Source organism: Haliotis asinina, chromosome 2 (genome assembly GCF_037392515.1).
Source record: "Haliotis asinina isolate JCU_RB_2024 chromosome 2, JCU_Hal_asi_v2, whole genome shotgun sequence".
NCBI lineage: Eukaryota > Metazoa > Mollusca > Gastropoda > Lepetellida > Haliotidae > Haliotis > Haliotis asinina.
The window spans coordinates 61,138,506-61,199,453 of record NC_090281.1 but is presented as its reverse complement, the minus strand read 5'-3'; the positions used below and the strand labels follow the sequence as shown (position 1 = coordinate 61,199,453).

The window sequence follows — 60,948 nt, the reverse complement described above, 5'->3', positions numbered from 1 at the left end:
ACTGTCTTCGGCTATCACACACGACGAGACTGGTATGTGACCTACATCTTATTGTGAAAATCGCTATTTATTAGTCTGTGTATCAGGGTTGGTCGGTTGTCGTGGTCAAGGGCTCCCTTGTTGTCTGATATGCTTGGGTCATTATTCTTACGACATACATTTGAACAATATTATCCATCACATTTCCACTCATTGACATATAAATAAGCAGATGTAATATCTGTTAACCACGACCAGAATTTGCTTATGTAAGCATATTTACACCAGGAGTATATTTACACACGTAAGCAAATGTATATTTACACTGCGTTCACACGTGTTTTATGTCAGGCCCTTATAACTGGAGGATATTTGGTGTTTGAATCATTTTGAGAAATGTGGGCCATCAGAGTAGTCTTGGGGAAAAGAAGGAGGGACTTTCCTCTCTTTTTGAGCGTCGGTGTCGCTTTAGGTTTGTGCCCAGAAAAACGCATAGGGAGAAGACACCTTTCTCAATACTGGTGGGAGCAGATTGTGAAGCCAGAGACAGATGATGGAATATGGCGGGACAATTTTCGAATGAGCAGAGACACCTTCAGATCTACTACCTTCGCGGTGAAATAAAGGACTACTTTGAGCCTAAAGAATTATATGTATTAACACAGGAAAATTGGACAAAGTTTCACCAATATTTTATTACGTATGTGTTATTGAAAACTGGAACTTTACAGAGCAACTGACCACGCTCCTCAATGTTAAACCCGTCAAGGGTCACAGTGATAACGAGCAGCGGACTTAATCCGTGTCCAGTATCTCTAAAGCTAACAGAGCCAAGGTGCAATACATGTATCTGTCTACGACTGTTTGTGGTTCACGCTGGTCAAATCACGTGCGTACCATGTATATCCTCGTGGCATACACGAACGGCCACCGAGGTCCATTTAATTTATATGACATAATCTGAAGTTCACAATAACAACATTATCGTGAGTTTTATCAGAACGCGATTATTTATGATAGCTGGAATAGGTATACAATACGGATGACAGTCACAAATCAGGGGTGGCTGTCTTGTATATTCTATCTATTGCATTACGTTATGAATATTTGATGTTTGTAACTGTGTACAACATAGATTGTGTAAACGCCCTCTGACTTGATGTGTAGAGTTTTGAACAATGACATAGCGTTGTACACTTTTGAATGCGTGTCGTGATTACTGTAGTATGTATAACGAATCTACGTATGATATTTATGTTCTTTGAAAGCTGATTGATCTCTATAATAATTGTACCCATACTATTATCGAATGATTATGTAACAGATGATCCTGTGATTGCGGGTATTATACTCACTCAGGTGTTGTGTTGTCTTGTGTTTTGTGTGGGTTGGTTTAGTCATACCTCTTGCCAAGCGAGCCAATTCCCCAAAATTGCGATTTAATATATATGTCAGACCCTATTCCATTGCACAAAAAGTTGGCAATAACAGTATATTGGCTAGCCAGTTCTGCACAGTTTCGTGCCATTGGCAACCTGCAGTACACAAGTGTGTACACGAGATTTGCAACATTATTGCAGATAACCTCCTGGACAGATAATGATCTGAAATTTGTTATTAGTGGTTTTGAAGAAACATGGGGATTCCCTAACTGTGCTGGCGCTCTTGATGGCACGCGCATCCCCATCATGGCACCGCCTATACCTCATGGAGATTACTTAAACAGGAAAGGATATTATTCCATCATCTTGCAGGCCTTATGTGATCACCAGTAGACAATCAGGAACATTAATGTCGGTTGGCCTGCTCGGGTTCACGATGCCCGTGTTTTTGGAAGTTCAGAAATCTATTTCAAAGGAGAGACAACTGGATTATTTCCGAACTTCTCAAAACAACTTCATTTGCCAGGAAAACAAGTATCCATGACCATTGTCATTGTGGCAGATGCAGCTTACCCCCTGAAACCGTGGCTTCTTAGGCCATACACACATTGCAAACCTGCCTGAATCCCAGAAAACCTTTAACTACAGACTGAGTCCTGCAAGAATGACCATAAAGAATACCTTTAGTCGTCTAAAGGGAAGATGGAAGAGGCTATTGATGCGAATGGATGTTGATGTTGGATTTGCAAGCACTGTGGTGACCACGAGTGTTATTTTACACAACCTATGTGAAATGCACCGTGAAACATATGCAGGGGACATGGAGGTTCTTGAGGACAAAGATGCAGGCAATGATTATGATGATGAAGAGGACGATGAAAATCGCCTTACATGTGCTAAACAACTAAGAGATGACTTGTCATTGTTCTTTACCTTATGAACCTGTGGCGTCATACCACGTTGAACATATTTTCATGTAAAAAAATAAATAACACCCCCAATAAATAAATAAATAAATAAATAAATAAATAAATAAATAAAAGAAACAAAACAAGAGGGTCTTTTTGCCATTTTGACTGTCCTGTCATGCCATCTTTGTCAACTTGAAAGTAATCCACTGTAACCAACAATCAGCATCTTGAATTGAAGTTAAAGGACAAATTGTACATTTCAACCCACTATTTAAAGTCAAACAAATCACAAAAAGATACTTTCGGTTATAGCTTTCTAAAGATTGTAGAATGTGTGAGATGACCAATCACACGAAACATCTGAATCTTCTGTTGAGATTCGTCCATCCATGGTAGCGTACTGTATTGTGTTAGTTGTGTGATTCCAACCAGGTGAGCTTGGCACTGAATGCATGTTCTGATGTGAGGCCGAGGAATGGCTTTGCATTGTGCCAAATATCTTTTGCATCATTCTGAATTGATGTTGACTTTCTTCACGCCTCTGTCTCTCTTCAGAGTCTAGTTTCTTCTTCTCCAGGTCTGTTTTCCGTAGTTCGGCATCTATTTTATTTTTTTACAATGACATTAAAGAGTCTTCCAATTGGCTGTTGCTTTCTGAGTAAGTCCTCATGATTGATCCCAGAGCAGTCTCAAGCTTGGTCTTCTGTTTTCTGGTTTCTTCATTTTCTTTTTCTCTTGATTTTTCAGTTCTGCTTGAGTTGGGTCATCTTTCTTGTTTTCCTCTTGTTTTTCTTCTACAAATATTTCAGCTTTCTGCATTTCTGCATCATTTCCTGCAGCAACACCACGAAAGTCATTCTCAATCCCTTCCTCTTCAGCTTCCAGTTGATCGCTATCACCGCTCTCTGACGTGTCCTCGGTCATCTTTTCTCGTCTCATACTTTCAATCAGTCTCACAGGCGAAGATGTAGGTCTATGGCCAAGAATTTCATTCAATAAATTGAAATGTCTGCACAGATTCCTCCCTTTGCTGCTGATCTTCTGATTTTTCTTGCAATCCCAAAATGATCTCTTTTATGTGTGCATTCTGATTTTGCACTGTCCTGCGGTCTTGTGGAAACCTTGAGTTTTCACCTCATCCGATATCATAACATATAGTGCACCTTTGTTCTTCTTGGCATCCTCCAGCTGTTCTTCGACATTTTTTTCATTCCAAATCGATAAAAGACATTCAGTTTCTTCATCTGTCCATGATTGACCATGGGTCATTTTCTGGTTTGTGTTGTTCTTCGGAGGCATTTTCGGAAATGGAGACAGGTGGATGATAACTTGTATCCACATCCACAAAACAGACACGTTTCAGACAACAATATGCTAACTTAAAAACTAAAAATAGCTGTGATGAAAGGGGAATTACAGATATTGTGTCTTGGAAATATCAGTTTGCTTACATAAGCAAATGACAAATGCGTTCACACGACCATGTTTACTCCTGGAGTATATTTACATATATGTAATTTACATTTACATATAAGTAAATATACTTTTGCACCACCTTCTGGGTAGGTGCAAATTTGCTCCAGGAATGAATTTACTTACGTGAGCAAAAACGTTCACACGACCATATTTCTTTACGTCTATTTTTACTTACTTAAGTATATTTACTTACGTGGGTAAACATGGTCGTTTAAACGGAGCTTTTAATTTAGTTGGTCTGACATTAGTAGACAATGGTAGACAGTTAGATTCCAGGATGGCATGTCTATCTTGAGAAAGAGACTTGGATTAATTAGTATTCATGTCAAGTTTGATGTTATTTTGGATCCTTGAGTCAGTAACACAAGCTTCCTGACATGCATGTCTGATTTTCATATGACAAAACATATAACTCGCGACAAGAGACACACAACGGTTCTCCAGACAAGTCACCAAGCATTTTCACCCCGAACTGGATATTGGTTTGATTACCATTAACAACATAGACAGACAATTTCAGTCGGAACATGTTTGTGATGTGATTACCACAAGTGAATGTTGGTATTGTTCCGTAACCTCCACATGACTACCAGTGGCTGTCATGTTTGTTAAGTACCTCTGTCACCAACTACCGTCGATGTTCTCCTGGTTGGATGAGGGGCTGTGATGCAGCTGTCGTCATCTCTTAACTTGGCGACGTGGTCTTCCGTTTAGCCAGCACATGTTGCAAGTTCACTTCAAGATGATGATTTTTTTTTTCAGTAATCGGATTTTAGGAACAATGAACTTTGTTACAAGCACATTTTAAACGAATTGGGAAACAGAAGCTGTTGCGAGGCTTCATATGCTACCTTTAGTACCGTACAGTTTCATTTGACATGAAAACATTGTATTTGAACATAAACGGTTTGCTTTGGTGAATAGATTTGATGTCTTGATTCCTCCAGTTTCTGTTCAGTTGGCAAGGTAAAATCATGATGATTCGATTATTGATTTCACTTTATGTGGTTACTTTTTCGGTTAAAGTGAAATTCATTGGTGCGTTTTCACAGCAAACAGACTATAGCTGTATGTATGGTTGATGATGGAAGTGTTTACCAGTTACCTCCAGAGGACTTCCAGTAGTCTTCATATCTGCCAGCTATCTCTGTCACAATTACCGTCTGTCTACTTTGCAGACCCTGAAACACTGCAACAAAAACAAGTGAGCAATAATGCAAGTGCAACAATAAGTCTTGATTCCTGAAGGTTCTTAGAATGAATACTGGGCTCCTCTGCACACCTGCTTTGCAAGCAAACATTAAGTGTTATTACGTTGGTAGAGGTCAACGTCGTAGAACCGAATGTCCTGAGGGGAATGAAGCAAATCTTGCAAAGTTCATGTGTAAATAGCTGTGGTGAGTCAAACGGCACCACGCCTCGTTTCCTGATAGACAAACGGCAACAGGAGAAATACCAAGGGAATTGTATAACACTACCCATTAACCACTAATGTACGCTTTTGGTGTAAGTCACTGTTGACCTTCTGCATTTTGTCTTGATGACATTTAACCTCATCCTGTACGACATCAGACGATAAATGCGATTCTCATAGCGTTGTTTCAGAGACATAATGATACATGAGAGGACAATAAGGGTCTTGACGGAAAAGAGAGCCTTTGATGAAAACGTTACATCTTCTTACGTATACGAGTGTAGTGTTCCAGCTGGCTAGAGTAAGCTGGTAATGTTCATCTTTAGTCTACTACCTTCAGTCCCATTTCCCAGGACATTACCATGTGAGTACAGCAAAGACAGAGATAGGTCTATCACCTACACAAATTCTAAACCTAAAACCACAGACAATCTCAAAGGATTCAGGATAACAACATTGAAAAGATTTGATTAAACTTTTATTCGTTAGGAATGAAGCATTGACTTCAGAGTGATCAGCTCGTTTTCAAGTAGGTGGGTAGCCGTATTCATTTTTTGGCATGCAAATGTTGACTGATCAATCGTTTCGTTTCTAAAGTTAAGTGTGAGGTAACTTGCACTGATTCAGATTTGAAATTGAAATATGTTTTCAATACGGTTTGTAATAAAACAGGGAAATCTGGCACATATTTCTTCAGGTCCTTGTACGAGTAGGTGTTCACTAACTCTTTCTCATGGAAATACTCCACCGTGTACATTGATCTCACATTATCCAGATATTTTTTACATGGAACGGAAGTAAGGGAATGGAATAACCCCGGTATTGTTTGGCTGAACTGTTAGATTGCGTCAGTTAATAAAGGCTAGATCGTTAGAATGTCCAGTCCATCAGATGATTGTCTGCCTGATTATCTTTTAAATCAAGTTATTTGGGAAACTGGGTTAAACAAACTGAAGAGTGTGCTAAAATGTAAGATTTGTAAGATTTTCATATATTATCTTGTGCCAAGAGACACAGAGACGCTCTCTAAACAAGACACTTATTAGATATCGGTGTGTAGAACTACAGACAATTTTAGCAGAAACATGTTTGTTGTGTGATTATTTCAGGTGAATGTGTGTGTTCAGCAGTTACTTCGATAGGTCTTCCAGTAGTCCTCATATCTGCTATATATCTCTGTTACCAACTGTCCTGGATATACCCTTGACGGGATGAGGGGTGACTGTTATCCGATAACTGGCGGCGTGTTTCCATCATGTTTTAGATCGTTTCAGCACATGGGTACGTGTAAAATGTGTGAAGCTGATTCTGCTGTTCCTATTCCTTGAACATTACTGGGAACGACATAAAGATATATTCACTCACAGTAAATGTTGTTATAGACGTATTTGTGACTGAAAATTCTGAAGGTATGGGGACTGGATATACATTTAATACCGTGCTTTCGACGTTACAGTCATGTTACACCCACCAGTGAAATGATTTTGAAACAAAAAGTCTTCATATCTGAACTGTATCTGAACTTGCACTGTTTACTGTTGGTGAATAGAACGGGTTAGTAATATACAATTGTTGTTGATTGTTAGTTGAAATGACCAATCCAATTATTGATATGTGTGACCTCATTCAGTTGAAATTTCGGTTGAGGCCTGAATCAGTTTGAACTGAATAACCTCAGGAAAATGAATCGACCTTTTCCAAGGGCATATCTGCCGTGACGTCACACCTTTCCCTGTGACGCAAAAATAACGTGTCAGCCTGAGCAGTGAAGGGAAATAACTCTGAAGGGACTGTTATCACATTCAGTCCTGATTTGTTTGCTACATTATTTGGTTTAAGCCACCGTAAATCCCTAGTGACTTTTCGTATCTTGGCTGATCTTATTTAACTTCTTGCCGTCCGAGAGCAAGCAAGTGATTCTAATGACGAAAGTTTAGAGACATAAAAGGAAGAATAATGACACAGGCGAGGACAATAAGTGTCTTGATGGAAAGGCGAGCCTTTGATGAAACTTTCCAATCATTCTGTTTTTGTACAGTGTAGTGTGATGGCTGGCTGAAAGAAACTGACAATCGATTGTTCTCTGTAAACACTCCACAGTAAGTTTGTATTATATCGCTATTTATGACAAATGCAAACAGCGTGTAAGTCTTCCGTCCACTCAAATACTGAGATAACACCTGGCAAATCTATTTGAATTGTGGTGAGCAAGATACGATAACACCTTGAAAAGCCTTGATTAAACTAGTATATATTATGAAGAAAGCATTAATCTCAGAGTGTAAGTGTTGTAATCGGCTGCCTGCATGTATCTTAGATAACTGTGTAACTCATTAGGCAAGGCAAGATTGTTTGATTGGTCGTATCTTAGTTAAAGATGAGTTTGCGGTAGCGAACCGAGGCCCACGTTGATATGTTTAAACCTCTACTCAAGAAGAGTTGTAATGAATCTGAAAAATCTAGAACATGTAACGCAATAAAGAGACATTAGCTTCAAAGGTGTGAAGAAACGCTCTGACATATTCCTGGGGTTCTTCATGGAAGTGGTGGCTGAGAACGTCAAGGAAAGCAGCACGGCACGCCTAGATAATGATCCTTCCTTTAATGGTGGATGTGAAGTGTGCTCGTTTCAAAGTCACACAATGTATCTTTCGTCACCTATTAAACTGAATATGCCTATTGTAGAAAAAGTTCTGTGCACTCAGTTCAGCTCAAATAGGAAATCTTTCATGGCTTAGAATGTTCACTTGTTGTCTACACTTTGGATGAACTTAAACAAAGTGTCAGTTATTACCCCTGCATGTTTGATGGTTGTTCTTCAGGACGTCGAGGTTTCGTGAAGGTGATCAGGAACGCCCTGTATTGCAGTTTCGTGGAAACATTCTGTTTTTCATCGGCTTCATCGTAGTAGCTCTCAGGATTTGACTTTACGAAGTGACTTCCAGGGTTTCGACTTCATCCTACTTAAATCTGCAATGGAATATCATGACGTCTTTGATGTTTACAGGTTTTACTGATGATATGTATGAGATAATATTTTGGTTGGAAACTCTGGGAACTACGAACTGTAGTACTGGTGCGCATGCGTGAGCATCGTTGACCCATTAAATAATTACTATGTCCTCTGCAGTCCTGACTGGTTGACAACAAATACAGGTTCGATTCCAGAGGTTAGTGATGACAACAGTGTGATTTAATTGATTACGATGAGCAAAATATGTCAACAATGCTTCGTGAATCATGATCGTGATAGGTTACATTCTTGCCGTGCCCTCAAATATTCTATTCCCAACAATTGCATAATTTTTGTTGAACAGGTTTGTTGACCCTCCATCCTTACAGAGAGCACGACCGTTTTCCGAAATCCAATTCCAGTGGATGTGAGGGGAATATTAGTAGATACGTGATCTGGGATTCGATATTCATTCATATCTCATCTTTGCACCGTCCAATAGCATACCGCACTACATACCGAATACCCGAATAAAATGTTTACGTGGATCCCGACAGAATATATATGTTTTTATACTAGTTTCATTTGCGATAATAGAAATTGCTTGAGTACACATTCTGGCTAACTAAATACACAGGGTCCCGTAAGTCAATTCCCCTGGGGTATTTGTGGTATGGACATTGGGCGGCGAGATTTCGTCTAACTCTCTTTGGCTGTCAGCTAGCATCACACGCGATGATACTGGTATGTAAAAGAAATCTTATTCTGAAATTCGTTGTTTATTAGCCTGTGTATCAGGGTTGCTCTTCCACACATATGCGGTTGTGGTCAAGGGCAACCTTGTTGTACTATATTTTCATTTGAACTTACATTTCTTAAAACATATACTGTTTACTGTTGGTTAGTGATATTCACCATATATAATATCCTGATTCATTAACATTCTAAAAAATGAAATGAAGAAACTGTTTGGGTTCCTTTCTATTTCCACAACGTCCTTTAGTTGTATGTATGGTCGGCGATTGAAGTGTTAAGCTGTTACTTCCACAGGTTCTCCATTAGCCGTCATAAATGCCAGCTACCTCATCTTTGGTAACACACGGGTCAAAGTTAACTGGAACCGAATGTCCTCAGGGAAATGAAACACATCTTGCAAAACATATGTTTGAATAAGCATATGTTGTAAGCATACGTCATGCAGTTCAATGTGACACAAACGACGAGTCACATCCCACATAGAGAAACGACAACAAGGGAAATAACTCTTCCGACCCCATTTCGATCCAAAGCTAATGTTTCTTTCGGTGTAAATCACAAGTGACTTCCGCATTTTTTTGTCGATCGAATAAAACCTCATCCTGTACGACATCAGACGATAAAAGTGATTCTAATGACGTTGTATCTGAGACATTATGACACAAGAGAGACCAATACGTGTCTTGACGGAAAAAAGAGCCTTTGATGAAGACTTTAAATCTTTTCTTATTTGCGAGCGTTATGTGACAGGTGGCTAATGTAAGCTGGCTATCCAACCTTTTCAGTCTACTCTCTTCCGTCCCATTTCCATGACATTGGCATTTGAGTCCAGCAAAGACAGCGATAAGTCTATCAGTGAAACAAATACCAAAACTAAAACCCTGCAGATGGTGTCAAAGGAGTCAGGAGAGCCCGAACCCTGCCAACCTTGAAAATCTTTGATTAAACTTCTATGCGTTAGGAATGAAGCACTGATCTCACAGTGAAAGATGTAATGTTGTAATCAACTGGCACCGAGTCTATCAGATAACTGGGTAGTCAGATTCATTATATGGACGTGCAGGGCTGTTTGATCGATCTCTTCGTAGCAAAAGTTAAGTTTCAGGTAGTTTACTGTGATTCCGATTTCAACTGAAAATCCCTATTCAATAAAGCTTGTAATAAAGTTGAAATATCTACCACATGTAATTCCACCGGGAAACAGTGAAGCAGCCAATGAAGCTCTCTTTTCTTCTCAAAGTCCTTGTAACTAGTATCTGATCAGCTTTGTACAGCTCAGAAACTCTTCTCCAACAAAATGCGCAAGACCCGAACATTTTGTGCATGTGTATCTGATATCACTGCAAGTATGGGAAGATGGTTGGAAATATTAGAATCGTTATGTAGAAAATACATCATGTCTTTTCGTCCAGAGCGAAATATTGGTGTGTCAATATTGTTCAGTCTGAGTCAAAACATTTCTGATGTGAATTTTTCAAGTGAATGTTGACAATGATACATTCTTGTTTATAGAATCCATACATACTCAGCCTTTTGCCATGCAACGGCAAACAATATGCGATTCTCATGACGAAGTTTCAGACATAAGAAGAAGAACACAAGGACAGTAAGTGTCGTAATGGAGTGTCTTTGATATGGAGTTTCAGTCTTGCGTAATTTACAGTTCAGTATAATAGCTGACTCAGTGAAACTGACCAACTTTCTCAGTCTACGCTCCACAGTCATGTTTTCAGGACATGGTTGGTTGTGATAGACGTATTGCAACCAGCGTTTAAGTCATTAGACGAAATGTTTGAATCACGATAGCTGACAATCGTGATTAAAGTGGTATACTTTATGAAGAAAGTATTCGTCTCAGAGTGAAAGACAAAATGCTGTAAACATCTAGATAACTGGGTATTCGGATTCATTATATGGAAGAGCAAGGTTGTCTGATCGATCGCATCGAGTCCATGGTAGCACACCGTGATCCAGGTTAGTGAGTTAAAATTCCCATTAAAAGTATATAATGAAATAACAAGACCATGCAAAGCTACCGGATCACAATGAAGTTGTGCAGACGTCTTCGTCCTGGAGGTCAATGTGATTACAAAGCCCGACGCCTTCTCCAAAGTAATGTGCCAGGCCTGTAGTTGCTATGCATTGTTGCGTGATTTAACTGCAGGAATATTCAGACGTAAAGGCGGGTTCTTAAACACGCTGGGTGCTGATGCTTGAGAAAGTCACGGCGTGTTCATTCTGTACAGTTTTTACAATGGACGATAAACACAGCGAAAGTTTCCGACACATTTAAGGGAGGCAACTCAGCAAACCGAATTAACCATTAACCATTCCTTTGTTATCGACATAGGCTAAGTGTGCTTGTGTGCAAATAATAAATTGTACCATTTTGGACACAATTGGAGGTGCACGTTACTGTGAAGTTGTGTGTAGTTCAGTTAAATTCAGATCGGCTCATAATGTTGTTAAACTTGTTTTGCCACAAACTGGATTCGTAAACCTATACAAAGCAGTAACGTTTTGATCACTGCAGAATTGTCGACTGTTATCCAGACGCCATTTAGCAGGTTGATCATAAACTACATCTGTCCGGCTTTCAGAAATGACTTCTGTTTTCCATTTGTAATCATCCATATAACACACACAATTCTGTTTATAGTTTCTTACTAATAATGAGTGTGACATAAGATTTTGATTTGAAACAATGGGGATTTTTAAAGCATGTTTGCAGTGGAAGCTGCTATCTTAACCGGTACTCATTGGGAATGAAAATAAAACCGGTTTCGACAATGTGCCGGATTGTAGAGCTGATAATAAAGGAACACACCAAGGACAGTACTGAGATTTTATGCCACTATTTGCTGACTTGACGGATTGGACAGATGCCGGTTTGGGCAACTTCTACTTACTAAGACCTATACAATCCAGATTGGTTGAAAACCGTTATAGGTTCGATTCTGGAGTTAACGAAGACGACACGTGGATCTAATTGATGAAGAGGAATGAGCAAAATATTTAATAAGCTTTTTTATGATTAAAAGTTTGGATGGGTTTCATTCAAAATATATATACACCATACCCATCTATTTCATAGCAGATTAGCTGGGCCCACTGCTTTTGCTCTGGGAGCACAGACAGTTCCGAGATCCCTTTGCAGTGAATGCGACTGGAATATTACCAGACATATGATCTGTCATTCGACAATTATTTATATCTTAGACTCATACCATCCAATACACTGCATATAACTAGAAAACCTCAGTTACATGTTTACGTGGATCCCGACAGAATCCCTTTTATTTATACTAAGTTGATTCCTGATAATAAAAAAACTGATGATATGTATGAGATAATATTTTGGTTGGAAACTCTGGGAACTACGAACTGTAGTACTGGTGCGCATGCGTGAGCATCGTTGACCCATTATATAATTACTATGTCCTCTGCAGTCCTGACTGGACTGACTCCATCCTTACAGAGAGCACGACCGTTTTCCGAAATCCAATTCCAGTGGATGTGAGGGGAATATTAGTAGATACGTGATCTGGGATTCGATATTCATTCATATCTCATCTTTGCACCGTCCAATAGCATACCGCACTACATACCGAATACCCGAATAAAATGTTTACGTGGATCCCGACAGAATATATATGTTTTTATACTAGTTTCATTTGCGATAATAGAAATTGCTTGAGTACACATTCTGGCTAACTAAAAACACTGGGTCCCCTCAGTCAGTTCCGTTGGGTTATTTGTGATATAAACACTGGGCGACGAGTCTGTCTTCGGCTATCAGCTAGAATCGCTCCCGATGAGACTGGTATGTGAGCTAAATCTTATTCGGAAATTCGCGGTTTATTACTTTATGTATTACTCCGTTTATGCGATGGTCGTGGTCAAGAGAGTCCCTGTTGTCTAAGAGGCCACATTTTGCTGTGTGTAATTGCGTCCCGACAGAATCGTACCATCGTGGGTAAAATCCGACATACGTCCTTATCATTTATATAGGTTTGTCAGCATAAATTCCGTGGTCTTTTTCGAATAGAAAACGCCTTTGACCTTCAGGTGTTGGGTAGTTTTTCCCACATTTCTATTAGTGAGCATTGTTTTACACCGACGAACTGCTGTTGCTACTACCACTAGCAACTGCTTCTGCTGCTATTGCTACGTCTCTTTTATTGCTGACGAGATGTAAAATCTTATCTCATGAAGCCCAAGAAACTCTTAAGATTGAGAGAGTAAGATTTTTCGCCGATTATAGCAACATTCCAGCAGTATCACGGCTGGGAAATGGGCTTCACACATTGTAATCATGTAGGAAATCGAACCCGGGCCTTCGGCGTAATACGCGAACGCTTTAATCACTAGACTATCCCACCGCCCACTAGTGAAGCTAAATTTACCAGTCTCGGCAGTAATGCAGACTCATCTGCATGAAGAAACTAATCGGAAAATGGACGTTTGCTGCACGGAAAAACTAACCACAAAACGGACGGGAGGACCATTGTTTGTTCCCACGACAAAACGAACCTTTTCCCTAAATGTGATGTGACCTTTGATGTTACTTATGAAGAAACTTCAGTTAACATTTAGCTTTTCATTTCTGGCAAATTATCAGAACCTTTCAAGACATCACTTTTAGTGACAGTTTCCCTTGGATGAAGGAATAAATAGTCTCGTGTGGGATAGTGATGCCTATCTTGGAAAATTCAAACGGATTGACATAACTGAGCTTGATCCTTTTCTGAGATTTCTCAAATTGTACCAATTCTTTTAGTTTTTCATTGTATAAAGGATTATGGTCAGAAAAGACCACACAACTCAAGGAAGTCAATACTGAGACCTAATACTTCTAATTTGTTCACTTTGTTAAAGATTTTTGATCTACTGCAGCGTCGTCGCACGTATTTGCATTGTTTTTGTCCGCCGTTTTGTTCTTTAACAATAGGTTTTGAGCCTTGAGCATTTTTCATACCCAGGTGTCACAGCCTATGGTACGACATTTGAACCTTGGGGTGAAGCTGATGTGATATATAAGTTTTGGTATCCTACTCTCAGAAGTTATTGAACAGCTCACATTGATAGAAAGAGACCCCTCTCACGGCAGTGAAAATGAATAAAATTGAGTATAGAGCAGTAATTAAGTTTTTAGTTCTTGAAGGAAACTCGGCGAAGAACATTGAAGAAAGGCTTTCAGCAGTTTATGGGAAGTCTTCCCCTTCATCTGCTACCATCAAACGATGGGTCAATGAATTTAAGCATGGTAGAGAGAGTCTTGAGATGACCCCAGTCCCGGTCGCCCAACAACAAGCACTAGTCAGGAAAACATTGACAGAGTGCATAGACTTGTGCTGGAAAATCGTCGAATCACACTCCACGAGTTAGAGAAGAACACAGGCATTTCACACGGATCCATCGAGACAATTCTTCATGAACATCTCGTCATGTCTAAGGTGTGCGCAAGATGGTAGCCAAGAATGCTTACAGATGAAATGAAGCAAACAAGGGTCACCATAAGCAACTCCATGCCAACCAGATACAACAAGAATCCAGAAGATTTTCACTTTAGACTAGTAACCTGTGATGAAACCTGGATCCACCACTATGATCCTGAGAGCAAACAAGAATCCATGGAATGGAAACATGTCACTTCTCCCAGGACCCAAAAGTTCAAAGCCTCAAGATCAGTGCAGAAGGTAATGGCGACAGTCTTCTGGGATAGCAAAGGCGTCATCCACATAGATTACTTACCAAATGGAAGAACAATGAATGGGAAATATTACGCTAACTTGTTGGGTCAAGTGCGACAGTCAATCAAGGAGAAGCGCCGGGGCAAGATCAGACGTGGTATTCTTCTACATCAAGACAATGCTCCAGTACACACCTCTCGCGTTGCAGCCGCTGCTGTCCAGGAATGCGGGTACGAAATCTTGCCGCATCCCCCCTACTCTCCAGATCTGGCACCAAGTGATTACCATCTGTTCCCAGATCTCAAGAAACTCTTGCGTAGTCGTAGATTTCAGGATGATAATGAGCTTATTGCTGCCACTGAGGCTTGGTTTGAGGACCAAAATGGCGCCTTCTACAGGGATGGCATCAGCGCTTGGCAGAAAAGATGGAACAAGTGTCTTGACTCACAAGGGGACTATGTTGAAAAATAAATGTGGTTCATACCAATATTTTGTGTTTTTCTATGCAAGGCTCAAAACTTATTGACATACCCTCGTATATATTAAGTAAATCGAGTGTAGACCATACAATTCAGTGACCAACAGCACGAGCATCGATCTGCTCATTTGGGATACGATGACATGTATCATCCACGTCAGCGAGCCTAACAACTTGATCCCTTGAGTCGAGCCCTAAGACAAGCATGCGTTGCTGAAGACCAATTATAACCGGGATCTTTTCGCGTACATGTATCTTCGGTTGTTGCAGGGATGCAGTGTCTTCCAGTTAGGAAGTAGTGACGAGGAACTGTGTGTTGCCTTGTTCTGTTACCTTTATATACCGTTGATAAACGTCAAGTACAGGACAAGCGACTACATGTAGTTCCTTTGAGTAGATGAGTATCGAACAAAACCTTGCACGGCAACTATTAGTGAGAAATGAAGAAAGGCAACAACTTGTATGATTATGTACGATGCACATCGGGTATAGTTTAATGAATCACAGCCTGGTACAAACATTGGAGGACTCAATTTCAGTTTCAAGAAGGATTGCTGAAACATGCTACACTGTAATCTCTATTATAGCCCATAATAAACTACAATGCCTTGAGGTGGGGCTAACACTTGGATACTACAGATACCAAACAGTTTAAAGACAGTATACAGGAAAGACAAAGATGAATACTGAGCAAGGTAGATCATGCACCAGAGCGTCAGATAAACGCATATCCATTAGTCCTTGTGTTCAAAAAGAACTCATTTCTGAGTTGATGCATGCAATAACAACTCTGAAACACAATTATCACCAACAGTGGCTTCAGTTCACGTGTTCCACTGACTTTTGGCATATAATGCAATGTCACACACTGAATAATAAGACTCATATAACAATGGAATGCATTTTCTGGATAATAACTCATTAATAATGACTGTAGCTGGAGACGAATAACATGTATGCAAAGATGAAATAGTTCACTGATATTTTTTATCAATGTTTGAAGAAAACGTTTCATCGGTGCTCAAGACAGCTTGAAATTGCACAGTGAAATTGAATTCTCCAGCAACAGGGAGATTCATCACACCAACTGAAAGTAAAATATGTACACTAAAGTAATCTGGACACATTCTTGTGATCACATTTCTGTGTTTTCATCCGTGTTATTCACATTGTCTGTTCACAGTCTCATGACATTTTCCCAAATGAAGATTTACCTTATCAGATTCAGCAACAAAGTTTGTTGACTTCCCACAGTGTTAAACTCGACATTACTGATATATAACTCCGTGGTTCAGTGTGTGGTATTGAACACGTAAATCAGTCCCAAAGAAAGACATTTTCTCCGAACTCTTTGCATTGGTAAGAGAGAAACAATATATTACAGATCTTTGAAATATGTTTCCAATCAAAGGAGCTTTTTGAAGTTTTAGATTTTATTCAGTTTACTAATTTGACACAAAACAGGTCCATTTTCCTTTGTGGTGTGCGTGAAGGGACCAGGTAATAAATAGAATAAAAACTTGTGCTTAGACACATTGTCCAGGTACAGCAACATTCCCCAAGATGCTATCGATATTCGCAATTATTAGATTAGAGGACATCTGAGTATGTAATAATTCTTTGAAAGTAAAGTGTCCTAAGTCTAATTTCTGAGGGCTGTTGAAGAGAACATGTTCATGCATTCTAAAAGTTTCTTCTCGTTACATTGGCAATGTCAACAGTTATAATGACAAAGCATTTACGACGAATTTACTTTCACATTATTAAAACAACATGGGCAGTCGTATTCCATAATCGCCATGTACAATGGCCTCGTGCACTGATCTCTTGACGAATCAATGAATACATACATACATTATTGCCATACACTTCCTTTTACTCGTTGATATGGTTGGCATATTCGTCCATTCTCTTAGAATGATTCCAGCTATCACATTCTGAAATAACGAGCCACGAGTATTCATTAACAATTAAATATGAATTTGGATTAAAAAAACAATCTAAAGCCAATGTTTTCATATATAGATCCCGTATGAAATTTGTATATAAAACCTTTTGAACATTAATGGTCTTCATCAGCATGCTCATACCAACAATTTTTGTAAATCCGAAAGTAATAACATTGAAGGACTTGTCACTTGTTTGTTTTCTTTATATGTTACTCATAGTCTCTGCTAAGAATTCAGACACTGGAGTTGTTAAACTAATAAATAAACGAATACCAAAACAGATGACTGCGGTCACGCGGTAGGTCTGCGCAGGACGAGCTTATGTACTACTGTTGTTGGCTTTGTAATACTGTTCTGTAGTGACCGCATTCGCGATCTCCCCCGGGATAGTCAGTCCAACTCTGTGAGGTCATCCGATCCCTGAATATGATCATAATCGGTCTGACGTATAGAACTGGCTCTAGTTGAGGTTGAAGACATAGGTTGAAACATATCACTTCGTCTGGATCCTGTTTGCATAATCATCATACGCCTCCGATCCTTCAGAGGTTGTGGTGACTTCATGCATCTGAAAGCCCTCACGAACGCTTCTCTGAATTTCTTGTTCATGAAACAGTACGTTATAGGGTTACAACACGAAGACACATAGGACAGCAGGTGAATCAGAGTCTTTGTCAAGGGCGTTAGATGTTCTTTGGCACTGCTGAAATCAAACATCATCCATGTATTCACGACGTACACAGGAGTCCAACAGATGAAGAACTCCAACACGACCATAAACAACATCTTAATCACTCGGATTTTATTTTCACGTATTTTCTGGGGATTGGAGTGCCGGATTCTATGTATCCTCTTGTTCCGTTTGTGTAGTGGAGGCGTGATGCTGCCTCCGTCCTCTGTGGAGGACTGGGAGGACACACTTCTCACAGACTCCCTGTTCATCAAGCGCAGTTCAAGAGTTCTGTAGTTGGGGAGGACGAACCTTGGATTCGAATCTGCAACAAAAGCAGTTATGAATAATGAATAATGGTCTCATAATTGATCCTTTGAGTTTCATTCGGCTCTTCAATGAGCTGGGCAAATATTACAGGTTATATTTATATGCTCAGTATTTGAGTCACACATGTTGAAACCATTTGCAATTATATAGGGGCAACGTGAAGGTTAAAAACTATAACTACAATTTGACCTGTATTTTCATTGCAACAGGTCGTGCAACGTTAAGGGAAACATTTAATGCAGGACTTACACGTTTAACCCTTTACTCAAGGCAAAGCCACATGCACATACACGGCACTGACACATCATGAAACGCAATCAAGGCGAACCTGAGATTCGAACCCCAAACATCATACTAGAAAGCTAACAGTACAATTGGTAATTACAAGCATGTGAATTGTTCAGGAGAAGCAAGAACCGGCAGAAGAATAACTCTTAGATTGAAAATTAATGATACTGATGTCCGATTGGAGATAACAACTAAATGCTGTGATATGTTATAGCCATTCCTCACTCAACCACAGGGATTGACACGAAACCATTGCCGTCTCTGCCTCATAAAAGGTAACAGAACGATTTGTTAGAACTGTAAATATGTTAGATAAAACTCTTGCGTAGCATGTAACAGAATCAACTATACTGTTTTATTTGAGATAAAGGCACACTCTTTATACTCTTACTTAGCACATAACAGAACAACTCTCATGTTATCATCTGCGATAAAGGCACATACATTATACACTTACTTAGCATGCAACAGAAGCAACTTTCCTGTTATATCTTGGATAAAGACACACACATTATACTCATACTTAGCGTATAACAAAATGAAATCTCCTGTCATATCTGAAATAAAGGCAATACATTATACTCTTACTTTAAAAGGGAGGAAAACTTTTTAAAAAAGAAACGTGGTTGTTTGAGGGTATACATCTATACTGTATTTGGGATTGTATTTTACCAGTGGTTTACCTTGGACCATGCATGTCAAATATGCTTCACCTAAAGCACCAAAGACTTGTTTGTATTATTAAGGCAATATGTAGGTTTGGAGATATTTATTCTAAACCTTTTTTTAAGATATTTATGCTAAATCTCAATCTTGAGGCATGGTGCAAAAATATAGTTGTGGATTAGTAGACTTTCATTAAATAGAAAGAATAAACTTGTATGCATGCAAGAAACATCTTAGTGTTGAATTTAATACAGTAAACGCCGTGGTTTATGGTGAATGTGGCAGATATCCAGTGCACTTGTTTACAAACATAACAGTTGTTAAATATTGGTTAAAAATGTTAAATATCATTTACCGAAAACAAAATGCTATAATATGATGTTATTGTATGATGTTATTGTATTAATACAATGTTGTATAGCAGAAAAGTATCACCACTGTAATGTAAGTATAGTTATTTATGTAAATCCGATCACACACAGAGACACAGACACACACACAGACACACACACAGAGAGAGACACACTAAGAAATAGAGATATAGAGATAACGGACAAAGACAAAAGTCTGAAGATTCTTAGCTCAGATATTATATCTGACCGGTTTCACAATGTTAATCTAGGCCTATGGTATTGATTGACCGATTGAAGTTTGAATGAAACACGTTAAACTGGTACAAAAAATATAACTTGAAACGAAACTGAGTGTACTGTATTTGTAGCGCCAGCTAAACCTTATTGTCCTAGATCGCGCGTTGACTGGAAATAAGCGACAGCATGTCTATTAATAATTCCATATTATAAGGATGCTCTGGTAATGACGTTATCACAACTTTCAGCATCAGGGATTTCACAAGTGCTATTAATCATTTTCTGTGTTATCTGTTATTTTCCAATTGATGATCAGACATCCCCGGTTTGGTAAATGGATTTGGCATGAACGTGATTCTCATACAGAAATAAAATGCCCAGATTCTTCTTGTTTAAAAGCTAGAAAACCAATGTGAGTAAATTTTTCTTAGGCATGTTAGGTTTGCGCTTCTATGTTATTAAAACCTATGTAAAAGTATTTTAGTATAAAGAAATCAAAACAGGAAACAATTTAGCTTGAGAAAGAAGAAATACACGTAGTCTTTCACGTGTATTTGCATAATATGTTGAACTACACGAATACCTGTATCGTTAAATAAACATCACGTATTTACAGTCAAAAGGAAAGATAATTATGGTATTAGGAAATTTGTTCCTGTTTAAGATTCGAAAAAACACCTTTGAAAAATATACTACTACCTCCTCGCAGGGAAGAATGTTAAAGGTCACCAAATATCAAACATAATTAAACCACAGTTATCTCTTATACATGATATATCAAATGCATTGCTGGTTAAGCAAAACACTTAAATAGACAAAATTATAAGCGGATAATCGCAAATTAGAAGTGCAATATTTTCTGCTTGGGTTTACCTCCCTCGAAATGAAGAAGCCGCGATACCGAACCATGTCAGAGCCGGTGGGTGTGCACTCAAGTGTAACGAAGCCTTTTCATTGGCCACTGGTTCATTTGTCGATGCGCTTAGCCAGCTCTTTGTTTATGGTTTATACGCCCGATGGATGTTAATTTCAAACTGCATGTTGTCAGTGATTGAAGTTGTGCATTGCATATAGGTATGAATAAACCAGACATTGAGTTTTCTCTGTCACAGTGGTTTTTGTTAGGTAACGAGTAGGTTACTTACTTGTTTGTGTACACAACCAAGATTAGACTAGTGCTCACGCCCTCACTGAGCATGCGTTATGAGTGCAGCATAGCTGCTGAAACCATTTTCCCCCAGCGTTGGGAGAAATTTAGTGAATCGTTTGAATTCCAATTTCGCGGGCCTTTTTTCATCGCGTTTCCTTTCTGCTTTATAGCTTGAATTGGCATTTTTGATGATTTGCTTCGATAAGTGCATAGCTAAGGTATCGGAATCTGCAAAGGTGTGGTTTACGTTGCACGTGACCTTTAGAATGACAAAAACTGCCACCACTTTTCGTGTTTCGGGGATTAAACTAAACATTTAACACAAAATATATGGAAATTCATAGCATCTGTTCTTGTAGAGACAAACAACATGAACAAGGAACATGACGAACATACCACTTTTGTCTTGCAGCTGAAAATTGCAGCAGTCTGATGTGCGTACATCAGTGGCCAGAGTCGTAATTACCCTGCCGTACGCCACGCTCATGACAATGACGGGAATAATGAGCAAAGCTAGATCCAGGACCACCGTGTACGCCTTTTCGAAGTCCACGTGCGGCCACACCTCCCGACACGCGTGTTTTCCCCTTGCCAGACTGACATGGCGCTGAAAGATGGCCACAGGGGTCATTGCTAGGCCCGCCAGGATCCAACACACTGCCAAAGACCTGTAGGAGTGTGAGAGAGTCTGCCAGGACCGGGAGTGGAGAGGCTGGCATATGGCGTAGTACCTTTCCAATGAGATAGCGACAAGGGTGAAACAGCTGGCACCGACGGACACTGCTGCAGAGAGAAAAGGTGTATTGTTAAATCTTCTGGTAGTTATTTATCCATACATACTTTCCATCAAACATTTAGACTGACAAGTGTAAATATAGCTACTTTCTTCAGGCAAACTGTTCTAAACTAATTTTTGCTAAATATACCATACTGTTTAGAGGTAGTGTTTACACATGAACTGATGTATTGTAAAACAAATTCGTAACGTTGAAAAGATTATTCTGAAAATAAATGATACAAATCAGTGAAACTTGACGAATTCTAAAGAAAGCGCAACGCAGCCAAGACGCAGCAGTTCATGTGCACGATATCTGCACATGCTTTACAGCAATTTCATGCTTAACATATCGTGAGTGTTTTAAGTGAGTCTTTTGACGGGATGTATATGCAAGCGATTTAAACAACAATACGTAAGAACCATAAAACAATAAAACAAACTCCAAAGACTACAAACCTAGTGACCTCTATACACAAGTCTGTAACACTCATTTTCATTTGAATCAGCAATGATCTCGTGTTGACAAACGAACCTCGGATATGGTGATCTGAATCTGAGTCTACTTAACATTTAACACGCAATCTGAACGGGTCCGGATTACAGCTACTGTGGTAATTCTCTCATGGGATCAGAGGCAGAGGAACTATATAGTTATTAAGCGAATTGTTTCGGTAGATTTAGTCTCGTGCATACAATCTTACAAAACTCGACCCTGATTTTGGTCAAGCCTAGTGACACTGACATATTTACAAATCCTAATTTCATAGTACAGGATTACCAGAAAGAAATATACAGCATTGTTGTTCTGTGAAATATGTTGCAAAGATCGAAACCATGCGAAGGTTTAGTTTAGTTTAGTACAAAAAGGTACCTGAGTCTAAAATTGGTTTCTAGTGCACAGCAATAATTTCGTTTTAATAATTTAGGACAGAATTGATTTGGTGGACGTTTTTATTCATTTATCGATGGCCCGATGACAATGCACAAACGACAAGTTAAATTAGCTAACATCCATGACATGCAACATTATCGATCGTTTTGAAGGACGTAATGAAATGAGAAAGTACCGATAATCACATTGTTTCTTAACCATTCATTTTCAAACTTCACAAACTTCAAATTCACATTGCAACCAATGGTAATATCTGAATCGGAAACAACCGAGTCGGTTTTCCGCTATTGTAAACATCATCCCCGGTTACCAAGGTGCTTTCGTCCAAATAGGTAGCACGAGTTTCGATGATATATAAATAACGTGGTAAATGTAGCGAACTGAACCCTCATACCATATGTCCAACGCGTTGCACTATAGTGAATTGTGCCATTTTAGGATAGTCTCCCTTGACAAAATTTCATTATACAAGGGTAATAATAATCCTTAAGGGAAAAATATACTGAAAATTAGGTCGAAATCACAACTAAATGTATAATCTGACTATTCTACATTGCTTAAGTACATATTACTGGGTCGCAAACTTAAAGTCGTTACTTTAAAGCATGTAATCTACCTGAGGTCATATTGAAAGTTTGGCAAGTTAGTTTTGGGAAATGAAACCGGAATTGAAACGAAAGAAAACTCTTATCGGATACACAATCGGACTTGGTAAAGTGTGAATGTAGTCATTATGCCCTATGTATGATCCATGTAAAATGTGGCAGTAGAAACTGATGAACAAGCATATGAAATCTCGCTGGCAGCAAATGAACGAAGTGCGAGTAAAATATTCAGAGCTGTCAAAAGCATCGGCTCACATGAATGAAGAGTTGCAGTTACTGGATTTCGTTTTAGACCATAGACAGCTTGAGAACTTTCCGCACGCAACAGTTTGCTAAGAGACTAGCTCTACCCATCAAAACACGACAGCAGAACCATGTATATTTTGACCAGATTTTTGTCTTATCAATAAAGTTTAAAAATAAATATATTTTCAAATTAAATGATACATCTTCTGAAAGATATAAATGGAAATATTCCGTCGACTTTAAAGTCTTGCTTCACAATTTCAACTTAAATGACCAGCATATGCGTGTTTGTTTTGGGCATGATAATCAAACTTGGGGTTTATTAAGAATTAGGAGCTCATAAATACATTTTGTTTAGCCGCAGATAAGTACTGCAATATCATAACTGGCTGAAACTAGAATTTTCCATGTCTTATGAAGTTTCTATGTTCACGTTATTATCCCTTAGGAGACGTAATCGAGGACAGGACCATCACTTGCAAAATGACGGTCGTCCTTTTGTGATGTCTCGTCAGCATGACAACCATAATCTGTTGATGCATCTACGGAATCGATACAAAACTGCCACAGTAACAGCTATGACAGTTAGTGGAAAAACATCTGCAAACTGACGGAGTACTTCCTGTTGCTTCACCGACAGATGTATCGAAGCTTACATTACTCAAAATTTGATGTCGAAAGGTAATAGTACGCATTTGAATCACAATTCATTGGAAACTCAAGTCATGATTTTTAATGTCATTTTGACTCCATTTGAAATTATCCTTTGAAAATGCAGGCACGGGCCTTCACGTTGCGACCAGGTGATGCCCACTCACATGACGTGTGTGGTGCAACAGACGTTTTGAGTCAGCATAATCTTGCTGCTCTGCCATGGAAGGGTGTTTCTCCGGATCTCTCCCCCACATGGGATTATGGGTCGAAATGGAACGATGCATGCGGCAGGACCAGAAGCAACATGGAAATCAAACTCTAATCACCTCCGATCATCTGGTGTCTTATGTGTGTGCTTGTGTCTTACTGGTGTATCAACGCAAAGGATGGTCACACTGACCCACCCACAGTATTTTCGTCTGCTGTGTTCTGTCGTTGTTTGTGTTATTTGAGGTATTTTGGCAATGGTTTTGTTTATAATACAATTGTTATTAAACGACTGACTAACTTATGTGATGCTATTTCCAATTTATATCAATCAGTACCTTTTGGCATCATAAACCGTGCCAGGTGTGTTTCGGGTACCATACTGTAAATGCCTGTGTGAGACGACACAAGATGTTAACATTGATTTCCTACTAGCTCCCAACACCATTCCACATTAAGACAGCGCATTACCAGAGGATAGCTCGTGTGACATATTGGTGCCGCCAATTCGTCCTATTGCATAGGATGTCTGACAGTAAGGTAGTATTTCAAGATAATGCAGTGATGATGGCTTGATCTTCTGTCGTTACTTGGTGACCCGTTAGGAACTCATACCTATCAGCTGATGTATGGGACAGTATACTATATTGGTAACACCAATCCTGTTATGTCACTATTATATAGTAGTGGCTAACCATGGTATTTGGCAACTTAAGTTGTTTGGTGATGTTACTTTCATATTACTGTGTCAATCGTTGGCGATCTATAGCCCGTGTTTTGTATTGTATTGTCTACTTTAATTACTAGAATGTTTAACTTTTCCATGCTAGTTTTATACCCATATCTGTGATACCCTAGTATTTCTACTGTCCATCGTGACAGGTTTCATTCTCCAAAATGTTTTCATTTTTTGTCATATAAACTGTTTTCGTCACGATATGGCTGAGAAAATACCGATGTGACGTTAAGTTGTAACTCACTCACTCACTCACTCACTCATAGTACTGTGTAACATCTGCCTTTCAGTTTAGAAATAACCACCATAAAGGAGTTTGTGATGCAAAGGATAAAATCATCTTTTTCAGCAGCAATAAAATATCAGATTTTTTGGTCAAATATTTCAGATAAACATTTAAGAAGTGAAAAAAGTATTAAAAGCGAATATTAACAAAATGTCCACATTGTGATTTCATGTTGTTCGGTGCTGCAATAAGCCCCGGGGATGCATTCGTGATTATTGGCTTCACCATTGACAATAGCTCGTCCTTTCAATCTTGCAAAAAGCAACAAATGTTTCCCCTGAATTGCATACAGGAAACACACGCAATAAATAATCTGAATGCCTGCATAGGCTCTGTTCGGCTGCCGTTATCATCAGTTTTGTGATTCTTACGTGATGGTTGATAAACGGGTTTCGTATACTCATTTGGACATAATAGTTACCAAAACAGCATCGTATACAGTGTCAGGCAGACATCCCTTGCAATACAGAGGCCCATGGACTGTATACTCGACAAAAAAAGAACTTCCATAGTAAAATGACTTGCAGGAATAAAAGTAGTTAAGCTGCGAACCGGTTGTCAAGAGTTCCAAAGAGACAATAAACCAAAATTGAAACTTCGAAGATAATTCTTGTGGATGAACTTTTCACAATGCGGTTTGAAAATGTGGACCAAACCTCAATTCAGGAAGCAATTATACCACAGACGACTTTTAGTTTTTGATATTTCAACATCGCTCTGCATGCAATCATTTGTGAAACGGTGATAATGACTTGCATTTTAACTTTTACGAATTATTCTTCAATCTCAAATGTTGGTCAGTATAATGAGGCTGATTGGAATAGAGATGTGTGAATTCGTTCTTGCAAATGTGCATGAGTGGGTTTCCTGGTTTAGTGTTGTGTTGGGGCGTATGAAAGTGTGTGTGACTGATGTAAACTAAGGCAGTATGAGCCATATTTTAACTGTTACTACATCAACATTCATGGTCACACAGTCCATATGGTTCTTTTTCTAATTTAAAAAAAATAAAGAATAATATCTGTTTGATGACATACACATAACATTATTAAATAAATGTTTTTCTTAATTTATATGTCATATAACTTATGTTTATAAAGAACGAAGACAAAGGTCTGAAGATCCTTGGTACAGATATGGGTACTTCATTTCTAACCGGTTCCATACTGATAATCATTTGTATTTGGCTCAAGGTCAGTGATGCAAAACGAATTCTTTTAAGGTAATATGGTATTTTCTGTCTGTTTTGTGTATTACGGCGTTGCTAAACTATGACGTCACAATGCTATGAGACAGTACAAAGGGCTCGGAACCCTACATAGAGTGAGCGTCTAAAAAACATTATGAGGTCATTGATATACCACAATTTGGTCGCTCGAATTTTGTTAGAGATTTTATGTCTTGACTAGATTGAAAGTTTGTCCTCGTTAAAATGTGCTTCATGCTCTTACAATGTTATGTTTTTACTTTTAACTAGCTTGACTCGTGTCAATATATCTTTTAAAATGTCACATTTTCGTAAAGGCATGAGAGTTTCAAAATTACAGTATATAGGTAAGGATTTCGAGGGGCAATGTGAATACAAATGGAATTTTCACAAATTTCTTCTTTAACCTTTAGCAGTTCACCTCAGTTCGCTTTTTTTGCTTTAATTATAACATCTTGTAGTTGTTTTAGCGTGAAGTCTAAGCGGTCTGGATCTGAAACAAGGTGCATATTCTTCTGTGACACAATTGCGCATATCGATGCACATGCTGTTGATCAATGGATTGGTCCAGACTCGGGTATTTGTATGAAAGGGTTCGCCTAATGTTTCTTCTATTATAGAATATATTATTTTCTAGAACCGAAGGAAAATGTGGCATAGGTAGAAGCCATTTTTGCTCCCATTGCAGTACCTTTAGCTTGTTTATAATGGGAACCATCAAAATGAAAAGTGTTATTGCTCAGGATGCGCGTCAAAGCAACGACTCTCTGCTAATTGGGCTGAAACCACAACATCAATGCCCGGCACACGCCTCTCTTCGCGTAAACAGTTATGATATATTTCCTATCAAGATTGATGGCGTGCTGTCTTAGCGAGCTGTAATATGCGTCTCGTCACGGCTTAACCCAGTCCAACAATAGCATTTTTACCATTGCAGTATGAGATTCGCGTCGGGGAGAAGTCACAGCATTTATCTCAATCAAAAACCTTGGATCACTATATGCTCTGGGGCAGACTGTCAAGACCCAGTGTCAATATTGATCAGCGAAAACATCTGCCCATACGTTCGTTGGTCAAGACATTTCTGTGAGTCTGGCTGCGAACAACTTTGTTCTCACTTCCAATATCCTTAAAGGTCAGAAGCTAGCCCTCAGGGCTCCAGTCTTGTGTTAAACTTGGCCACAGATAGGGCAATTATTGTTTGTGATAAACCTAAATCTTGTCAATATACATATAAATGGATTCAGTAATATAAATTGATTCTTTAATCGGTAGGAGATAACATACGCCAATTCATGTCTATGTTCGCGTGGCCAAGCTGACAAGGTTACCAGATAGGCTAATTAGGGATTTAGGTAATTTGTCCCTGCAAATCCCATCATAAAATCTATTGAATGTCTTTAGAGAAACATTTTTAGCTCAGTCATGACCATTTAGGACTTCAGCTTCTGTTTGTGGGAAATAAGTCGAAATAACCATGGACATTAAACACCATGCTACACAGTAACCCATCAGATACACTCTGAAAATCCACAGAATCCACAAATAATTTCACCTAAAGTCTTAGTTCATTATATACGTTTCTGTCATACCTCCCGTCAGTTATCTTTTCAAGTATATATTCACGATCACTACTATTTTGCCTTTAACGTCAAATGGAATCAATAATCGAGAGACTTTATTAGACAATACGGCCAATAATACGAAATTCTACCTTACCGTACGTTCTCCGTTGTGAATGTTTACATACAAGGAGTCATAACTTTACATACATCATTCATAATTCTTCTTGCGGGTTATTCAAACCCAGAATAAATGTTATAAGTAAATATTGCTCAGCATATTAAAAATGTTGCAACTGTTTGGTGCCAGCGATACACACACGGTACTCAAAAATCTTTCAGCTTCTTCAAAGACCATGGCAAAAGATTTTCTAGGACGTAAAACATGCGTGATAATCAATTCACGATCATTTAGATTAACCAGATTAACCACTTGTAATCAAGTCGATGTGTGTCAGATATACCACATATCACCTCAATGAAATGTATGTACATTGCAATGAGTGCAATGACAAACGTATTGTTAACTCTAATGATAGATAGTTAGTCTAAGAAATACCTTCTGTTACAGAAAACGTGCAAACGTGTACGTTATATAAATCATTACTATCTCGTCAATTTGTATTTGACAATATGGTCAAAATATTATCATATCTCTTCCTTCTGTTACCTTGATGTTGATTTTGATATTTCTGTATTGCTGAACGTTATTTAAAGTGGTATTAACACCTGCACTCTTGATTAACAAATATCCAGTTCTAAAAATCATACTGGATGTTGTTTCACGCTTAAAATGTATTCAAGCTGTATCACGATGGTTTATGTATCTCGAACATTCGTCACACGAACAGGTGATACCTCAGTTGTCGGACACTTGAGTGAGAGCGGAGAAGGTTCACCCCTGCAGAAATAGTACATCAGTCACATCAGTCCTTAGTAGCCTAAACTCGTCAGCACTTCCCTGGTTTGATCATTTACAGAGATTGCAGAACAGTCAGAGGGAAGGACAAAGACTCTGATCCATGGGGAGGCTAGTGAAGTTGGGTTACATTGACAATATCAGTGCATATAACCATGTGTTGAATTTTCGCGCCGCAAAATGCAATTTTTACATAAAATAATAATTAAAAAATATCGGAATTGCAGTGCATTATTCAGTGTAGTGGTTTACTTTAGTGGTTTACTGCGTTTAATGTGTTTTTTGGTGTAAATATGTAAATCAAATTGCCACAGTATAAATTTCACCTTATTCTTTCGAAGTGTCTGACTACAAGATTATCAATTGGACTAATCCAATTACGCTAAATGTCAATGAATTCGCCCTCACCCAGTGTCATACTTTTACGTACTGGACAAACGGGGAGACACCGACAAGGCAGCGTTACTAACGATCCACTCTAACTGGACACAACACATCTTGTTCCCCCACTGACTGGAAATACCGGTTTGAAGAAACGCTTATATTTAAAATAGTACTACACAAATATATATGAATTCAAACATTACGTCTAGATAAAAATAGCATTCGTCGTTTATTCGTAAGAGTGAGTGAGTGACTTTGGTTTTACGCCGCACCGAGCAATATTCCAGCTATATGGTGGCGGTCTGTAAATATTCGAGTCTGGACCAGACACTCCAGCGATCAACAACATGAGCATCGACCTGCACAACTGGGAACCGATGGCATGTGCCAACCAAGTCAGCAAGCCTGGCCACCCGATCCCGTTAGTCGCCTCTTACGACAAGCATAGTCACCTTTTATGGCAAGCGTGGGTTGCTGAAGGCCTATTCTACCCCGGGACATTCACGGGCCTTATTCGCAAGACTATTAGTTAGGAAAGTCAATAATATGATAGGTACAATTTATTTCATCATCATGAACTTTAATTATGAACGTTATACGTTGATAACGTATTGGTTGATACAATACCCTAACGTTTATAACGATCACATTTCTACCACACTGATGGATACAACGAACTACAGTTTTTACGAACAAATATTAGCAGTCTCTTTGATTCGTTGCTGTATTAAAAATCGCGAAATTGAAACACCTCTCAAGTTTTGGAATAAAATTTATCATTCCACTCGGTGGACCTTAAAAGCTGAAGTTATCCATATTCTTGTGAAATGTGTGTTAAAGAATGCTTCCTCGACATCTTTTAAGTTGCATGCGTGTTGACATTGTTGAAACAAGTCTTTCAGGAACGATTGATTACAGCTGTATTGACAAGCTCATCCCCTGTAACCTACCGTAAGCCAATGACAGGATAGCATTTATGTCCTGGATTATTGATTTGCAACATTAAACAAAACCCTCAAAATTAATCAATTTGAGGATCCACACAACTTCACATCAGACACACAACATATTCAAGTATTTGAACAAGGAGCTTGAAAACAGCACAACACCCTCTCAATCACTCTTTTCTACTTAAAACACATTCATCAGAAACCTTTTTAGGACAAATTCAACTTTTCGAAAACATTAGAATAATGGAGCATTATACAAAGACGCGAGGACGGTGAATCTGATAAATGGGATTTGGGTGCTCCCTTAGGAAACCAAATTGACTGCATGTACAATATCAATCACATGATGTGACACAGCATCGACTATCTCAGACTCTGAAGCACCTTCTGAAGCTGACACCTTCCGTCTAATCAGCCCTTGTTCGATGCAGCCAAATGAACCAGATGAGAATGGGTTACTGTGATGTCTTCAGCAAATTACTGACCAAATGATAAATTGGAACTGCATTCAACGGCTGCAAATATGTCCAAGCCATATTATGAAAATACCAATATGTACTTCGTGTAGGGCAATACCATTATGAATCGCCCATGCTTTGTTGGACATTCAGGTTAAGGGTTTATGCTGAGCTGTAAAGGTCAAGTCTCTTGACCAACTTTGGAGAAATCCACCGCTGATCAAAACCGAGCGGATCAGTGATTAGTTAGGGCGCTTTACGTCAAAGATGATTTGGTTTACGAATATGTTTTGAACGACATGAGTATATAATGTTCAGCATGATTCCTATGATGGTACACTAATATACCACGGATGTAATGCAGTAGCTCAGAGCAGTAAATTGTATCTTCTTCGTCTTATCGAAGCATCACTACAAAATGGTTTTAGTGACGTTCACACAAGCAAATAGCCAATAAATTGTGGTCTTATAGCCAATATAGCAAACCATTACAGATGCTTCTCGTGAAACGAGAAAGGAACCTATAGTAGTGTAATAACATGAAGTATCATTCCTTTATCCTCAGCGTTGCTGTCAACTGGGATATACAGATAACTTCATAGAGGTAATGATGATTTCTAAGGTTGACCGATACATAAGAAGTGGAATCACATAGCTGAGTTTGGAGCCATTTCAGGCTTTATGGTGATGATATGCATTGCAGATAGGATGACAAGTGCATATATACCATACAGTCAACCAGCCATGAAGTGACACTGGATATAAATGATTGATCCCATCAAGTCTATCCGTACATATTGTAATCAGGAATGGATTCAAATGTTTGTCATCAACGATGGATTAAATGCGAAGTAATCAAGGATGGATTAAATACCCATATCCACGAATTTCCATCTTTGAATACAAAGCGCACAATGATGAAAAGACGATATAATCAATCAATGTTTTCATTGCAAGCAATTAAACTACATACCATCCGATTCTCCATCCTACACGGAAAGTGATATCTACTTCTTATTGTAGCCTGTAAATAGCTGACAAATATCTAGGGCAGTAACTCTAATGCGGCGAGTTTAGGTAGCGGCGAGTTTATTTCCCTAGGGAATATCCCCTGTGTGTTATGTAGGATAGGGCTCTGATTATCCCCATGATCAACGTAGCCATTCGAAGCAATGATACAGGGATTAAGCGCAGGATGCTCTGTGGGGACATCTAGCAAAGGTAACAAATGAAGACAACAAAGTATTGTTTAAGAACAAGTATATATCTTCCTTTGAACCATCACTTTCTTGTACCCTATCTTCTGAAACGCCTAACATGAACTTCATGTTTGCACTTTTGAACTTTCAAAATAAATACAAACATTTCAGATAAATACAAACATTGAATAGAGCGTTGCGCTTCGTCCTTTCATAACTTTCGGGACACGCGTAACATGAACTTATTTTTTGTTGTTATGACATTTTTAAATAATACAAACATTGAATTACCGCTGAAGGACGCACTTCGTCCTTTCATAACATTTGCAAACATGCGGAACATGAACTTCACTGCTTGGCATTATGACCTTTTATGATAAAAACGAACACTGAAAATAGAATTAATAAACTCGGTTTGGGCTTTCATCGGAGTGTTCCATCCAAGGCGTTGGTATGGCTTTGATGAACAGTCGTTCAATGTTCTCGTTGTGTTACAACACATATTGACTGATGGCAGGTGAAACATTTTAAAAAGCTTTACATACGTTGATATGTCAACAAAATAACATGGAGTCACTGCTGGTTTGGACTTGAGGTCTGTGTCATTAACCGGCTGAAAAAGCCCCCACGTTATCTTTGTAAAACTATGCACTCTTACTGAGCATGTGATAAACATTAAATCGGATTTTCTTCGCTACATCCCTTCCTGCTTCTAACTGAATGGTAGTCGATAGCGACCATAGATTGGTTGGCTTTGTTTCCACAAGCCAGCTGAAAATCGTTAACTGTCTCCATGAGCGTTTACATAAGATATCTAACAGTGTCCTTTGACATTTAGGACGCTCCACTTTAGTGTACTTTAGAACAAAATAACATTGTACTGATAGTATGTGATTTCCTCAGGAAGCCTAAAAGTATTTTTAAAATCTCCTCTTTTATCAGACTACTTAATAATTGAGAATCCCGTGAGAATTTGCGTGTAGGGTGAACAGAATAAATATTAAATATGTATCTAAAATCTAAAACTCGATCTGACTATTTTGGCAAAAGGTCAAAACTGATAACATCAGTGATTATTGCGGACTTTTTTATCATGTACTTTCAAGAACATATACTTGTATCATTCTAGCTACTCATTATAAAGGTTAATGTATTTTCGTTATACTGTTCTCCGAAATATTTATACTTTAGATTTATAGATGAATAATGAATTGAATTGTTTAATTGACAGGCGTCGACTGTCGAATTCGAATTGACAACGCCTCCGTCAGGTCAGGTCAATGTTCGAAAGTTTAACTGAAATCGAAAATAGATTTACGATTGAACAGAACTGGATACTTTAAAGTGAACATTGCATCTGTATTATAACGAGTAAGTGAGTGGGTGTGGTTTTACGCTGCTTTTAGCAATATTCCAGCAATATCACGACGAGGGACTCCAGAAATGGGCTTTACACATTGTACCTATTTGGGAAATCAAATCACGGGTTTTCGGCGACACGAACAGCGCTTTCACCCCAAGGCTCGTCCACTGACCTCACATCTGTATTATGATACATAGGGAGCAAAAAGCGCAAACTCATTACCTGTCACCTGACTCAGTTGTGATTAACATAAGAACTCTACCCATCCTTTTCCACGTACAGAAGAAATCTCTGCCAAGAGCAGAGCCAAAATACAAAATTTCTCATTTGCACCTTTTCATGAATGACTCTGGAATTATAATGTAACCAACATTGAGGATATCATGCCACTAGTGTGGAACAGGTGGTCATAAACAAACACAAAGGCTAGTCATCTGTTGACCTGAAATGAATCCATACCGTTTAGTACAAGTCAAAACAATGTATTACAACGGGCTTTTTTCCTCGCCGATGCATCAAGTGCTTTATTAATTTCCTACATCATGGACTCTCTTGAAGGCTGATTGTTTTAACCTAGGCCGAACAGCTTCTCAGCAGATGCCTCCACACCAGAAATACCAAAACAGTGGTGCCTTTTGCTATTTACAGATTTTTGTCATTTTTTATTGTTCTTGGTGTCCATGGAAACGATTCGTGCTGAGAATCCAAAGGGAGAGGTGGGCTCCGTTTCCGGTGGCTGAGTGGGTTAGATTTCTGACCCTATGTGTACTGGCGATTAGGCGCCTTACCCAGAGAGCGTGGGTTCATTATTATCGAGACATCAGCATGCTATTATACTAGACTTAGTATAAACGATACCAAAGCGGTCTTAAAGCGCTGTAAAACAATGATTAATGTGACTGATTTTGAGTAAAATGGGTAACCTTATCACCACTTATAGCAATAGTTTGCTTATAGTTTGCTTGTTGTTTAACTCCGCATTGTTCCGGTTAAATACCAGCGGTCTGTAAATAATCGAGTGTGGATCAGTGATTGACAGCATCATCATCGATCTGGGATACGACATGTGTCATATCAGTTGGGGAGCATGACCACTCTGTCAGTCGCCTCTTACGACCACTCATGGATGGGTGAACACCTACTCTGACTCTGATTTAATGCTGGAATAGAACCTGGGCGAACACGCTCGCCAGAAGGCTATTCTCAAGCCGCTGATACTTTGTCTGCTGTACATACCTTGCTGTACAGAGGCCCAATGCGAAGAAAGGTATTGTAATATATAGATCAAAAGCCATCGTTAGAATGGTCTCTGGTTTGGGGATTCCACGATGGAATTGGTTTCCAGCAGCCTCTGCCTCTCAGATGAGACGTCCAAATATGTTGTCAGGTGACTTATCGTACTGGGTGTCATCATGCCGGACATCATAGGACTTTGTTCATGATTACAGTCACTGTCTTCCTCGTCAATATTGCGACTGCTTGCACGAGGCCATGAGGCAAACTGGCGTTGACAGACACACACACAAAAAAAAACCCCAATAAGACCCATTACCAACAGAACGAACGCTGATTATAACCTTGTCTCCAAATCAAATCATGCTGAAGACTCAAGATCCTCTAAGGTTAAACTCACTCACTCACTCACTCACTCACTCTTTTCAATTCAAACTTGCATGGGATGTATTGCATGTTGTGGTATCAGGGTCTATACAGAATAGTCGGCCTATCTGTTGCCAGCGCACTTGTCAAGTAAAAAATGAACTACTGAACAAAGTGAACTGCCACATGTGACAATGATGACAATACGAATCACTCGGATTCAAATGACACCTTAAAAGTTTATAGATATGTTTTCTGAAATGATAACGTTTCATTGTGCAAACCGTAACATGCCCAATGTGTGTAAATCAAATCCAGCTTATTTACAACATGTCTGGTGAGTCCAGACCAATCTTGGATGTTTCGACAGTATAATCACCAACTGCAGCCAGAGCCGTCCCCTCATGCCTTCGGGAACTGTTATTAACGTGAGTAATGGACTCTATATTAGAGCAGAAAAACTACCGCTTCTAGAGCTTTCAACATCAATGGGATAAGGTACGTTTCCTCTCAAATCAAAATTACATCCGCATCAACTATTGTTGCACGGGTATTATTTTCTGAATGCGCCAAGGTGCATCTTTTTTACCCCCTGTATTAGTCGATTCCACGTACATGAAGAGTCTTCTGTTGCCTCCTTCACGTTGGACTATCGCTTCCTGTAATGAATGCTTTATCAACAGGAGACCAGTTTTACCCACCAGCGAAATATTTATCAGCTCTTTATGAAACGAAAGCAAATTCCGTTCCTTGCATTTTTCTTCGGGCAGTTTGGCCGGTGACTTGCGTTCCAATGCATATTTGTTGGATCACAGTTTGTCAACATTTGTTCAGAATGACCCAGACTCACCCAGAAGGACCGGGTCTTACAAAACAATCTCAACGCTAAGGTTGTCATAGAACGAATGCCTTACCATAGGTAGTGCTTGTGCGAAAGTCTATTTGTTGAATGGGACCCTCGACGAAACGTTGTATAATGATCACAGGGACTTGAAGCGGAAACGATCTGGTTGGAACCTAAGTTTGGTGTGTAAGATCACAAAACTGAAAGAACTATCCTATTGATTTTTTAAAGATAACAGACCACGTGGGTGCTTTGTCTTTGAAAACGTAAAGAGGTGATTTGTACAAACTCAGCGAACCAGCTCATTCTTAAAATACAATACGATTGAAATAAGAAATCGTAAACCACAATAGTGCTGAAGGCCCCGGCACGTTAGTATCTTCAACAGTCCATGGGGATACTTTTGTTTTTACTGTTGTTTTCATGTGCCAATGATTGAACAATAAATACTACTTTGAACTTGTTCTTGATCATCCCTTAAAGGGCAGAGTTCGTGATAGCTTAGAGGATGCACAGATTTACTGGAATTTCTGTGATGGTATTCCGACAGGTCTTTCGTCTATATGTAATCCATCTGTCCATTGCAAGGAAGCCGAGAAGATCCGGGTTTTGCATTATAACGCATGCTGGTTGCATGGGCAACATTAAATAGTCGCTTATATGCGTCACGGTCCTATGATTCTCGAGTCGAATTCAAGATTCAAGTCAGTCTGACTCAGTCAGACGTAATAATTTGCGAAAAAACTGAAATTCGGTTCGAAGCGGCGTAAAGTACAATTCATTCAAGCGTACATTCAAGCAACGTCACTTCAACGTTTATATTCAGGTGTAATGATTGGCATAACCTTTCAGTTCGCTGGTACTGTTCTGTATAACCCTTGTATTTAGATCTTCAAGTGTCAGTATGTCTTATGTCCTGCTAATTCTTGGAGCAGCGGGGTAGCCTAGTAGTTGCAGCGTCACGCCGGAGACCAGGGTTCGATTCCACACACTGGTATGTGTGAAGCCCATTTCTGTTGTCCACAGTCGTGATATTGCCGGAATATGATTGAAAACGGCATAAAATCAAAGTCCCACACTCACTCTAACGCTACTGTACTTATATATAAAAGGTGCCATGATGAGAGTTCTAAGTTCAGCAGGAAAGAATATAAAACAAGATGGAATAGTTGCTATTTTAACATGATGGTAAGTCGTAGATTTCCAAATACATCCGTAGGGGATTTAGGAGTTAGTGGTTAGCAAAATATCAGCAGGACATCAGAAGAACACGAGTCCGGATGAAGGCAATCCTCGAGGTAAATATGGTCACTACACAGGATTTCGTAATGGAAATGTCTTTTCTTCCAAAAGTAAGCTCAACGTCGTGAAATATTAATAAAGTCCAAGTCGCTTCCTCACGCCCATCAAAGAGAATTCGTTCCAGGCACCAAAGGTTGGAATGGTGTTTGTAATTGTTCTTGTGGAAGATGCACAAGTCCTCAAGTCCTTTTGTACTGTTTACCATAATCTTTTAATAACTTTCGATGACCATCTAATGCACCTCTTGGTAAATTCGGTAAGTAAATATTTGATGGTAGTGGATGCACTGCCATTCATGAACCGGTAATATTACCTGTTGCATGACGCAAAGGGAAAATTACAACTGGTGAGAGCATGGCTTTGCTCCGCTTATATTACCATTGTATAAGGAGGAAGTACACAAAAAATGGGCTTCACAGATTGTTGCAATCTGGGGAATCAACCCAAAGTCTTCGGCCTGACGATTTAAGCACTGGGTTACCCAACCGCCCCCGGGACCTTATATGAAATATGTGTGTTTTTCATAGCAATGCGATTCATGTTGAATGCCAAGTATAGACCAAAGTGTGACGATATTTTCTCAGTACTTTTGGCAGGTAACGCAATAATTAAAACAAATTAGACATGAAACTGGAAACAAGTGAAATTTAATCTACCTTTTGTGCTTGGATGTATCTAGGTGCACTCCATTGATATTAGATGACCGCCATGGCTTCATTTTACGGTTACATGTTACAATGTCATGTTACATGCAGTAACGCAAGGAACACGCTAAACGCGGTAACTCTATCTCTGCGATGATCCCAGTAAACGATTTTGATTTTTAATTGTCACACGTTGTCACAATATAGCTACTATATGGGCTTGTCGAAACGTGTTCTAATAACTTCCGATTCAGAACATATCGCCACACTAACACGCCATTTTCTATGTACTCAACGGGTTGGAAGCACTTGGACGATGCGGATACTTCATCGCTCCTGTTCCAAATCGATAAGTGTTCCTAGAGGTTTTAAAACGTAAGTTATCCCATCAGAAGGTAATTGTCTTTGGAAGTAATTCATGTTGCTTTTCAGTGAAATCGGAATTAGAATTAGTTACTGTGTTAGAAGTGATCTTCAGCAACCCAAGCTTGCTGTAGGAGGCGACTGACGGGATAAGGTAGTCATGCTCCCTGTCACCGTGTAACAATTGCAAAGATCGATGCTCAGAGGCGGATACAGCTATTGGAAGAAGGGGTGCACAGTTCACATTCACCCGTTTTCACGGGATCTTGACTGGTCATTTGTTAAACTTTCAGGACGGGGACTCTCTCTCTCTCTCTCTCTCTCTCTCTCTGTGCGCACGCGCGCGCTCGTGTGTGTGTGTGTGTGTGTGTGTACGTGTGCGTGTGTATGCGCTAGATTGTCTAATTAAGACCATACCCGATACTGCCTTCATACAGATGGAAGTTTGCTGAATATATTGAACATGCACAATGAGACAGCCAATACCACTGAAGTGACAAGTCAGTATGGTAAACAGCACAAATAGGACGACACATAAACCAATAATTTGCTTTGTAGTCCACAAATAAGACACAAGTATCACCTTTCGTGTAAACACTCCTAGTTCAAGATTTAAAAAAGACTCTTCTTTTAGATGTTAGCGAGACTACACCGCACCGCTGTGCCCACAAGCGGTTTGCATGACAAGAAGTAATACGCACGCCTATAAATCAGTACAATAGAGTACGAGAGTGGTTGAATGATACCTTTGTTTTCACCGCCCCCAGCGTGCCATAGAAGCTGACATAACTTTCTAAAATTTAATGTTTCAAAACTACATTTAAATCGTTATCCGACGCTCTAATTAGTAGTTGAAAATTGCGTTGAAGGATGCACTGTTTTGTTGCAGTGTCTGATTACAATCAACTTGTAATGGAATGGAAGCATTACACATTCTGTCTGGGCATTGTTTAGACATGGACACGTTTCTTGTTCGCAAAGACTGGGTTCTTGCTTAAATTGAAAACATACATTTACTTGATTAATACATGTGAGGTGTTGTGAAGTTATACCAGGTTGGATTATGTAGTTGGCAGGGAAACGGAGGATGTGACTGAAGATGTGAATGAGGCTGGCAACAGAAGTGGAGCTCGCCATCATAAACGAGAAGATCTGTCTCACAAAGAGCTTAACCCATACCGGAAATTAAAAATACAACCATTACGGTGATGTGCGTGGTTCTTTCAGAGGTACTTTGTCGAGGAGGAGACTGTTTAGCTCCTCAAACGTACAGAATACATATAAACTGAACTGCTGAAGTCCTCTTGATATACGGGGTGAGATTCTATAGGCAAGAAATGGGAGACGATTTTCTGTATGCAGAAAACACTAGTGTTAATATTCTGTACATATGTAGACATAAATGTTGATGTTCTGTGCACATGTAGACAGAAATGATGATCTGTACACATGTAGACATGTGTCGATGTTCTGTACACGTGTAGGCATAAGTGTTGATGTTCTGTACATGTGTATACGTGAGTGTTGATGTTCTATACACATACAGACATAAGTGTTGATGTTCTGTACACGTGAAAACATAAGTGGCGATGTTCTTTAGGTATGTAAACAGGAGTGTTGATGTTTTGTACATATATACGCAGAAGTGTTGAGGTTCTGTACTCGTGTAGATATAAATGTTGATTTTCTATGAATATAGAGATAGCTAAAGCTAAACATTTAGCATAGCTAAAGGCGTATACACAAAAAGCTAACATAAGCACCCTTGACGTATATCACGATTGAATGAGCCCCGATCTTAACCCTTTGGAACATATCTGGGACATCACTAATTGTTGTGTACAACAAAGGGGTGACCCTAGCCCAGTTGGAAACTGCCATATACGAGGCAGCGTATAATATAATAGCGTAGACTGACCTTTCAAAGGATCAGGTGGCTGAAAGGGTGTGTGAGGAAGAGAGTGCTGGCTGTCATCAGTCAGATGGAAGTTACACTCGTGTAAGACACGCAAAATGACATTTTGAATGTTCACATTCATCAAGAAAGTGAATTCAACATTAAAGATTCTTGGGTTATTCTTGTACAGACATGTTTTCTTTGAAAATTAGTGTGGAGTTTTTTTTTTAAACATGGTCATCATTATCATCAGTGATGCAATTATCATAACCTCAACATGGATTCCAATCATTTTGTCGTTTTTATGAGTCATTCGGGTCCCACCATGGTCAGCAGAAGTTTTATGTACGTGTTGATGAGTTATCATTGTAAGCTATCACTGCTGACGTGCATTACAGAGGTCGGACTGTTTGTGGCAACACAAATACCGGCTGAAAGCTGATAGTACGAATTTAACTGGGCTGAGAGGGGTAACAAGGACGTTAGTGACATAACGACCAGTGTGTAGCATCACAGGATCAAAATAGCAATTATCTGTACGCATTTAGGATCTAATCAACAGATCAACAGATCCACAAATCCTTATGCAAGGACGGGGTCAATCCAGCCTAATTTACTATACAAGAGCGTGATGTCTGAAATGACGCGGGGATTCTGTTATGCAACAATTTCCCTATATTGGCATACACATTGTTACTAGCCGTCGTGGTAATACATGAACAGACGTCGATAACTCGTTAGCTGTGAATACAAATCTTTATCACTCATAAGATACAATGATCAACTGCGTGTGTGTATGTGTGTTTGGGAGGAAGGCGGGGGCGGATCGTTCCTCTGGACCCCTCCTGGATTCGCCTATGCTACAATGCTACAGTAAACTACGTGTATATACGAACACACTTATCAGGAACTGCGGATATAATCATTCTGTCCCAATGTCTCGCTGCATTTCATTAACTTCTCATTGGTAAAGCATTAATGTGCTCAAATACATGTAAACATTCACTTTAATTACTTTAATTACGTGGTACATTCACTTTAATTACTATGGTAATATTGACGATACGACTTCAAGAATATCATAACCAGATCTAAGCTATTTTGCATCATCCGTAAGTGCTGATGCTCAAATACGTGTAAACGTATTGCCACATGGTACATTCACTTTAATTTTTACGGTAATGTAGTTGATACGAGTTTAAGAATATCATAACCAGACCTATGCTATCTTGCATCATCCTTAAGTGCTGATGCTCAAATACGTGTAAACGTATTGCCACATGGTACATTTACTTTAATTTTTACGGTAATATTGTTGATACGAGTTTAAGAATATCATAACCAGACCTATGCTATCTTGCATCATCCGTAAGTGCTGATGCGATAACCATTGCTCCAACATATTATACATTGTGCTTCAAGATAAATGTAGCATAAAGACAATAGCAATGGGATGGGTCGCTGTATCTTTAAATACTCATACATGGAGTGCCTTTTATAATGGGCGGTACTTTATGCGATTTATGAACACTTTGGCATTGATTTCTTGTACATTGGCAACACTGTAGAAAACCGTAGGCGGAAATGTTCATTAAGACGATCAATAGCATCATTAAATACGTTAGGTGGGGAAGCCATGGGTATTAGATAACGTAAAATGATCCAGAAAAGCAAATCATCCTTCGGTAATAGCGACTGGACATCTTAGATTAAGAATGATAATGCAATTATTTTTCACAAATCGGAAGATTCATAATTACAAGGTTCATAATTCGTCATGATTTCCATACGGGAAAGGATAAGGAGTTATCTGAACAGCGATTATATATCGATGATCTGATGACATTCAATACTTGGGGTCGTGAGTTGAAGAGTGGTAAAAGTGTTTTCCGTCAAGCCAAAGACCTATGCTCGCTTCCTCAAATGGGTAAGATGTGTGAAGAATATTTTTGTTTCTGGTCTGATATTGTTTGAATAATCCTGAAAGCGGCGTAAAATCGAACTCATTTAATAATTGTCAGAAAGCCTATTCCCTTCCATTGTTTCTATACAAATGAAATATACGTGCAGTGAAACAGATTATCTGTCTTATATCCAGATATCTCATACACATTCAGTTTGACAAACTACTTTTCATAACACTGTGCGAGCATAAAAAAACCTTTCGAATTATACTTGTCCCTTCACTTCTGGAGAATAGTCCAGTACATCAAGTGCCAACATTTCAGAAACTTCGATATCCAGCTGGGCGTGCTCTGATTTTAAAGATTTCAAAGAGCGGGTTATGACTCGTGATCAGGGATACACAATGAATCTCTTGGACTGTCTTGTCATGACACAACAGCAAGATGTTCGTTATATGACTGAAATATTGCTGAAGGCGATAAAAAGAAACGAAGAAACACACCAACAACACAAAACGCAACTTACGCTTTACTGCTTACCTTTAGAATACGAAGTATGGTTCAATTGTACTTGGGATTGAGAACGATTCTGTATGTCCTTCAAATGTCGAAGATTGCAAACGTATTATTCCGGATATACAACACGTTACCACATTATGCAGACGGATGTTAAAGTAATTTCAATGATGTGATGTGTAAATAAACAAATAACTGTCAATTTTCAGCAATATTGTGGGATCGGATTGTTTATAATTTTTGGACTGAATGTCGTATGGATGCCGCGCAAGCACGGAAGCATTTCATCTTCACCTAAATCAAAGAGTTACTCGCGAAAGAATACAACACGCCGTTACAACTGTTCATGGAACATCAGAGGCATCTTGTAGTTTTAATTAGCCATATTCCAAACTTGAAACACGGTCTGATATTTATATCTTGTTTAAAAAAATCACAGTTTAGAAGAATGTCCTTTCTCTGACACTCTGTTATCGGTGTAAGGTAATAAATCTAAGCCTGTTTTGATGTTTTACATCATGCCAACGTTGATTACAATACCTCAACTGCATTCGACCTGGTCAGATATGGAGATACGCTTAAGACTGTAAGACATTTTGAGCGGCAGTTAGAAGTTGGTGAACGTATATGACCAGTATGTGAATACCAACTTCTTATTATTGTAGGTCACATGCTTTACAATAAATTTGAAGAGGATATCCATATACCTGTTGTAAATATTCACACCGTGTGTTTTCGCGAACCATTTATTAATTATGGTTCAACAGCAAAGAACGTTTAAAACGTATATCTTTATACATTCTACTACCGTTTCCCATTAGTATTCGAGCGGCTTGAATGATCAGAATTACACTTGACGTGCGCTGTGAAGCCCAAGCCACAAAGTCACTTTCAATATCATCGTGTCAGTATTACCATTAGTGAAGTAAATCACCTGTTCGTGTGTGAGCACATAGTTCCTCCACTAGATGTATTTATTTCTGGAGATAGGATTCGTGAACGCAATGGTAATGACATGGATTAAATCCATTTACAAGTCACTAAATTTTGGAAATTGTTCGTCCGAGAATACTTTTTATAACCATTTCCCGTTGTCAGTCACAGTCTTGTCATTAATCCATGGTCAAAGGAGCAGATATTGTTGATTTTAGAATGGAATTTCACAGGGATTTGATTTCACGAAAATATTTCTATCGAATTTTCTTTCGGAATTTCTTTGAACATTTACAACCCTAACAGTGTTTAATTGGAAATCGAATAAGGGATAAAATGCTTCAGACTGCATTACCTAATTCAGCCAAGAAGAGGACATATAAAAATATTCTAAGGTTTTAAATCTTTGTATCTTGCTTCATCAAAGACACAGTTTAACATATAAATAAGATTGGCATATACTAGTTGATCGCCCTTGAGTATCAGCACTTAATGTTCCAATATTCTCCCTTGAAGCTTACGCCATCAGCAGAGGGCATATCTGTTTTCATTTTAAGTAGCATAACGCACCATATGTGATCTAGACCCAAGCCTATTACATCCTGTTACATCTATATTGGTCCGAGTTGGAGACAAGCTGTCTTGCTCAAGTAGTTGTTATGCTCCATCGTTCCCTGATATCATCAAATGTTCCCCCGAAATCACACAGTGACCATCTCAACATCCTTGGAATACATGCACAATGACGCAACTGCCGTCTTTCACGAATTTCGAAAAAAACACATCAGTTATAAATTGTCAAGATAACATATGAAAAAGCACTCTTAATTGATAGAAGAGTAACATTTTTCATGATGACGCATGTACAATGCGACCTGATATTGCTCTTTAGGAACCTGGTGTGTTTTCATCGTGACAAATGTTATGCAAAGTTGACACCATGTGGGTTGCAGTCTCTCAAAGAAACTAATTTGTTTCAGAGGAAATCATTGACCACCTGAACTTCATTGAAGAAAGCCGATGTATTGAAGTACAAGAAACTGAAGTCTGTACGGTAGACAGCTGAACAGAGTTTCACCCCTTAGTCATGTCCAGATCCACCGATTGTGCGGCGTTAAGGCCCAGTGGACTATTACTCTATTCATATAGTGGTCGTTCTAGCTCTTGAGGCAGTACTAACCAGTGAGGTCGTCCAAATATGAAGTCCTTTTCAGAATGCCAGATTATGAATCTCACAACAGTACCCGTAACAATATGAGTAACAAAATACTGTTCAAGGTGATTCAACTTGCTCTCTGATCCCAAAATGTGTGTGGATTACTCAGGTCCCCAGCTTACATGGTCCATCTGGACGTATCTGTGAGATCAACCCGTAGTTAATTATTTCCCGTTGTTGTAGTCAACGAGCTAGACAAAGCCATGACACCACTTTTGTTGGTTTCAACTCGGAAAGGATACACTGATGCCAGATCACGCAACGACGTCATTGACGGCACATCGTAGAAAGGCAAGGTTTCTATGTACAGTAGAACACCACTGTGTCGCAGTAAAAATGACTCGTAAAAATCTTTTGAGTAATCCCATGTTCAACACAAACGCGAAATGGCGGTCTAAAACTGTTCGCCCTTATCTGACGAACAAGAAACACATTTTGTCCTAAGCGTCTTCAGAAATCGGGACCTGGTGTCATCACTGATATTCACAAATCCATTCAAATAATTTCCACAGTTCACAAAATTTTCACGTTCCACATTTTTTTTCTTATCATATCATTTTGTTTTTTGAGGATAGTGAAGACTTTGTACTCTTGCCACGACGTTATATGTTAATATCGTGAACGCCACTTTAATTTCAAATATTGCGCAGAATTATAGCACATTGGCAAAATCACTGTCACTAAACCACTGGAAAATGTTATTATATGTTGATGCAAACTGGGGCAGCACGGTCACTGTCAATTATGGAATCTGAAGGTACCAATTGCTTCACGACTGATTGGAGGCAATTCTTCAATCCAAACTCAATAATCCACTGATCAATAATTTTATGGTGTTGAATCATCACAGAAAGGCAATGTGTAGGTGATGCTTTACCGAGGTCAACAAATTCAATTCATAAAATCAGTTCATCGTTTTTATTCCGTACTGTTTGATGTCCCTAGCAATTCCAACCCAACAGGCAAATCCAACAATCAAATCTCATAGTTACGGTAAACATTTATTACGTATGATGGTGGGTAATACAGGAGAGATATCAAACTAGTGTTTTTTTAACAAAAAAAAAAAAAACAAACAAAAAAAACAACCAACCAACCAAACAAAAAAAAAAACCCAAACAACAAAAAAAAAACACCCAAAAACAAACAAAATAATAATTTAAAAAAACAAAAACACACCCCCCCAAAAAAAAACAAACAAAACAAAACAAAACAAAAAAAACAACAACAAAAAACAACAAAAAGACCATGCCTATCGACAGACTGATAATTTGACAAATATCTAAATCCATTCATTTTTTGCCTAAGACGTTTTCTTGGATATAAATGATTGTATCAAACCACTATATTTGGCCGAGCTGGAGTGAAGACACACGTCCTATTTCAGTGTGTACTATTTGAGTCAGACATAAACTAATGGTTTGCTGTTGTATTTGGTGACAAAGTGTTCTAAGAATAAGTGAGTGAGTTATATGTGGTCGACCCCAGAGAGTAAGCCATGTAATGAGGACGTAGGTTCAACTGTTCGTGGCATTCATGACTGCGACATGTGTCACTAACTAATCGGCTTGATGTCTCCTTCTGTTCCTTCACGTTTTGCTTCCCGTCATCACTCACTCACTCACTTACTCATCTAACCAACTATCCAATCGCCCATAGACCGTAACATTAAGACTCGTTCGCACACGCAGAACCTCTGTACTCAATCACACTTGCGTACCCATCCACTCCACACTCAACCTCGCATGCTTACAAAAGTACTCACACGACAACCAATAAACTCACTTTGCTCACTCACTCAACCAACAACTCACTTCTTTGCTCGTTCTCTCACCCAACCTCAAACAAAATCAATGCCTGCGACCTCTACCCATAACTCTCCACCGCTCATTCACTCACTCACGCGCCTACTCACTCTCTTGTGCGCTCGCTCTCAACCATCCACACTCGTCCTTACCCACGCATTCATTCAAATATCCACATTCTCGTACACCAAAGTCAACTTCCACGGTCACTAGCCTTTGTGACCTTGCAAGTTAAATATTGCACATCTCACTGTCTGCTCTTCGACTTCAGAGTACTTTGACTACTTCTGATTGAAAATGACGACCACACTATCAAGAGTTGTCACGTTCCTCCAAACTTTCCAAGAACAAACCCTCACACAGTCACGCGCTAAACATACCTATTTTCATCTTCTGGCACATTTATTAGACACCTACAGTGCTACGATGATGAAATTTGATGACCAGATCACAAAACACCTGGACCAACAAATCAAAGGTAACCCTCATCGTTGACAGCAAAGTAATATCCAAAAGCAAAGCCACTGACGAGTCTTATATGAATTATTTTGAGGAACACTTTTCATTATATTCCTCAGTTATCAAAATAAAGGGAAAAAATCTTTAATGATGGCAGATCTCCTTTAAAAGCAGAACCCACTGTACAATTAGACCCACATCACTTATATGTGTTTAGGAATCACTAAATTAGCGAAGACAGCAGGTGCACTCACGACTGCTTTGAAATCCATTGATACTTCTAATACAAATATCATTAAAGACGTGATGAATGGGAACACAAAGACAAGCGGACGTGGAACCCGATAAAGACATGCAGCGAACGGGTTGGATTACACAGAGCCATCTATAATAAATTCATTGTCAAATGGAGGCCAACACATTGATGAAATCAGTTGCTAATAATAGCGTACCTTATCTATCTGTACTAAAAGCACGATAACTGTGACAGGGCATTATTGATAAGGTATTAACCTTACATGTACTACAAACAAAAAGTATGGGAACACCCTAAACTTTGATGGTCATATAGACTTAAAAGTGGTAAGGTCATTTACTCTCTAAGATAAATAAAACTTTTTTGTGTGCGTAATGGGCACTTTGAACGACGTTTGAACATGTAGTGACGCTACCCATTCAGTATTCGTTGGGCGTAAGTGAAATGAAACATTGTCAAAAAGAAGCAGGGGTTGTGAAACACACCTACATCAAATTCAAACGTTTGATTCAAAGCCCCAAAACAACAGCCTAGACCATGTGGAAGACAGGCGTCCCTTCGTTTGTAGTATATGAAGCTATTTATTAAAAACAAGATATCCTGGTTTAAATCTTATTGATTTTGGACGCCAATTTCTGAAAGCCAATATGTGATTATTAATTGCTGGATCGTTTTCTTCGCCACTTTGCGAAGTCCACATGTGAATGTGGAGTTCATTTTGTTACTTAAACTATCCAGTTCGTGACACGAATGTATCTCTGGTGGCAGAAGAAAACCTCATCAACGTTAAACGCTGTAACAGAATATACACAAGCCCTGAATTCATCAATGAATTGATAATCTTGTTTCAAATATATGGTCGCCGATGGGAACAGTGTTGCTCCGCATTTCGCGTAGACACTATTTGGCATTACGTACATGCCCAGTGTTGCATTCATCCCAGCTATGTCATGGGGACGTGAAGTAAATATTGTTTCGTGAGCATAAAGTAAATATTCTTTGATTTTGCGTTTATTCTACTATGGCATGGTAACGTGAAATAATGTTGTTCATGAACATGAAGTAAATACTTCTTAACGTTGCATTTTTACCAGATGCGCAAGCATACGTCATGGATACGTGAAACAATGCTGTTTATGATCATTAAGCAAATACTTCTTAGCGTTGCCTTCATCACGGCATGGGGACATGAAGTATATGTAGTTCAATGTTGCATTCGTCCAAGCTACGTCATGAGGACGTGACGTAATGGTGTCTATGAACATTGAGTAAATACTTCTTGACGTTGCATTCTTCCAAGCTACGTCGTGGGTACGTTAAGTAAGGTTTTTATGAATATTAACTAAATGCTTCTTAAAAAAGTGTGCCTAATGCTGTAACGTATAATTTGAAAATTAATGGCCAAGAACGTAATTTACCCATTTCTTCCAGTGACTGTATTGATATCGAATGATCAATGTGCAAATCAATAAAATGTAATGGCTTTTATTGGGTAGAGAAAACTGTTTGAGAGAATGCTGTTTCGAATTCAACACTATTCTTGTCTAAAATCAAGTCCGAATTCAATAACCTGGTGACCCAGGGCCCAAAGACTTCCACGTCATCTCCTCCTAAACGAGCCTGACCATCCAATCCACTTTACTTGACTCTGATAAACACTCAATACTAAGGCCCCATCAATGTTTAATCAGACCTCTAATGTATTGAAAACGATATAAACGTCGCCCTTCCACATCAATATATATACTTCATTGCGCTCCTCCATCAGCTACGCACAAACTTCATGAGTTTTCATGGGTGGCTTCACCAGTGTTTTATATGCCCTGTTTTCATTTTGTAGCTTTCAAGCTTTTCATGTTCTGCCATATTATTGTTAAAGTTTTAAAAAATACTATGTCTATCATACATAAGTTACATACTTAAGATTTTAAAGTGTAAGCTTCAGTAGAGAAGAGTAAAGGTCGGGGTATGATATCCATCTGGACAAGAATGTGTTCCTCATCTGTAACACAGATCATACAGTGAACGACCCACATGTGAGCTTTTGAGGTAGCGTATAAGCTGAGGAGTAGAGTATATATAAGACGTGTACGTTCATGCTCGTGAATACCTGTTGCATTGTGCGTTGCTTTCGTTTTCAACACATTAAGAGTGAGCACGCAGCAAGAAAAAAACGTTATTCCGCGTTCCTTCTATCAATACAATGTTACCTACGGTAGTCCTACTTGGTAAGTCCAAAAAATAATCTTCATGAAATTCGAAATTCTGCTGAAATCTAATATGAAATGACATAGAGTAAACTTTTCCCAGACTCATAAAACAAACTGAACAAAAGTATCAATTTCTTGTAGCCAAATTTCTTTTTACTTTGTCTAAATACCTATAAGGTAGGATCACGCATATAAATAATATGTATATATGTAGGTAAAAAGTACATAAATAACAATCATGATATGTAAGAACCAAAGCTGATTTAGTACTTTTTGTATACATATCATTTAAAGCTTAGCTTCAAATTAAAATTACTGTTTGAAAGTCATTAATTTTTAATGGAGATATTCAGCATTGGTTTTTACTCGAGAACAATACAATTACCTTGTAGATAGCGAATCATTATGCACATGGCGCCGCCAAATATGAAGTCCCTTAGTAGAACCGGTACCAGCGTGAAAGGCATACAGAAGACGGCGAGAAGAAGGTCACTGATCGCCAAATTCAGAAGGAACACATTGGTCACTGTACGCATTCTCTTGTTCTGGATTAATGTCACAATTACAAGCACATTACCGACGACGGACAAAAGGAAGATGATGGAATATAAAGCTATCTGTATCTCAGCACTAAGTCTCAACCCGGGATTGTTGCTGTAGACCCGTGACCACGTGCTATTGTGAAACACACTCTCATTCTTGCTTGCTCCAGAGACAGACATGACGAAACACAAAGTAATCCCTTGCAAAGGCAACTCAACACTAAAACGAGACCACCCCTGACAATTATCGGATACAAGTTGCTACGTGAACATTTGTTCTGCTTCGTTGATCATAGAGTTCATTTCACCGTGTAAAGGCACTTGACAAGATCCATCCACCAGTGCGGCAAGCTGTAGTTGGCTGGTCGATGCGACTCTGGTGACTGTGTCTAATCACCTCTCTTGCCTTCCTTCTACCGCAGGCCTCCTTGGGAGGGAAGGTAAAGGCGGGTTTCTTCTATCAAAAGCTTGCTTCCGCCCCAAGTCGTGGAACAATGCCGTTTCAATTAATGACTAGAGTTAATAGGATGTGTCAATTAGACGGTAAGTATATGAAAGGACGTGATGGGAAAATATCTTCCGGGAGATAACCCCTGAGCAGCGCCGTTGGAAAAGTTACTCCTATGAAGACAGTAAACAGTCTTTAGTCTTTAATCTTTGTTCAGGGTTATAAGACGGCATGTTTTCTTCGATAGAAGAAATGCCACGAATTGCCTAAAACCATTGTTCCTCTCGGCAATTGTCTCCCCAACAAACATTCATCATTAACATCGACTAGGATTGGTGGAGAAACACTTCGTCATATCATTGTTTTAATACGATACACTAGAAGCTTGATAATTTACTTCACTTGGAATAAGAAATCCCTAGCTTGTACCTGGTCCATGAAACAAGTCTCTGCCAATTTCAGCAATCCACTTCCTTAAAAAATGTGATTGAGCTACTTTCAGGCACATCATCCGAAGTTCATATGATGCACGTCTGTACTTCAAAGACTAAATGATGATTTGAATTCAATAAGGAGGTGTTGCTCGAGGGGCCCAAGGAAATAACAGAATATTGATTTATCTGAGGCGATGTTTTGGCTATTGCGGGATCATTGCGTCTAGTTTAGTTTCAATGACGGAAAACAATGATACACTAGAATGCAATTTGTCGTAATTGTTCATGATAGGATTTGCTAGTTGTGTTTGTCAAATACATTACATAAAAATACATTTAAATTGTCACTGTTTATTTTTTGAAGGAAAACTGGTGAAACAGGACGGATGTGTATCAATGCTTCGGATGATATGCGATCTTCAATATCCGTTACGATGTACGTGATAAGAGAGATCAAACGATAGAAAAACATATAGCGTTCTATTAGTTAATAGCTTTCAACAGAAACTCGCTCCACTAAAGCCTCAGTTCGAGACATTGATCCGATTACGCAAATGCAGCCGACTCTACTCAAAACCTTAAAACCAGAAACAGACGTAAGAGCACGTGTTTTCTTTACTTATTGCTTTATTTTTGTTGAGTTATTATTTTTTTTTGTTAACGATTGATCGTACTCGTAATTGGTTAATTCAGTGGTTAACGGTCAGATGAGGGGATTAGATGTTTTCCAACAATCATTCAGCAAATCGATCTGATTTGTTTTTGTCGGCGGAAAGTCAAAAATAGGCGACTGGGATGATTTGCTTGGATAGGCGTTTATGCCTGTGGCAGTTCGTGAGGGACTGAGGAGGGGTTCCTGAGAATAAATATCAATAAATCGTTTTTGAAATATTTAATGAAACACACCATGAAATACATTAAGGTGTTTTGTTTTAGGATAGTTTAAATAATTATGATTATTATCGCGAATAATATTCACGACGAATGCTAAAAATTAACAGGATCATACGTTTAACGATTTGTAGGATAATTTGTATAATTGTATACAGTTCAGTCACAGTATTTAAGATTTATATCCATACGTAGCGCTCTGTTACGAAGCTCTTAATACAACAAATATTGACCCAGAATATTTCAGTGGAGTTAATAATTTGCATAATTTGCCACAGTTCATTCACAATGTCTAATATTGAAATTCCATATGCTGGCGTCCTGCTACTGGGTATTTGGATCAGAACCGATCCGCTAAAGGTTATTGCTTGTAAAATGCGACTATTTTGTATCGTGTGAATTCATAATTTTAACACCAGAGAGGAATCAGTGTAGAAATATCTGGCGATTCAGATGCCATAAGGGCAGTAGCTTCTGACATAATGTTCCCTACAATTCTTGAAATAGGACCAGACAAGGGAGTAAAAAACGTAGTTACAAAAGAAGATGAACAACAACAATAGCTTCAATCCTATATGCTCACTTTAACAAATAAAATAAAACTAAAAGAAAAATACGCTCTCCACCAATAAACAAACCGACCAAATGAAATAGAAAGAACTCTTGAAATAATTTTCTAAACGACAATAGTTAGACTCAGAATTTCCATAAATAAACATCCGAATGGTAAGGGCGTTTCATTCAAAGGTAGTAAATCTGAGAAATGAGGTTTAATAGCATGAAATCACATCAGCTTTATAGCTATGTGCGGATGTCGCTTCTTCTGTGCTGTACTGTGTCATAATGGATGTCCTACTGTGATCCGACCACTCCTTTCTATGGCATGTGTGGGCACCATTACCCTCGTGTAACACGTTATATAGCGGATTAACTTTCTCAGTTAAGCACAGATTCTAATACTTTTTTGAGTTGCGTCCCATCCGCCTAAGCTAAGTGATTAGGTGCCTGACTTTGAAAGTATGGTTTTCAGTTTTCAGATTCATTCAAAGTATCTTTCTATGTAATATTGTATGTGTGCCAGCCATTAGGTGCTAGCAATAGTGCTAGAACCTTCACTTACCAAGTGTAACCCTCAAATATAACGTGTGTTACATTTGACTACTTTCTAAATGTATTCATTAACCTGGTGGGGCGGTGAGGCAGCCCAGTGGGTAAAACGTTCGTTCGTCACGCCTAAGACGTGGGTTCGATTCCCGTCAAGGACACAATGTGTGGTATCCCCGGCCGTAATATTGATGGAGTAATGCCGAAAAGCTCACGCACTCATTAACCTCGTGTGTTTTGGAATCATAAATCTTATAGACTAGGACTAAAATACCCGCAAATAATCTCTATGTATACGCAAAATTATTTTAATTTACATGTATTTTATTAGGTTTTGTTCTTCAACAATATTACATCTATTAGGTTCTCTCTATGAATGTGTTCTATAGCCTATTTGTATATTATGTATTGTCCAAATTGTGCTGTTAGTTTTAACTTCATATGCTAGTTTTAAACTTGAATTGTAATTGTGTTTTACCGTGACTACGGGTTTTATAATATATACATATTCTTTATAATCATGTTTGTTCTCGTCACGCTATAGCTGAAATATTGCGATGTGACGTTAAATTATAACTCACTCACTCACACACTAGCTCTATGAATGTGAACATCGATATGGTTACAACTTTATGTAGACGTCACAATTAACTTAAAACTGCCATGTATCAATCACTGTGGCGACAACGGTCGATGAGTCCTTCATTCTGTCAATTAGGGGAAGCATTTGTAAACAAATCACACTTTGGCCATCGATTACCTGTCTATGGGAGCATTCTCTCGATTTCAATCACTGATACAGCGCGAACTAAGACAACCCCAGATGATAAAAGTTCAACACTGGCGTCCACTTAAGCGCAGGTCTGACGGAATGAAGTCAAGTTCAATCACTTCAAGCGGTGATGACATCGTCAAGAAAACGAAATACCTTTTGGAATCATTAAGACTGAGCGTGACTGTTGTGCACTAATTGGCGTGAAATAAATCCTACCTGAAAAATACGAAATCCCTCCCCATCCTTATAAATTCATGTGTTTTTATCGCAAAGGAAGATATCCATATCATTTAAGTTGTTACTACTATTAGGGATGCCTAGGACACAATGTTTGGGAATATTCACCCCATCATTTATGAGTTCGCAATCTGAGAGGGATTATCAGTGTATTGTTTGTGTTTATAATCTCAAACATGCTTAGTACATCATTTGAAGCGGGTTATCTTTATCTCGTGGATTATGGAAGTGCTTAGAATATCGTTTTATGTGTTTGAATCTCTCGAATGCTCATCACAATATTTTGTATGTGTTTCACATGTCAAAGAATATTTGCCATACCTTTATGAATTTGTAATTTTAGGAATGTGAATGTTCACACCATTGTGTATGTATTACTTCTCAAGGGATACAGGGCGGTGGGGTAGTGTAATGACTAAAGCGCCTGCTCGTCACGCCGATGCTCCGGGTTCGATTCTCCATATGTATAGAATATTTAAGAGCATTTCTGGTGTTCTCCGCCTCCTTATTGCTGGAATATTGCTAAAAGGGGTGCAAAGTCGTACTCATAGGATACTCAGCACATTATTCTGTATGCATTTCACCTCAGGAACGCTCAAACAAATCAATGTGTGTGCTTTCCTTCTCTTCAAGGAATGCTCAACACATATAAATCTCAGGAAGGACATCAAATCTTGTTAATTGTTTTTAGCTTCCACATCATTCAAATTGTTTGTTATGTAAACATTTCCTTAAACACCTGTTCGTAATAGCTTATACACGGTATAGTATATATCAGTGTCTCTATCAGAACTTGTGTAGTCTATCACTTTCACACTTACTTTAAACAGGGCCGATTTCAACTCGTTTTCCTAGTGCGGTGTAATCGTGAACAGGCACAAAGCTGAAACTGGCCCCGGCCACAAACGTGGTCAAGGGGAGGGTTGCTTTGATCAAGAGTGTATGCAAGCGTATCAAAGTTCATCTTCCAGGTATGCACATTTTCAAACATTACATAACCTCCCGGCGGCTGTGTATCTCTGGTGTGCCACTATGTTTTGCTGAAATACGTGTAACACCTTAAGACACAAGTAAGTACCTTCCTCGTTATTTAATTCAGATTCATGTCGGACTATGGAAATGACGAACTGGAACCAGTCACAGAAAAGACACGGACTCCATCGGGAGTCCTCACACCCTTATTACTTGTGTGTCCTTTGGCATTAAGGGGAATCGTGACCTCGGCTCTCTCAGTTTTAACACACGTAAACGGAATCAGATGGTGAATGTACTTCTCCTGAGATTGGAATATGAGCGACAAGAGGATGATGAGGACTTAGCTGAACCGGAGAGTGACAAAACCATGCAATAGCTTGAACATCTGCGGAATCAGTTTATGTGACCTCTGAGACACTGTATTTAGAGTTGATGTACAAGACAAATACGTATAGGCGAACTTGTTTGACGAATTCCTTTGATTTGTATTTCAAATATGTTACCCATCTGAACACGGATATTTTGAAATTGTTGAGGACATCATTCTTTAGAATCCCTACAATAAATTTAAGTTTCCTTTAAAGAAGACAACCTTTCACACTAAGGGATTCTTACGCTTGGGTCTTTTCTTTGTCCTCAATAAGATGATATAAGATTGACACGAATAGTGTGTGAGAAATACTTGAACATCGATTTGGACTCAGCCCTGATCCTCCTGCAGAATGAATCATTACACAGAATATCGATCACTAGAATATCTGTACATGACATATGCAATATCCTCCAAATTCTATGGAAGTACTGAAATTGTTCTGTTTCCAAAATAAGTTCCAATAAATTGTAAAAACAAACCAAAACATTACCTAAACATTTGGATGTAGATATTGCACACATGTGTTGGTGAGTTCCCCTCAGACCGATCCCAGCCACAGATGTGCCACAACGAGAGACAATTGTTCTTCATCAACCCATTCCATCCACACATACGTATCATGACGGGCCAAAAACCACCAGAACACATTTGAACCCTTTCCTTGGTGCACTCGCCTTGACATTGCTGAAAGGATGATTATGAAAGCATTATCATTCACTATTACGCTGAACATTATATTACGCGTTTATGCATTTGGTAGGATTATTCCAAAAAACATCACTACACAAAAAGTTGGCTACGCACAGACATATAATACATCATAATTGTAAGTGATCTGGGGTTAAATAAATAACGTTATTTGGCGACGTATATATGAACTGATATTGACGTGTTATGTTCTATCATACCACAAAAATCCTTAATACGAAGTAATTATTTAAAGATGCATCCATCTTGTAAGACTAACCTACACGAAGGAAGTAAAATGAACCCAGCTTGGCTGGACAAAGATGAGATTAGTCAGGCAAATTTTGATTTACAGAGTATATGAGAACAGCTGGCTTCGAGGGTACCGAAACAATTATCTCAACATTCAGATCAGGAAGTTGTTGAGCTCTTAACGTTAACAAGTAAAGAAAAGTGAAATAGGCAAATATTCGATGGTAATCCTGATGTCTTTGATGCAATCAAAGTTGAATGCCGCAGAATGTGCTTCAGGCGACTGGTTGATGGAATACCTCGGACCGGTGTAAAACAAAATTAACATGTATTACCCATTACAGAATCCTTTGAAATTGCTAATTAATTGACTCCAGGGCAAAATTTATTGTGACATATAAAAACGAAAGTGAATACTTTTTTTTCAGATGCAGATGGAATTATATAACATGTAAAGTACGACGTCGGATTTCCTAAGATATTTGATAATTCACCGTAGAGCACTTTTGAAGTGTCAATGGAAATGTGTCATATGTCGCAGAAGGGGGTTCAGATGCCGTTACCATAGTCAGTAGAAGGTGGGTAAAACTTCAGTTTTTCCGACATGGACAAAAAATCATGAAGTCTGTTACATATTAGGACGAAGATTATAATCATTGGGGAGGCTGCTGACACGTCTAAAACCATGGGCCATGACAGAACGTAAACCTGATGAACGTCTGTCAGAGTACTTAATGTTTCAGGCAAGATCAAAGTGATGCAGGTCTCAGATGCTTTTCGCTTTAGTCAGACCCACGTTTAGTGGGTGTAATGTAGAAAAACCTGGAAATGTACTGGGAAAAATCTACTGACATTTTGGATTTCTTCTATTAAATTGAATTAAAACTACGCAAGATTAGGTAACCATATGTTACGAAAGCGTAGTAGGGCCACGGTAAAATGTTTTTGTCACTATCCCTAAGCAGGACATAGTACCTTCTAGGTAGGACGTAGTATCTTCTACGTGGGATTACGTATCTCCTACGGAGGAGATCTGTTACGTACTACTTAATCAATGCTTTTAAAGGTTCGGATTATGAAGTGTACTTATAAAACTGAGAAATGCTTGGTTACGCAGGACGTTAGATAGTAAAAATGCACGTCAGTGCATATTCATGACATTAACATAGAGTTACTAAAGTATGGAATGTTGCTTAAAGCAATACGGAATTACAAAAGGAAAAGGATTGTCATTATAGTGGTTTGTATAACTATAAAGGAATAAGTACGCATAGATTGCCACCGATAGTCTAAGAAACGTCTTCATTATGACTAATGTGCAACGACCTCTGAAATATCCAGCGCATAACAGAAAAATATAACAAAGTGCAACATGTAACGGTGAAGTAACCGCAACGCGTATCAATAGAGCAAACTGAACGCGAGGCAGTAAAGTACAACAGTCGGTCCAATACGTGAAAGTAATATGCAACAATCATACTACCCATCAGAAGTCTAGACTCAACTCAACTCTAAAGTATTCCGCAAACTGTTGAAACGATTGGATTGGAACACACAGGCTTAAGGTTTTGCAGTCATATACCGACAGCCTGGGAACGGACAGAAGTGCAATGTTTTACTCTCAGTTTTGAAAGAAACTGTGCACACGGCTGTATTCCATTACTGTCAATTGTGACGTTGTTGACCATCAACTCCATTACGTGTCTACCTCTCATGCAAAATATACTTTGTCATTTTTCCGAGGAGTAAACTCGTATGAACTTTGCTAATGAAGGGACTACATTAACCCTCATCAACAGGTGTTAACTATAACACAAGAGAACACATTATCATAAACTATGGCTCCTGTCATAGGCATTTGAACTGAATACAGATCTTTGTTCTCTGGTACAACTGACCACACTGAATGACGTAGATATTGTATTGAGGTGTCATGAGACAAAGGAAGTGCGACCTAAAGGTTCTTATGGCCATTAGCACCTGAGGTAGGTGGGCAAATGTAAATCTGAAATGGCATGATCAGTTCATTAGTAGACACCAATTAATAATGAAGTCAACAGCTCATAAACATCATTGACCGGAATACGTGTAAACAGGACAGCGGCTACTGATTGTCTACCACGCGTGTAGTAGCGCATCTGATTTAAATAGATTTGTTAACAGAAACGGCAGCGTTCACAACAACATATACATTTTCGGATAACGACATGGACATATGCTCAGGAGGTTTCAAATAAGAAACCGGAACATACTGTTAGGATAGGTATTCGATGGATGTCGTTTCCATAATTAAAATACCCTTTAACAGGATGCCAACACTAGTTACTTCACATAGTACTTCAACTATGACAACCAGTCATAACCTTTTATCCTATTTGAGCAACCATACACTCTATGCGTTCCTTGTGTATTCTGATGTTTTCGATGTACTGTATGTACTGTAAAATCATGATCCTTATCATGATTGGATCCTTATCACTGTGTTTGGGACCTTCAACTTTTGAAATACGAATCTGGTCTAAGTGGATGTTTATGTCAAATGTTGAAAGTAAGGTCTTAAAACCTACCATCTCCATAAAATCAGGAAGTGTACCCAGTTTCTTTTGTGTTGCATACATTTCGGTTATGCAAAGATTTATTTTCTAGGTTTTTGAATTTCAATGCTCGTTACTAATTGATTCAACATTATATCAACACACCACTCCAATCCTGATTGATATAAGCTTATCATATTTCGTGAATTTGTAATAAATATAGTAAAATTTGAATTATGGCGTGTATTAGTGAAGCGATTTACAGCGTTGCCAAATTTTCCTCTCGATCAAACTAAAATGTGTCTTAAAAGTCAACTTTAAGCAAAATACAATATTTTTATGGTCTCTCAAGTATGTAAGTGGGCGATCTTTCTCAATATATCATCCTTTCACTAATCCGCTAAGAGCGCTGATCCAGACGTTCCAACCTTAAAAACTAACACCGCATGTCTGTTATGTTCAAACTTGTGTATATATTTTCTCTTGACCGATGATATATCAGGTGTTGTTCTGATTTGTTTCCGTGATTCCATGGTACACATTGGATAGCCATGTCTGCATGTAATGCTACGGCATTATATGTTAAATTTGTAAAATTATAAATAAATGCATACACATAGCTTCATAGAACGGTTATAGGATTAAATTCAAATTTATGTCATCAACAACACATTTGAGTCCATTTTCTTTGTCAGCTCCTAACAGACACAACGCTAAAAACAGCTGAAGAGAACTGTTGAATGAAAATCAGAGGATAAAGCTCTTGCCAGATTTTATGAAATATTTTATTTACATAATGTTACCAAAACGAGGAGACACGAGTACATATGATATGTAATTCTATCATACACACATTCTTGGGTGGTGGGATGTGTAATAATTACAAAGTTGAGATAAAAGCCGTCCAAGCGATACATGTCCGTTGTTTGGATTCGTATCTGCGATTCATGTCACATTGAGGTCGATGGTAGTGTGAGAACTATTTGAATGTGACAATAATTGAAGAATTGCCATCGTAAATAACACAAGGACTGGTATATAACGTTAGTTTTCATTATTTCATAGATGCTGTGACGCCCACGACTTATACTGTCTCGTGTTCTGTTGAAGGAAATATCGTGACAATACATGTATACCGATTTTTCATAGCGCTTTCCCCGTTATCTTCTATCGTGTCAATTCGTATTGCATTTGGAAATTAAACAAAGCATGGGGCTGCAACCAGTGCGCTACCAGTGGACGACAGCCTTTGACCCTTTGACAAAAAGCGATAAATGTCTCCCAAACTAAACAAAGTGGCTGTTTTGAAGAGCTGGCCTTGTTGTTGCGTTATGACATTATGACCCAAAGTGACATTTAAAGAGGTTGTATTTACAGTTTGTAGCATACCTTGAAGAGTCTATATATGCCTTCTCTCAGGATTTCATATAGCTTCCATAAATGCAATAAAATTGAGAAAAAAAGTATTTTCACAATAATAAGAGCCTCATTTGTAGTAGGATCATTTTCTGGCAAACTGGATTTTTTTGGGGGGAAAGGGGGTTTCTTTTTCTTTGTTTTTGTTTCTGGCCCGCCCGCCCAACCTTCATCGGCACCACTTTGGACTTCATCAGCACCACTTTGGAGATCGGAAAGCATAAAAAAAACGTGGATGGCCTAACGCGATAGCTGGTCAGGCTCGCTGACTTGACTGACATTAAATTAATCGATGCCCATGCTGTTGATCACGATCATGGGTTTGTCTTGTCCAGATTCGATTATTTACAGCTCGCCGCCCTATGCTTTGAATGTGGCTGCGTGCGGAGTTGAAGAGCAAACAAACGCTGAAAACAACTGTGTTAAGCTGACTCAGTGTTACCTGGTACATCATTATACGTCTCTGAAAGTGTCGAGACAGCGTGTCGTAGTCTGATTTGTATTGATTCGTTTCATCCTCTTGACGATGCCTGGATTCAGGTTGACAAGAACAGTCATCAAGCACGTAAATATCACACTGCAGTCTTTGATGCTTCTCCAAAAATAATCTCGGAAACATTTCACCATACACCTTGTCTGCATAACTGATATATTAACAACACGTAAGGTAATATCGAGTGAAAGTCTTTATTCAAAAAGTACATGTCTGCCCATCCTTGGATTTTGCGCGGTCATGCGAACTTCGGGCTTTCAATTATTGCGAATGTACGATATCTTCGTTAGTATGTTCTGCGGAGCTTACCTCCGGTACTATCCTAAACGGTATTTTGATATTTACATGCTAGAACAGTATCAGTCTGTCACACACTGACATTGTTCGCATGGCGGCGTACTGAGACGTCTTGACGTTGGATCAATTTGGTTGATCAGATTCCGTCCAAATGTGCTTGGTGCAATACATGCTTATACTTCTTTACATCTGTCATCCTCTACATAAAGCCACAGTGCTTCATATATCAGCCGGGGTAGTGGTAGCCCTGTGGTTAAAGCGCAAGCGTCTCATGCCGATGACCCGGGTTCCCCACGTGGGTACAAGTTCAATGTTATTGCTTGTGTTGTTGAAAGTGGCATAAACCCAAACTCCTTCGCAGATTCATTTAATAGTCAATGCATTGAAATATTAATATCTCTAGGAGAATAG

At 38.8% G+C, this 60,948-nt stretch overlaps 1 protein-coding gene across 1 annotated transcript; it reads right to left on the bottom strand.

Moving 5' to 3' along the window:
- Window positions 1-17,381: 17,381 nt before the first annotated feature.
- Window positions 17,382-49,980, bottom strand: LOC137272758 (cholecystokinin receptor type A-like). The gene is made up of 3 exons (XM_067805147.1): window positions 49,465-49,980; window positions 21,082-21,468; window positions 17,382-17,986 (listed from the first exon to the last, which is right to left on the bottom strand). The coding sequence occupies exons 1-3, from the start codon at window positions 49,799-49,801 to the stop codon at window positions 17,382-17,384; spliced, it is 1,329 nt and encodes a 442-aa protein (XP_067661248.1). The 5' UTR covers window positions 49,802-49,980.
- Between the last annotated feature and the right edge of the window lie 10,968 nt (window positions 49,981-60,948).

Excerpts from the sequence above, each read along its gene's own strand:
- LOC137272758 (XM_067805147.1), bottom strand. The coding sequence starts at position 49,801 with ATGTCTGTCTCTGGAGCAAGCAAGAATGAGAGTGTGTTTCACAATAGC. Across the intron at positions 21,469-49,464 it reads AATGATTCGCTATCTACAAG|CAGTGTCCGTCGGTGCCAGC; the intron begins GTAATTGTATTG and ends TTCTCTCTGCAG. Across the intron at positions 17,987-21,081 it reads TCAGCTGCAAGACAAAAGTG|ATTCGAATCCAAGGTTCGTC; the intron begins GTATGTTCGTCA and ends CTTTTGTTGCAG.